The sequence below is a fragment of the Eleginops maclovinus genome, chromosome 2 (genome assembly GCF_036324505.1).
Source record: "Eleginops maclovinus isolate JMC-PN-2008 ecotype Puerto Natales chromosome 2, JC_Emac_rtc_rv5, whole genome shotgun sequence".
NCBI lineage: Eukaryota > Metazoa > Chordata > Actinopteri > Perciformes > Eleginopidae > Eleginops > Eleginops maclovinus.
This window is the reverse complement of record NC_086350.1, coordinates 17,042,126-17,093,689: the sequence shown is the minus strand read 5'-3', so window position 1 is coordinate 17,093,689 and position 51,564 is coordinate 17,042,126. Positions and strand designations below refer to the sequence as shown.

Genomic DNA, 51,564 nt, shown 5'->3' with positions numbered 1-51,564 from the left:
GACTACATATCCTCCCCTTCCTGAATCCCTGCTTTACAGCACTTCATCTCTCTCTCTGTCTCCAGCCATCGTCTGCTGCCTGCAAGCTTTTTTTTAATATTAGTGTCCTGGATGACTGATGGTGTTTTGCAAGAGACAAATAATGCATAAATTGTTCCTAAACTGAAAATATGAATGTCATCCTCAACATCCTATCCAAGAAACAGACTGTTTATTTATAGATTAAGACAAAAAAGACAAATCAAAACAAGTGGAAACATCAAACAGTCAGATTTATGTTGGTAGTTATAAAGTTTGCGCTGCGGGAGTTATTTCAATAATGCTGTTGACAAACCAACTTATCCCTTCGGGTGGGTAAACAACTCTCAGTGCATCTTAGTGCAGTGTTACAGCACAGTGAAGTCATGTTGTTGTCAAACATGTCCCACATATTAAGGGTGACACCGCTTTCCATTTGTATTTAAGGCAACGGAATCAATCACATTCAAAACAAACTGCTGACACAGACAGACCTGCGGCGCTACATCATGAATGAGAGCCATGGCTGAGCGGGTCAAGGTGGAAAGTGCGTAGACTGGCGTGGATTGCAATCTGTCAAGTGCAGATTGGCCAAGAGTAATGAGCCTTTACATTACAGTTCAAATAAAGCTGATACTGCAGGAGTGCTATTTTGCACAGTCAAATTACAGTTCGATTTTCACCTAACAAAGACTCAGCAACATTCACCAATCGATATGTGTCAAAATGTCGCCCTGCTTTCTTTAATAGATCTGACAAACACAAGGAAGTGCGTGCAGATCTACAAGCATAACGAGTCAGTGGGTAGGGCAGAGGGTTTAGGGAGAGGGGGGGGCAACAGGATGATGGAAAAGTGCAAGTTTAACGAAAGCTAAAGACACTTCGGTTTTTATTTCTTTTTTACAATCAAAAATATGACACACAGGACAGCTTTGTAATATATTCTCTCAAAGGTATAAGGCATAGTGGCATCTGAAAAAAAAGAAAAGTTCATTTTTCTTTGTCTGGGAGTGTCCAGACTGTTTGTCAAGATAACAGAAACAACATGATAGTGTGCATAAATGAAGAGTGAAGGGCACCGCGTCACAAAATTTCCCGTTTCTGACATCTGTCGGGCTTAACAGATGCATCGCTTGCCTGCGTAGCCAGGCTCCAGTCTGAGTCAGCCAGGCTCACCAGTAAGCTGAGGATCTGACTGGCGGTGGAAATTGAGCCTGATGATAATTGATTGCACATAACTTGTGTGCTTCACTTAAAGAAAGTAAGTAGCGAGTATGGTATTGAAAAAGTTGGAGAGCAGAAAAGACATGGCCATCCATATTTGTCACAAAAGCCCCCTTCAAGGTCAGCTCACTGCCAGCATCCACCGCGAGGGGAGAGGGGAGTGGAGTGGGGTAAAAGCGAGATGGCTGATGGAGAGCGAGGGGATTTAGAAGGGCCAGCCTGACAGCTCAAAGGGGCCGACGGCTGGCTGAAGCAAACACTGACGGACAGGTGGATGAAGGAAGAGTCGGGTCTGCTGGTATCAGGGGGCGTGGTCCATGGATGGTCCGGAATCATTGTCATCAAAGTCCCGGGGGTCCATGGGGTCTGCCCTTGGCTCTGGTAACCTGGAAAAAGAGAGCAAAAACAGAACAGAACAGAACCATATTAGATGACCGTAAAGATACATATACACTTTCACAAATAACGATGGCGCGTGCTCCTTGTAAAAAGATAACAAGCTGACTTCTCTTTTGGAGAGAGGTTGAGTAAGGGGTTTACAAGTTACGTTCATTACTAACAGGAATAAAAACGTGTCTTTAAATGAATACAAAGACAGCCAGATGGTGTTGAACTTCTCCCAAACAACCAAATGTTGAGTGTGACCTGTTTAATGCACATGCATGGATGATTAGCCCTCAATTCTAGCTTGAATGTAACCACGTGCACAGTGTGCGTAAGTGTACAAGCTTGACGTCCTTGAACTTCTTTCTTCTCGTAACAAAAACACAGAAACACCACCCACACACACCCTTCCTCCATGTGCACATATTATGGAAATATAATAAACCTTTGTGAAATGTAATCACCTTCAATCAAGCTACGCCTTAAGTAGAAATCATCCATTCTGTCGGTTTTATATTAGCAGAACTGCGGTGACAGAGATAAAGTGATAGCTAAATTGCAGGGACCTGTAGCAATCCGAGCCTGGCTGAAAGATTCAATTTCACAGTCTACACTAATCATATGCTCTAATTGGACAGAGTCGTCAGGGTGATAGAGCACTGTTCCCACCCTCAGACGCAAAACTCTGTCCTGGAACTTCTCTCCTCCCTCCCCCTACACTCTTCTAATAATGATTTACCCCATGTGTCTATCCATTTTCATCCATGTGTCAGCAAGTTTTTCTCGACAAACAATCTATAATTCAATGAGATTTAATGCACTTTGGAATGTTGCCATTTATCTCCCCACTCCTTCCTGAAACAATCATTTCTTATGACCTTGCACAGCTCTGTTTGCATTTATCTTTCATCTATCTGAGGAAAAATCAACAAAGATTATTCCAATCTCAACTTCCTGACACTGTCCAGATGTTTACTGCAATGGCAGGATGACTGTATTTTCTTGGTTTATGATCGATAACTTCTATGTCAAAACTGATATCATTGATTAAAAAATTAAACTGTAATGGGATGCACAAAACAGATTACCTGCGTGAACCCACAAGGTCATGTGTTTGTTCACTCTCAGTTTAGTAGCTACATATGTGTATGTAACCACAGTTCGCTCTGTCAGTTATTACATCTAGATAGAGAGTGGTTCATGACAGTAAAGCAAATGGTAATTGGTATAACAAGCTGAATGATCTCTCACGCAAATGCTTGCACACCACCGTAAGTGAAACAAATGAATCCTTCCTCAATAAGCACGGTGAGCATGAACATCTTTGCGTTTGCAAACACATGCAAACACATAGGCGGGACTGTAGCGGGAGCAAGAAGATGAGAAAGCAGGTAATGGCAAAACAGTCAGTTGTACAGAATACTTGATCTGCTTTTTTAATGTGCAGTCTCCAGGGGAAAAAACAGTTTCACCCGCATTCATTTTCATGGCCTAACTGGGGCCACTCCACTGATTACAAAAATAAGTGAAATTTTATAGATGCCTATGAAAAAATTCTCACTTGATTAAATATAAAAATATTACTGAACATTTTGTTATTCATTTGATGGTCTCAATTGCGAATAGAAAGGGTTCTTCTTAAAGTGTGATTTTCATTTAGAGTAAAAAAGGTGAAAAAAGCAACATTGCTTAGGGGCGTCACTAACTTGTGATTGATAGGTCATCACTACCTTGTTGTCAGTTTTTTGTGATTCGAGTTGACCCTTTCACAGTGTGTTTCAGTTCATAAAACCAATTTTTAGATTGTAGTCACTAAAATTTCTTGTTTGGTTCCAAACTAGGTGGTCCGCAAACCACTGTGTGATATCTACTTATTTTTTCCAGTCTTAAGTTCCAAGCTAGTTGTGATGGAAAATTCTGGAGCAATGGAGACTAAACTCAGAGAGACACGGGGAGAGCTGGAACTTTGATGGCAAACACTGAAGGTTTATTATGAAGTTAACAGCCGGAGAATTGACAAGACATTTGCGTCAGCCACGAGTTGACAGAGCGGTTGCCCGACCAATTCTGAAGATCTCTACTACAATACGAGGTTTTAACTAGTTCCAAATGGACAATCAACATTTTTCAGTCGCCAGACTAAACAGATATGGACCCTAAATCTAACTTAAGCTGTCGCACATTGGAAAAGAATGTACGTCAGGGAACCTACGTTCCAGATAAGAAGGGCTTCTAGATGTCCCTAAACAATAAACTATATATAACTATATCAGGTCAGCTTGTGCTCGGTCATAGACTGGCATCAACAAAGTGTAGAGGCTGCGCCCTCCTTAAGAGAGATCACAGCAACCCGAAGGCCAAAGAACTATGCCATAGGAATAGAGACAGAGGAAGGAGAAAATTATGAAACAGGTCAAAGGTTAAACACCTAAGCAAAAATATTCCCTAACACTATTAATGGAAAAAAAACCTAGCCACCTTTGTTTGTTTATGATGTTTCTGTGCACAAACAAAAATAAAAAGGGGTAAAAGCACAGGTGTAATATGTGAAGCCTTCAAGACAAATTGAATGAGATATAGGACTGCCTGTCCGTGATAGCGAAGTCGGTTCAAGTCCCCGAAAGACCAAGTGCTACCGAGGTGTCCCTGAGCAAGGCACTGTTCCCAACACAGCTCGTACATAAAGATAGATAGGACAGAATAGATAGAAGTACTTTATTTATATGGCAGCCCATTGCTTCTAACACCAGGATGGGTCAAATGTGGGACGAGTAAGGGTTCCTTTTTCTCTCTCTGCTAAACATGGAGCAGCTAACACCCTACGTAAAAATTGAACGTTGTAAGCAACAGTGATGTATCAATTACTCATGGATGAATGAGTTTTCAGAGCTGATAAACTAAGCCTTATCTTACCATGCAGGTCTGCTTCACCACTGCGCGTTTTGCTTAACAACCTTTATACTTACTCCTGCATAGTGCAATATCTCAATTAACAGTTAAACACTGTACTGTTCTGCCTCCGTATTCCCGCCCATGCTGTATGCAGTCGGAAATACATTTTTCTCAGCGCTGCTCCCAGAGTATTTCTGTCTGACACACTTGTGTTGGCAGAAACAAAGAGCTGCTTCCTTTCCCTTCCTGCACTTCCTCCAGGAGCACAGACACAAACTCACAACAGGGCATCTCATCAAAGAGCAGCTCTCATGTGAACATGCATGCGCGCGCACAAGCACACGCACACACACACACACACACACACACACACACACACACACACACACACCTATAGTCAGAGTGAATGCTAAGACATTTTGATGCATTGCTGGCATTTCAACATTTAAAAAAGAAACTTAGAAATTGTTAAATGTATAAAACATGTTGTTGGTTCAATAAGGCAACAACACACACACACACACACACACACACACACACACACACACACACACACACACACACACACACACACACACACACACACACACACACACACACACACACACACACAGACACACACACACACACACACACACACACACACACACACACACACACACAGACACACACACACCATGGCATCAAGTCCCAGCTTCCAAAAAGTGATGTACACACACACATGCTTGGCTGCTGTAAAGTTATACCATCTTTCTTAAGTATACATCGGAGACATTGAATATTCAGAAGTGCTGTTCCCATTCAAATTATTGGCAACGTTTCTGTACCACGCCAATTCTACTCAGTATTCAAATTGTCTGGAGCATCACACAGGCTGTTCTCTCTTTATTGTCAGCACAAAACATAAAAGGCTGCATTGAGCTAAGCCCCACGCTCACACACAGCTCCCTCCTTTCTGACATGGTGTTGGGGTAAAAACTGTTGGCAGACTTATTTCTGAAGCAATTTCATCTTGCATCTCCACTCAACCAAAAACACTCACCCCCTGCTCTTCTTTAAAAAAAAAGTAATTACAAATATATTTATAGGGCCGCAAAGTGAGGCCTCCACTTTGGAGGCAAATGAACTATTTATATTCAAACGGTCCTTGCTGAGCCTTAGGACACACACGGATGTAATAAGTTATTTATTCCGCCTGCAGGAAGAAAGCCATTACTTGAGAGAGTGAAAGAGAATGGAGGCCATTGGGTGGTGGGTGGAGAGGAAAGACAGAGCTTCAACATGCAATAAAATGTCAGTGGTTCGGTTATAAATTCCCCACAAGTTAAGGCCCTTGCTTTGTTCTCTTTTTCTCTCTCTGTTCATTTCCCCCTGGCCTAAGTCAAAGATCACTTTCTTGTGTGAGTGTGTGTGTGGGGGTGTTTGCCCTGACGATTGGGTTCTTTCTGCCCATGACTTATTCATACCCTCTAATGCAGTCGATGTATTATTGATCAGGGCCGATCATTGCCTCATACCCTTGGTGTGACCATATCCTGCGGACAGAGGCGAGCTGAGGGCCAGGGACCTGCTGCAGAGCTCACTGTCTGAGCTCCGCTCTCTGTGCCTCCTGGTTGATGGATGGACAACAGGCTTGGTGTGTGGAAATTTGGAACACTCTGTGTGTGTGTGTGTGTGTGTGTGTGTGTGTGTGTGTGTGTGTGTGTGTGTGTGTGTGTGTGTGTGTGTGTGTGTGTGTGTGTGTGTGTGTGTTTGTTTGAGAGATATAAGATTTTTAGATAGGAATGATAGACTACAATCAAGATAATCTTGCTAATGTCCCCTCTCTGAATCCGAAAGTTTTGCCAATAGCCTTAAATGAACCCATCACTCAAGAGAGAAAAACCTCAGGCGCACCACGAAAAAAAAAAGAAAAAAAACAGAAGGAGGGAGCGTGCGGGACGTTCCTTAGACTTTGACTTTTGTCTCTTTCATTCTATTCTGTTTTGGCCTCAACCCTGTGCAGCTCTCAGGGAGATGGAGGAGGAAGGGAGGGGTCTTTGCCCTGATTAAGTTTGAATTCCCTGCTCTTGGCAGAGAAGCTCCAGGACTCCTAAGTCATCATCCGGAAACACTCCCATCACGCTGTGGCAGCCTGGCCAGCTTGATCCATTCATTGCCATATGAATAATCATACTGCAGTAGCTTTGGATATGCTGAAGGGGTTTGAGTTGTGTGTAAAAAGATGGAGGGATGGGCAAAAAAGGAGGAGCTGAAAAACGAACTGGGGGTTGCTGATAGGAAAGCGAGGTTCTTCTTGATTAAGCAAAGGGGTTGAGTGTGAATGAAGCGCTGTACATAGCGCTGGTGGCAATCATTCTGAGGGGAAAGTAACTATTGCGATTTGCATTTCCAAACAGAGGTGATGCCATCGAAGCGTACTCCATCACATAAGAGGGCAGGGCACATTTCTCAAGACCTGGAGGCCTGAGGTTCGGTCTAATGAGAGAGGTTCCCTAATGCTTATAGATGGAGCACAGGAGGGCAGACTCTTACCCTTACTCTGCAGTGAAGTGGGGCACTTTGCCTCTACTTAATGAAGTAAATCTTGTCGCTTCTGCAGGATAATTTAACACCACAAACAAGCTTTACGACAAGAAATGACTGTGATGTGAAAACAAAGATCAAATAAATGAAATGAAAAAATAGTGCTGCATTAATGACTTAATGAAGAAGGGGGGAAAGAAAAGCAAGCGTTGTTTTTAGGGCTGTAACGAATAATACAAAGCTTTGAGGCGTCATTCGGAATGATGCAATTCAAAATCTAAATCAACATTCATATGCTGTGAAGCTTTTTGTTTTGTAGTTCAAATAATTCAGTTTAAACCCAGTAGTAGCTGCACACTTGCGATAATATTATTTGTGTCTTTTATTGTTTTTGTAGAATTAGATTACAATGGTTGTTCTATATTATTGCTTCTTTCATGCATGATATCAACTCTGAAGCCCAAAATGCTTCATTTATTTAAAAAATGAATTTCAAAATACCAAAAGAAGAAATATTGTTTGTCGTTAGCCTTTAAAAAAACATTTTTACTGCATCAAAAAACAGATTACACTATTGATTTATTTTTAATTTAAAAAGTGAGGGCTGGGCAGTATGACAAAAAAACTCATATCAGGGTATTTTTCCAAATTATAACCAATCATTTTTCAACGTTTGGAAATGTATTTACATTTATATGTTTTGGCCCCACCAAAAAACACTGGTCAGTAGTGGCCTTCATGAGTTTTATGTGGTATAAGGAATCAGAATGCAATAAAACTGCAAAATGTAAACCACTTTATTGTGCAAACATACCAAATAACAACTCAAATGTAAACAAATCCCCCCATTGCCTGAAACTGCATGTATTTCAGCGGTGCAGCACGAGCGCCCTTCCCCGCTTTTTCAACGGTATTGCGATATATAAAAAAATCATATCATATGGTATAAAGTTCACGGTATTCGTTATGGAATGGTATACCGCCCAGCACTAGATTGGAGTGTTATGTAAAATACAATAAAATATCACATGCTTTACTATACTATTAGTAATGAACGTTTCTTTGCTCGGCTGGATCTAATTGGCCAATGTCCTGTAAAGGTGTAAATCCCTCTCTCTTAGCATCTTGACTGCCAACTTCCCTCCTCTCTCTACACATTTTTGCTCATTCCTTTCATCTGACAGCTATATCTAGAGGTGTGTAATTTAGAAATAGCCCCTGCACACACCTTTCATTAGGAGCAAACCTGTGATCTTCCCAACACTTTGCACTGCGATGATCCTGCCAGCTAGAATTTGAGATATACGGATGTATACTAATGAGAAGAAATGTGAGCGGAAAACCGGCGGGGGCAAAGGAGTGACATGGAGAGGTGGAGGAAGTCTTAAGGAAGGAATAGACAATTTATCAGAGCTTTCATAAAGGTGAAGATCAGAGAACAAAGGGAGGAGAGCCAGAGTGTTGGCAGGAAGTGACAGCATCGAGATGGGAGCGTGTTGCCTATAAGCTCGCAGACAAGGAAGAGAGAGGTGATGTGTTAGTGTGGGAGACATGACTAATACATTTTCAGGAGTTTCTATTAAAGTTCCATTGTCACAGGTCACACATCCGTAACTATCATCAGATAAGGTGCTTTTCTCTCATTCTCTTAAACAATGAGCAGGAGAGCACCACCAGGAAGACAATCATTAGTCTTGTTAAGAGGCGACATTTTAAGGAACTTTCACATAAGGAAACAAAGCAGACACTATAGGGCTGTCACCAGCTACTGCTAATGAGTAAATTACACTGTACAAATCAAATGACAAACTAATATACTTGCAAAAGAAAAAAAGGACACAGATTTTCAAATGAATGATAAACCCAGCAATGATTTGTAATTTAATATTTTCATAAAAGAAACATGTTATAACAAACAAGTGGCATTTTACTGTTGAATACAATTTGCCTATCTTAGCGGTTCTGTTGGGGGCAATAAGTATGTACAGTCTGCATCAATAAGAATAAATAGCCACTGTAACAACTGATAATTGTCATTGTGGTTCCTTGAGTCGCAACCATTGCTGGTGTTTATTTTTTAATCTCTTGAAGAGCTTTAAACAAACTGAATTTGATTTTAAGGAAAGATTGTGAAGTGTTGGTTTTTGATAAGAAAAGCTGCTTCCTGTCGTACCCCAGAAGTTGATTCTAGGCCCCTACCAATATACAGAATGTATATAACATTACCTTAATATAATATTTAGTTTGTGTTTTTGTCATTTTTATTCGGTTTCACCTTCAAATAAAGGTGTGTTACAAAACGTTTTTGGCTAAATTGAAAAACTGATATTTTAGGTGTAGCCTTTAACAGTGTGGATTTCTACTCTCCTCATAAAGGTGTTTATCTATGTGTTATTACAAAGATTCAAGAAGTTATGACTGACTAACATTTAACGTGTGATTCTATTCTCTACTGGTAAAAAAAATAAGATCTAGCATCCCTCCAGCAAATTCAAAATGCAGCTGTTAAGGTTTGATCATCTAAAAAGAGAAGAGAAAAAGAAATGCACATTGCCCTGAATCTGCTGTAGCTTTCTATACCTGCTATTTTTAGTACTGACTATTTTAAGATGTAAGAGACTACTTTAAAGCATGACTGGTTCTGCCCCATGCTACATCACGTACCTTTGGAATACATGAACTGAACAGACTGTGAACTCAAGAGGAGAGCTGTCTGACTGGAACAACAGCAACCTAAAAGTAACCATGATTGGCACTCAAGGTTTTGATAAATAAGCATGTTTATTATGTTAAATATTAGTGATGACTTGTTTTACCATTTTGTTGTCTTTAATAAGTCATCTCATGTTGCCGTCCTGATTTATTTATATTCTACAACATTTCATCTAATACACCATTTTTCACTGGTTTATGTCCTATGGTGGCAGAAATAGAAAAACCTCCGCGAGAGTGAAAGCAGTTATTGAGGAGCGAGGACTCGATTAAGATTCTGCGGTGAGAGGCTGATATGTGGGCACAGGTGCTACCAGCTCTGCAGGTGGAAAGCAGAAAGGAGGGATCACTGCTTGGATTTTATGACTGCTTCAGTGTTAATCACGGACCCAGAGGATGATTAACTCCAACTGATTCACAGGAATATGCCAAGATGTATAAATATATCTTTCAAATGCATTATGTGACAGTTGTATAACCAATAGGCATCAGGCTATAGGACAACGAAGGACACTGTATATGGAACTGAAATCACCATCACCAAAACAGTGGCTCTTCTTCCTCCACAGGCTGCAGAGGTTCAAGATGGATTCCAGGATACTCTGCAACTTCTACAGGTGCACAATAGAAAGTATCCTGACCGGCTGCATCACGACCTGGTACGGTAGTTGCACCGCCCTCAGTAGATAGAGGGCAGAGGGTCAAAAATGCAGAGAACATCACCAGGACGAAGCTGCCATCCATGGAGAACCTCTACTCCCAGGGGCTCAGGAAGAAGCCCACAGGATTATCAGAGACCCCCATCACCCCAGCAACAAACTGTTCTGTCTGCTGCCGTCTGGCAGGCGGTACCGCAGCATTAGAACTAAAACCACCAGACTCAGGGACAGTTTCATTCCACAGGCCATAAGAGTATTTAACAGCTGAGCTTGCACAATTTGTATTGTTGTTTTTATATTCATTCTTGTATGTCTTATAATTGCACTGTTGAGTAACCTGCAATCTAGGTTTTTCACATAAGTAGACCGTGTATATGTTATGACAATAAACCTTTGAATTGAATTGAAATTGAATTAAAATCCTAGTTATAGGATATTTTATCAGCTTCAGTTTGGTATGGATGTCACGATAACAGAAATGTAGTAGTTGAGAGCAATATAGGGGAAATAACATGATTCTATTACCACATTTCATATGAGGGTAAACACAAAACAGTAAATCCCCACATAATTTTAAATATACTTCTTATTACTGTTTACGTTGTAAAAAATCCAACTGGATTTGTCACAAACATGTTATTTTTTCCCTCGACACAATACCATTTTAAACATCAACTTACTATTTCAGTATAGGTTTTGTAGACATCCCTAGTTTAATTTGCTCGGATATAACATATTCATGCACAGAACTGAAAACCCACAATAAAGCTATTAAAAAACATTGGTCTTTATGCAAAATAGTGTAGCCATGTCTGATGTTCTCTGACGCAGTAATACACATGCACATATTATGCAAACCAGTCACACACAGTAGGGATTCATGATGCTATTTGCCTTAAGACAACAAAAACAACCACAACTCTGTTCTTCCTCAATGAGAAGGGGGTATGATCTACACAGGTGTCAGAACTCCCCAGGCATTTTAATGATAAATCTGTAAAATTTCTTTATAGCCTGCATCTGAGCAGCAACCCGTGTTGAGCCACAGTCTCAGCAGTATTGGTTTTGTTTGCATTGTGATTTATTGGGTTTAGGAGAAGGTTTTCCCTAGGAAATATCACTGTCTATATCCATACTGACCGCAGCAACTGTTGTAACATAATATCTCAAGTGACAGCCTGATCAAGCAAAGAAAAGTGTTATCTTTGATCTTATCAATTATGAAGTCTTTCTGTAATTACATCTCAATTTGGGATTGAACTATTATAATATGAACAATTTATACCCGCATTTACATGAAATTAATTATTGACTTAATGTCTGAAGACGAGTGGAAGAGAGTGAATAAAACTGCTTGACCGAGGAAAAACAGCCTTCCGTCAAATGGTGCACGGTATTGACTAACCCCTACAAACAGTGACTGCCTACATTCAGAGTCACTGGTCCATTCAAACTGTTCACTGGGATTGTGTTGGTCCTGAAAAACAACGCAACACCCTGTGGTGTTTCCACGCTGCTCCAAAGACTTAATCAGCCCACGGAGGAAGTGAAGAGACAAGGCACAACAACAGCCAATGCATCATGGTACAGGGACAGAGAGCTGGGGGCTGTTGAATATGACCCTTTGTGTGTACTGCAGCTTATTCATCAGCGCAAAATGAAAGAGGCGAGGACAAATCCAGCTCATCATCCACCAGATGTATCGCCTCAAGTAGGAGCCCGTTCAACCTCATGTTGCTGCATGCCATTATTTTGAGATGTGCATTAGAAAGTGTGGCGCTTTCCACTCCGACTGGAGATTGCGTGCAGTCAACTCACTACATGATGCATGTATTATGCTGAAGACACCCGCGTCTGCGAAACAGTGAGGTGGAAAGGTCGGTGAAGCGGAATAAAATGGTGTGTTGATTCTCAGCCAATCAGAATAATCGCACAGGTTGGTGTGCGCTGCAGCAGGTTCGAGGAGTTGGATGAATACTGTTATCCCTCCATGAGCTAATTTCCCCGCTCACTTTGACACAGCTACCCGCCGTTAATCATACAGAGGAATTATTGCAGAGCCATTCTGATAAGAGCATTACATCACTGTGAAGACTAAATCTCACATTTGCTCATTTAGAGATTTTAGCATTCCTGTAGCCACAGGGGCAATTGAGGAATCAAGCGAGTGCAGCAATTCCATCCTTGTGGCCAACAAAAATAGAACTGCTCATCAGCCTGAATGTGAAATTTAATCTGACCAGAACATGATGACAAGCATCCCTGTTTTCACTTGTTATACGACTGCGTGTGCTCCATAATACTTCCTTTTAAGCCCCTCTTTACCGAGATGCAGCCTGACAATTATTATCACTTATCTTGGGTAGCACACCCCTGTGTAGGCATGGGACAATTTTCCAGGGCTATTATGCTCTTGGTCGCAAATTAAATGACAATGAATGACGTTAAGAAGATCCCTTGGAGGGAGCAAGGAGGAGATAATGGAATCACCTTAATGGTTCCCCATTGTATAACAAAGAGAGAGGGGGGAGAGGACAGACATGTTGGATGTAGTCTGCTAACAAGGGGTTTACTCTTCTGGGGGTTACACTGTGTCACTGGTATTATTCATTTGACAAGCCTACAAATATGCAGCTATTCACACATTCAAACTCAGAGCCATAAAGGAACCCAAGGGGTGTTAATGTAACAGGATAGATGGCTCACTGCGGTCTGCAAAGGATTGTTTTCTCTGGTGGTACAAGGTGAATGTGCTTGGTGTTTCTCTGTGAGAGAGACATGATGACTGAATGCACATATTAAAGACTACAAATGTTATGGGATGCAGTGTGTTAAAATCTTGGACAAAATACATGTTGCCAAAGGGTGAGAACGGTTATACAACAGTGCTAAAAGCTTAACTGATGGTTTAATAACCGGAATGGACTGAAACAAAAAACAGGAACCATTTGCCAACTAAATAAGAAAAGACAAATCTTATTTCTTGAGTGCCTGCCATCTGTTTCCAGTCATGCTTAAAAATCCCCAACATTTTACAAATAAATAAATCAGAGAAACATAATTAAACTCTGAATCACACGCTGCACCTCTGGCCGCAAGCCAGTCCCTGATGTTAGAGCAGCTAGTATTGTATAGTAAGCTGGGTAATCTACAGGATGTCACACAGCTGTGGGTTAAAGTCTGCACAAAAAATCGTTTTAGATATAACAAAACTAATGATACATTTTATTTATCAAGCGCTCTATCAAGTGCTCAAAGATGCTTTACAGTGTTAAAAAAATACAATAAGATAAAATAAAAAAGTCTAATTAAAATCGAGCAATAAAGCTACATTTATCAAATGGACATGTCATCAATCACACATTAAAAGCTAGTCTAAAAAGGTGAGTTTTGGTCAGTGTTTTGAAGGTCGGTACAGTCTCTGATTCGTCGTGAGAGTGAGTTCCAGAGAGTGGGTCGAGCTATGGAGCGACGGAGAATGCTTCTTGGTTCGTGTGGGGATAGACAGGAGGTTGGCTTCTAATGACCGAAGCATGCAGGAAGGGTGGTGGTGGTGAAGCAGGTCAGTGGGGTAGGAGGGGGCTTTGTGGGTTAAAGGGAGGATTTTGAAATGTAATCGTTAATGGAAGAGGAGCCAGTGCAGGTTTTGTAGCTATCAAAAATGACTGCTGACACACAATTATAATGTCTTACAGGATCCTCATTGTGATACTATTGTGTTAAACATGTGATGAAAGTATTAAAGTATAACAACGTTGTGATTTCCACACCAAGATCCCCCAAATACTGGTTTAGAATAATGATGATTCCTACAGCACTAATGGGAAATTACCATGTTACTCTTTTGCCTTTCAAAACACTTCATTATTCACTTCAGGAATAAATGATGATTCAATAGGATTGGCTCTCTAGTGGTAAGTATCTAATAATAGCATATTTGACTCTGCATGTTGACTTGCAAGCAAAATGTCTTTTCTGGAGTAAAAAGAGCATTGCAGCTTCACACAAATAATAGTGTGTTAGTTATTTTGTTCATGAAACAAAGAAGCAACATTATTGTTAATTTCTCAAACACTAACTAGGATAATAATACTGCTTGACTTTGTAATATACTGTAGGTTTGTGCCTTGCTTAGATTCTTATAATTTTGTACTGTTGGAATAACCGTTTACACATGCAATATACTGTCACTTAGAATTCAAACTCATCATCTGTTCCTCTTTCCACTAGACATTTAATTCCCACATCTTAAATGTGTAAATGAAATTGCCTGATACTTGCCAAGGAGAGCAAAACTTGTTTTTCCTGCATGTTTTTTAAAAACATGCAAACTCCAAAAACAGATTTGTCTTTGGCTTACATTGAAATTTCTCTACTATCTAATACTCCTTTGAAGTTTAAATCTCAATCTCAAGCCCACAAGAGTGAGAAAGGGAGAGAAAAACACATTGGAGAGATAAACTATTATCTGTCCTTCGGAGAGCACACGGCATCCACTTATAGGTAATGAATAGTGAGCACCTATGATTCCCCCTTCTCCCTTTTACTTTAAAGTTCTTCTTCTTTCCCATTCCCTCTTTTGTGACTTAAAATTGGATGCAACTTTATTTCTGGGTTGAGTTGGTGTTATTTATTATGCCCTGTATCTACTTTTTAACAGTATTTTCTTCCCGTCTCACGCTTTAATCGCCCCCTCGAGTGCCTTCCCCTCTCCGCCCTTTGTTGACTCCACAAGCCCCATTGATCCAGGGTTACTGAAGAGATCTGCAAAGTCAGTCATGTGACCACTGAGCTGGCTCTGTCCCACCGTCAGACAGCCATTATGAAGGCTGTCTGGCCATAGCAGCGCCCACACACTTGGCAGGCTGGCAGCGCTGCCCCCTGTTGCCTCTTTCAAACAACCCCCTTCTCTACCAGCAGAACGCCGGCGCCACCTTAATCAATGAACCGCCCAGGTGCCTGGAGGAGCTGTTCCAGAATCAGGACTGCTCTGGACAGATTTTAAAATGAAAGGTCTGCTGACGCCACTCTGGGGGCTTCCTCTGTCTGCAATGTACTCTTAACTGCGATGGAGGGATGTCAGGGGCTGGAAAAGAAAAATAAGAGGAGGAAAATGTCAAATAGACAGGTTTTGAGAACAGACTGGCTATTAGGCAAAGCCTTCTGTCACATGAAAAGACCACACCCATCCCCTGCATCCAAGTCCTGTCATCCAAGCCCTCAGTGTGAAGGACACCCAGACAGACAGCCCAGAAAACCTGGGCTCCAGACTGTCACAACTCTCATCTCGGCTGATAAAATTCTTGAATGTCTCATCCATGCCTCCCCGCCTTTTTTCCTCTGCAGAATGTTAAACACACTGTGGAATAAAGGACTTCCCTTAGGATGCAGCACAAAGATCTTCCTCTGGCAACAAACAACAAAGATAAACAGTTATGATATCTACCAAAAAAACTGCTCTAAAAAAAGTTCTAAATGCAAAAATGATGTGCTATAATCCAAATGGGTAAGCATTGGGCTTTACAGGGGCACTAAACTGAGACTAGTCTGAGCTTTATTAGTCTGTGAAATGTGTTGTTTTGTTCCTGTAGACGCAGCATAGTTAGAAGCAGCATAGCAAGAAGCAGCATAGCAACACGGTGAAATACAGTTATGGGGCTTGACAGCTCCCAAGTGCTGCCTGACTAATAAACTTTTATGTGTACTAATGCATCCTGTAAAACGTTAGTCATAAAATCCTGCCTTCTGCTTAAGGTGACATGCAACCACTGGATATATCGTAATCAATGTGGATCCTTGGGAATTAGACATGCATCTGTTATCACAAGAAAAATCAGGACAACATGCAACATGGATCAAATGCTGACAAAAACAAAAAACAATACTTAATGATTATAAAAACAACGATTGAAAAATTGTCTGGCTCAAAAAAACGGCAACTCAAAAGGCAACGGGAACCCGGTCAGAAAAAGCAATTAATTTTCGCTCACATCCCTCCCTTCACAGAACAACGCTGGATTAAGGTGATTTTGTAAAGTGCACGCTAAGTCTCCCATTAGTATCCTGATGTAGTTAAATCCCAACCATCTCCTCGTCCCTCTCTAGCCGATACAATAAATCTACATGATGACAGGGCTTGTCGTGAAGCTGCTGAATTAAACATGGCAGCCTCTGCCCTACCCTCACTTTGAGAATAACTGAGCAGAGGGACAGCGTGGAAGAGGGAGAGTGCCCTGACAACCTCCCCACTTGCACACGTGTTGTGACGTTGTTGCTGTGTCCGAGTGTCTGCGTGTGCTGTTCCCGTGTTGACAGTTCATACCTAGGGCTGGAGGTTTGATAACGCACTGATTCATTGCCCCATGGTTCAGCATGCCACTATCATTCTCCTACATCTCCACCAAACTGAAATCAGACCTGTAATTCTACCCGAAGGTCTGTGTGTGTTTTTGGCTGAAGGCAAACCATTAGGTGAGACTCTGTGAGGGAGTCATCTGTAAAAGCATCTTCCTGTCCGCACAAATAAGACAGTTGCCTTGTTCTTTCTGGCTTTCCACTAATTACACTAGTCAAGCAAGTGTGTTTAACTGTGTATTGGTGTGCGTGGTGTTTATGCATGGTTCCAGAATGAATAATGGATGTTTAGACACAGTGTGACATCTTCAGAGCGCTTTTACTTGTGTGTGTGTGAGCCTTGCATGCATGACAGGGTGGAAGGCAAAGTTTTCTACAGATCCAGTATGACAATCTGCCTTGTGGGTGTAATACTGCTAGTGTGTGTGTGTGTGTGTGTGTGGGAGGGTTTCCATAGATCCTATTTTTCCTGTTTGTAATTGGGTATAATGCCGTGACAACACACAAGACAGGAGAAGAGGGATCTCTAATTGCCTAGTCCACTTCCTGCACAATGTGTCATGTCAGCCTTCCCCAAGCCAAATCATGCAACTCTGGAAGGTAAAGGCACCCACACGTTGCCTACAGCATGCAAACTGCACTTTATACCAATTAGCAACTGGATGACTGGCACTTCCAAATGACAACATTGACGTTTTCTGATCATTAAACTCCAGCTGTTCAGATCATATATCTGTTCAAAAGTCTCCAGTCAAAGCTAGCCAGAAGATTGCTGAAAAATATCAAACATAGTGCAGCTGCAAAAACTATTTTCAGCCATGCTGGCGTTAAGGTTGGGCAATAAGTCGCTATGATAATTTATCATCTTTCAATTGAATCAAATCAAATCATAGTTAATGCAAATGTTGGGATAATTTAATAGACAATCGCCTTATTTAACAATAACATGGACAACTATGTACCTGTGTTGTACCAGGTTGTTATTTTTATGTTATATATGTTGAGACGCCTCATTTTGTTGTCAAAAGAACCTACTTTGATTTTAATGTCCGATCAAAACACCAGCATCTTTTTTTATTCCACACTTGTTTTTTTACTTTTATTATAAAAGATATATCATGTTCAACAGCCTGACAGCAAAACATCCTTAGACATGCCATGTGTCTTGCTATGTAATACTGCTTATGAATCACAGAATCGTAACTAGAAGGTCACGTCATTACCACTGCAGCAGAGCTGCATCTCGCCAGATGTGCCTTGACGTGTGATGGAGATAAAAAGAGAAAATCACAACATCTGCACAGTCGATATAGCAATCCGGCTCCTGCTGTCTGTCATCTCTCTTCATCATTGCACTTCCTCAGTGACTTTCCTACTTCCTTTTTACTTGTCTTTTTTTCATCTTTTTCAAATAATTGCACACACCAACACCCACACGCATTCACACCAGAAGTGTTTTGTTTGCAATGGGGGACGTGAGCTGTAATTAACACATTTGGATATCATTTTTTATATCAGATTCCAAATCCTCTCAGCTTTTCTCTCAAGAGAGCAAAAACCGCAGAGGCGTCTATGACAATGTGATTATAAGATGGGACAGCTAGAGAAGTCTGGGTAGGTAATTCAATGAGCAGGTGCAGGGAAAAAAGGAATTAACAATTCAGGCTGGGAGAGCAGCACATAGAAACGCTGCTCTGTACTCATAAATAATGAAGTAGATAATGACACATCAACACATTTTACGATGTGTCATAAACATGACATGTTCCGCCTGAATTTACAATCGCAGAGACAGTAAATGAATGCAAAACCTGTGGGAAAAGAACGAGTATGGTAGGTATAGTAGGATTTTTAACACTGGGACACATATTTTAGGGTACAAGGTTATCAAGAAGGGTATTTGTTGAAGCAGATAGAAGAAGAAGAAGAAGAAGAAGAAGAAGAAGAAGAATAATAAGACATACTTTATTAATCCCTTACAGGGAAATTGCTTTCTCTACTCTGTTGTGTTGACACACATTAAAAACACAGAGGATATACATGCACAAACACAGAGGAAATACATGCACACACAACCACATGCAGAGGAGAGGTGGCAGAGCAGAGAGGCAGCCAGGTACCCGGCGCCAAGGGAGCAGATAGAGGTTAGGTGCCTTGCTCAAGGGCACCTCGGCAGTGGCCTAGGAGGAGAACTGGCACCTCTCCAGCTACCAGCTCACTCCATATTTTTTTTGGTCCGATCAGGACGTGAACCGGCGACCCTTCGGTCCCAAGACCAAGTCCCTACTGACTGAGCCACTGCCGCTCATTTACCATTAGAGACTAACCTATTGTTGCTGTCTTGTGCACTAGAGCTTTGGGGAATATCATTTGCCACACTCTCATTATTTATGCCTTTTCTTTCTGCATTACCAACCTGCTCAGAAAGCTTAACGTGGTTTTGCTGCTATTTTACCTCCACATTTTTCCGGCCTTTCCCCTTTGTCAATCACCTTACATCTCCCTTGGTAGTGCTGTAATACAGGCTACACCATACCTGCGCTGGGTTTGATTTCCCAAATTGAAACTGTGAGGATTTGGAATCAGAAATAAAAGGTTAAATCCAAATGTGTTAATTACAGCTCACGTACCCCACTGCAAACAAAAAACTTCTGGTATGAGTGAGTGTGGGTGTTGGTGTGTGCAATTATTTGAAAAAGAAGAAAGTAAAGAAGAAGTGAGAGGAAAGACACTGAGGAAGTGCAATGATGAAGAGAGATGACAAACAGCAGGAACCTGCTAGGAGATTGCTACATCGAATATGCAGATATTGTGACTTTCTCTTTTTTTTTTATTCCCCATTATGATCACTCCTTCCTTTCATCACCATCTCTGATAGTATTTGATCCTTTATATGTCTTTAAAAATCACTTTCAAATGATGTTAACATAAAAATATCTTCTATTTTAACTTGTGCAAAGTCCTTCAGGTAAGAAAATCAGACTGATATGTAAAATAAGGATTGTAAACGGTTCTCAACCCAGTACTTTGTGTTAAATAGCCTTTTTTCACACTTTAAAAGGCAAAGTTCATCAAATATGAATATTTAAAGAAGCCTATGGTGCTGCTTAAACTGTTGAATCACTCTCATATCAGATTTCAATGAGAGCAGGATAAAACTGACAATCTAGTAAAAAGTCACTTTAAAGAAAGGCACACATAAAACAATATGCAAGTACAACCACACCTTTCAACAAAAACAGCGGCAGTATGACAAGGGAACAGTCATGCATTAACAATCCATTATTCATAGGTAGCACAGGCTCTAGTATCAACAGCAGTGACACTTTTCTGCCGCACTAGCCTTTGGTGCTTCACAGACACTTACTGCCAACTATTGGCTCTCAGGGATTACGGACAAGACATACAGCACTCGCTAGTGCTCTCATATCTGTCTACACAGCAGATCAATATGAGAGGCACTCTCAAAGCTCTGGTCGAAGTTCTACACACTGTGTGCCAGACTATCACAGAACCATACTGTAAAGAAATCAGCAAAAATAATATGAGCTGCAGTGCGCTACAGTACTGGTGGAATTCTAAATCCTGAAGTACATCTAAATTATTTGGTGGCAGTCTAAACCAAAATAGAAAGAAGTCTGTTTGAAAATACATTCATCCCTGTCACAAAAATACATCCCCAGCTGTCTAATCTCTTTTACACTTTGACAGGCGGTAATACAGTTATGAGTCATACTTGCCTTTTAACAGGATATTCAATTAGACAACTTCCAACTTTTTCTTTGAACCATCAAAGTGTACTGGGAGGGTTGGACGGAATCTTGAGGATCTAGCATGCAAAACTGAGATAGATGGGTGTTGCTATGGTTCAAATAACATCATTAGTATTCAGGAAAAGTTTCTGAAAAAGACAAGGCTAGCAGAAGCACGTACACATGCACGCATACACTTACTCTGTTTAACACCCCTTCCCACATCATTCTGTATAAGTTTCCAAATACTTTGTTGCAAGTCATGCTGGTGAAGACGTTATCCGCGACACACACACACACACACACACACACACACACACACACACACACACACACACACACACACACACACACACACACACACACACACACACACACACACACACACACACACACACACACACACACACACACACACACACACACACACACACACACACACACACACACACACACACACACACACACACACACACACACACACACACAAAATAATGGCATTTAAAAGTCTGCGAGATCGCTGTGCATGTGCCATGAATTATGCATGCTTATAGTCTCTTATCATCTAAATGCATGTCTCTGTATTTGTCAGTTTGGGTTATGTGTACTTTGCATTCATTTGGGACCTCAGATCTACTCCTGTGGAATGGCCAAGGAAGAGAAATGGAGAAAAGAGAAAAAACACACACATAAGCAGGGAAAATGTGTTTACTAATGAAGGGGTTTTAGGAAAAATTAAAAGGTAAAGTACAGCGGATGCATCGAGATGAAACATTATAGATAATTAAATGAGGGCATGTAGACGAACAGCACACACACACACACACACACACACACACACACACACACACACACACACACACACACACACACACACACACACACACACACACACACACACACACACACACACACACACACACACACACACACACACACACACACACACACACACACACACACACACACACACACACACACACAGGCTAGAGGGCTTGTAGTGGCTGCTTTTGTTGGAAGCAATGCAGATTTTTCATTAGAACAAGAAGTAGCTCTCTCCCTCCATGCCCTCATCTCCGGGCTCTGTGCTGTGTCCTCTGGCCTTGCTCCCCTGACACCCCCCTGCTTCACTCAACCAATCTATACGACCCAGGCAAGGACAGACAGCACACACTGACAGATAAGCTGTGTCCCCAAAGCACCCGCTTTGCTTTCCTGTCACCCCATTTTCCTTGAGCTGGTGTGCGTACACCGTGATTGAGGGTGGTCTACAGCCTTCACTCAGCAAGAGTAGTGAGCAATTTGCCCCACTGCTCTTCTCTGTCAGCGGGTGGGCGATGCGACCATTTCTAAACGACGGGATACAGAGGTACGTATAAGAACATCTATAGTTATATCACTCTGAGACGCTTTTCAAAACTGAACAACAGTCTGGTTGTAGAGCATTCATAAAGTTGGAAAATATTGCAATGTATGCATAATATGTGAGCACATGTTTGAGAAAATCTAAAAAGAAATGAAAAGAATATGGAGGGAAATTAAGAGCTTTAATCTGCCAAATTTCAGCTGTGTGTGTGTGCACTTGTGTATGTGTGTGTTCCAGGCCATACAAGCATGATAAAGTGAGTGAAACAGGGGAAGGGAGCTCCTGAGATACAGTCGAGACGTGAGTGATTGGCGAAATGAATGGGGGGAACTCACCATTGTAATTAGAAGTGCTACGCTTCCCAGCAGGCTGTACCCTTTAAGTGTGATTACACTGTGTGATTTATATGCTCAGAATGCCTCCATCACTTTGCTTAGCAAACTTGCCACATGTCGCAACGCTTTACCTTTTCTTAATTCAGAGTTTTTATTCTTATACAGTAGATTGACCGATCTTGGGGCGGATTTCAGCTCGGAAACAAACAACTGAATCAGCTGAAGTTTTTTTTTTCTTCAGTAGATTAGGTACAGTTACTTTCAACCAACGTTTCCACCTTTCTTGCATCAACTGTATACATGCCTATGTTTTCCTTTCCTTTGATATTTATGCATTTTGCTGTTTTTGAACGATTCTTCCCAACAACCGTCTCTTCTCTTTCTTCTTTCAGTGTGACATGTTTTTTCTACAGTAAGCTCTGGGGGTTTCATGGTTTGTATTTCTTCCGTCTTTTGTTTAAATAATTTCTCTCTGTAAATAAGATAAACCTGATTCAGATAAAAAGGCAGATTTTCAAAAGAATAATGAGCAGCAGTGGGTGCAAAGTGATGCCCCTATAATCCACATATGATCCACTCTATTCATTCCACTGTGCATTCATACCATAGTTTGCCCTGCACTGCATGAAAGTAGGCTTTAAAACAAAACCTTTTCTTAAAAGGTATTTACTATTGTAGACAAGCAGTCATGCAATTCTTTGAGCATCATTCGTCTCAGCATCAAATATTAGCTCTAAAGGATAAACATTTACAGTGTTTATGAGTCAAATATATGCAGTCTATATATTGCATATGGCAGACTAACACATCTCTGTTAAAATGAACGATAGAACGCAAACTGAACATCTTTTGAAGTTGAAATAAATACAACGTGGGCATAAATTAGTTTCCACTTAGGGTAATGATTGGTTGCTTAAGAAAATATGAAGTCCTGCTTTAAGTCTTAATGTTTGTATAATTGTGTTGCTTATATCACAGTGACTTGGTGAAAAGGAGACTAAGTCAGAGAATCAGATTCAAGTTTATTGCCAGGTACGTTTACACATACAAGGAATTTGATTTGGTGTCTGGTGTGACTTTGAACTATATTTGATTGTTACTTCTAAGAAAATTAAAGAAAAAGGATGAAACACACAAGACTTCTTTGAAGAGCATTAGAGTGACTTCTTTCAGTCCGAAGCTGCAGAGCTAAAGACTTAAAGTAGTAGAAGCCACACTACAAATAATTTATTCTACACATCTCCTTAAGTCCCAACAGAACCGCACATTTAAGTCTAACAAGCACAATTCATTAGTGCTATTCTCTTTTTCTCTCATTGTCTTTACATCTATTCTCCCTTATGTGCGAAATCTCAGGAGACAATTTTAAATTGGCTTTCTGGACTTAAAGCTCTACTGCAGAATACAGCCAGTTCTTCCCATTCTTCCTGTGTGTGTGTGTGTGTGTGTGTGTGTGTGTGTGTGTGTGTGTGTGTGTGTGTGTGTGTGTGTGTGTGTGTGTGTGTGTGTGTGTGTGTGTGTGTGTGAGAGACACACCCCTCTTGATCAATAAGGGCTCAGACTGCAAAATATCAAAGCTAGTGAGCGGTGTACCTCCTGAAAGAACGGAGGGAGGCGTGAACTATGAAAGACAAATATAATTGTATTTTTACGTGCTTCATTTAATTATTACTTCCTTAATTAATGTACAAAAACAGACACACTTAGTGTTAAAATTCATGGAATAAGCATAACCCAACAGTTCAAATAAACTGGGCAAATTATTGCACATATACGCATAAAACATATTTTCAAAGGATTGCAACAGCCTAATAAGGCTAGACGATAAACGCTGTTCTGGTTTAGGTGCTTAGGTGCGTACAAATACACACATGCAGATAAAGAGACAAACATATAGACATGCAAAAACATGTAAAAGAGTTGCACATCAGGTACAGGGGTTTCCTAAGGAGGTGAGTGGGTTAAAGCCGGGGAATGCAAGCAAAATTTGCAATGCATCACATTAGAGGCAGCAGTGAGAAGGTTGGGCTGAGGGGAGTTAAGCAAGATTTATATTCAGAGGAGGACACATCTTGGCAGGCATGGAGTACCTATGTTAAGAGGCTCAGGGAGAGGCGGGGATGGTATTGATGAGGAAGTGCAGGAAAGAAGCATGTGGGTGCAGGATTGTTGTCCCCTGGGGAAGCTCCGTCTACAGCGGCGATATGGGGCTCAGACAGCGGATTAGTGTTTCTGCTTCATAATCAATTTGCTGTCTGGATCCCATTGCACATCACCAGAAAACAACCACTCCTTGCTTGATCCTGCACAATTGTTCTCCTTCTTTTTCCCTCCACTAATTTCCTTTTCATCTCCTTTCCAAAGACAGGAAATCTCCTTTGTTTGTTTACCCTTCAAACATTTCACATGTCCCGTCTCTACCGTTTAAGCACCATAATAAACTCACAAACCAAGCTCTCTAGAATTCACTTTTATCATTCATACTAACCTCTCAAAAACCTCCATTTTCCCTGTAAGTCTCTTCAAAGAGTGTCGTCTTCCACTAGCCACAGCAGAATCTGCACCTACTGCATTTTAGGGCAAGGCCGGGAACTTTGGGAGTAATTATATCCGAGAGTGTGTATGTGCAGAGATTTAGAGGTTAACCTTGACCAAGGGCAAACTATTAGCTCCATCTCACCCTTGGGTCCAAGCTCGCTGCCATCTGCTGCAGAGCGGGGTTATAATACTGGACGCCCAATCAATAACATATTACATGTTGGCACCGTGCACCAGCCATGGTCGTGATTTTCCCTGCTTATTACAAGAAAGGCACATTACACTCCTGCGAGGAAATACAGTACATTTCCCACAAGCAGGCAGCGCCACAATATCAATAGCACAAAGTGAAATTAAAAATGACATTACGGTGTGCAGAAAAAGAGCCTGTTGCCAATCAAAAGCGTATTTTTTTGTGTCCCACGGAATTATTTCAGTATTCAGCCTTCATCTTCAATCAAGTCCCAAAGAATAAGGTTATTTTCTCTGAGAACAGATGTGCTGAAATTTGATGGTGTCTGAATGTGTGCGTGTGCGTGTGCGTGTGTGTGTGTCGAAAAAAGGGGAGAAGTACTTTGAGATAAAAGCCCAGAGGGGCAGCCAGGAGGAGAGGCAGAGACAGCAGGTGGTGCTAGGGGCGCTCCTGCACCGAAGATGCTGATGGGTTCTAGTGTCAACAGATCAATAACTTGGAGACTGGGAGAGGACTATCCAGTTCAGATTGTCTGACACAGACTGATATAAAAGGTCAAAGATGTCGCAAAAACTACACACACAAACTGTAAATGCAACAGGAAAATAATATGGATAAGCCAACTTCTCAAGCTTTATCATTTCTATAATTCTCGTAACTTGTTTCGATATTTAAGGTCCCACCTTTGACATTTCAAATAATCCATTCCCAAAATGCTAAAACGTGCACTTAAATACACAAAATGTACAAAATGTAGATACATTTTGGGAAAAAGTGGTTTCAAAATGTTATTTAAACTATCAAACAGTTCTCTAACACCCCCAAATGGCATTTTTCTCTTGTCCCTCCTTCTTGTAGAGTGTGTCAAATATACAACATTTAAATAGGCTTTTTATTTACCTTCTTTGCTATTACTTTGTTGATATATGTATGTCTCTTGTGATGGTTTTTGAAGTGTGTCAAAGTGATGAGCCTTATTTAGCCTCTTGGCGAGGTTTAGTTGCTACCACTTCCTTTACATATAACTGCACGTAATCATCTTCATTAAAGTATTACTATATCAGAGTGTGAGACTTGACCCCACTAATGACACAACAGCTTGTCTTATTAAAGAGAATATATATAGAGTATGCAAGCATATAAACACACACACAGCTGCAGTCTGTCAGCCTCTGTCCATAGCTTTCTGATTGGACCAGGCAGATTGTCACCTCTTCTGATTCTAACAGGCACCCACAGATGAGAGCTACTAATTGCCTCGCTGGGGCACCGACGTGACTTGCATATGACTCCTTAAGTTTGGACGCTTTGTCTGCATAGGTGACTCTGTGTCTGTCGTGAGTTTGTGAGTTGCTCGAGTGAGTCACTACGAGAGACTTGCAGGGTGTTTTTGTGTTATTATGCAGGCTGGATACTCAACAGTCTCATGGTGTTAGATGGCACCAATGACCTGAGTGAGGATGTTATGAAGGGCCCTTAGTGACCACTATCCTGTTTTGAAAGGGTGAAAATGAATCACACTGGCAGTCTTACCTTGGCCTGGCCTCAATGTCGCGCTGCAAACAAGGAGAAAGAGACAGAGAGAGAATAAATCATAATTAAAATCTTTGCACAGCAGTTGTGGATAGCAGATAACAAGATAAACAACATCATTAACATTAACTTGGTCAACACAGCTGGTCAGGCTATTTATCTGACCATTTAATGTTCACTTCTATCCACCAGTTGTTCTCATGTTTATTCATGAGCTTATTAAAAAGGAGCAGTGTGGAACAAAGCACCAAGTTAGCCGCACAACACTATTCAAGTGCTGGTTTTCCAGTTTTATTGTCGTTGGGGCTTAAAAGACTTTTGTCCATGTCAAAATGATTGATGTGATTTGTTGACTGCTGGTGTACACAAATACCTCAAGCAAAAAGTTATTCATGCACAAAATGAATCACATTTCAGATTCTGTCAATTTAGAGAAGATGTTAATGCATTATTTCACATTTTCACACATAACATTTATTATACACAACAGACCAGGGGTGTCCAAACTATGGCCCGGGGCCCAAATGCGGCCCGTGGTCCATTTTGAATCGGCCCTCAGCAAACTCTAAAAGTATAATGGAATATGGCCCACACATGAAACTTGTGTTTGTCTTATATTGTACTATAATATGTAAACATATATTACAAAGTAGTGTTCATGTGTTGATAAGCCCAGTGTCAAATCAATTCCGTCATTTGAAGTTGAAAACATTTTGTAACAAATCTTAGTTGATCAAAAAAGCCACATAGGTTATTGGCATAACATGCTTGAATATACCCTTCATATACCGCCTTATAATCAGTAATGAACTGCCAATTAAATAAATGAAATCCTACGGATAGCTGTGAAGTAGGCAGTTTTTTAAAGCATATTCAAGTATCAAGCCAAATTTACCCACTTTCGATTGATTTGCTAACTTAACCTATAAGGCAATATACCTCACCTCTACTGTAGTAGATGGCCCAGCCCTTAGTATGTTTTTCTGTATTTGGCCCTCAGTGAAAAAAACTGTGGACACTCCTGCTGTAGACTGTAAACACTTGCAAAATCAGTATTCAGCATGCCAGACACACACCTCCAGGACCAATGCAATACACTTGAAATCACTTTCATGTACTACAGCCAAACTACTTGTTATACCATCCCTAATCTCAATTGGTTTCTTTTCAGTCAAAAGGACTTTGAGCACAAGGCGGTCTCTTTTGTAATCATTAATAGTCCACTGACAGTACTGTAGCACTGGACCTTGAACACCAGTGCTGAAATGGCTGCACCAGAAAGGGATTTTAACTAACAGCGTCTCGAAGCCAATAGCTCTGTGGCAGCGCATCACATGAGAGGAGAGCTGCTGAGTGGAGGATGCGGAGACTAAGATTTGGAACTACATTTAATGAGCTTCAAAATCTGGACAAATGCTTATTTTCAAATATTGGAACTTGGTGAGATTCATTTTGATTTACCTTGACAAAAGCTTCAATAGACTTAAAAGTCAGTTAGCGCAAAACTGACATTTACCAAGTACCATTTCTCTAGCCTTCTGACTTTCTGAGTGGCAGTAGACCAAAAGGGAAGAAGATAGACAGATCTGCTTTAATGAAATCCTAATTCAACTGTCTTTTCAAATATACAAGATTTTATTTACCATTATGATTTGTTTAAATTTGGTCCAATTAAAGAGTGTTTTCTGCCTGTGCGCACAAAATTGAAAGAAATGTACAATGATAAAAATAGGCTGATGGCTATGAAGCATTGTTCCGGCTTTAGATAACCACAGTTACCTTTGCAAAAATAATACCTTCCCTGTTGAATAAAACAAGATTCAATATTTCTTATATCATATTATTCACACAGCCTCAGGCAGTGAAATCAATATGTGCATATATATACAAACTGAAACTCTCAACTACTTTGAGCAAAGCATACACCATCAAAAGATGTAACCTGAAACGGCTCCAATTATAATTCAAATAAATGAAATCAACATTATGGAATGATGCACCTTGATCTGTGTGTTATATCACTTTACAAACTTAAAAAGAAAACCCTTGTGAGGGTAAATGTATATAAATAATAAGCCTTACTGCAATGATCAATAAATAATACCAATCAAATTTCATTAGATCCACCATATAGAAAATGGAGGAAAAGTCATATCATGAAATAAAACATCCAAGGGCTTTATATGGTGCACATTTAAGTCCATGGGCTATGAGCCCTTATGAGGAAATATTGATTAATTATCATTTTATATTGTTTTCTAATAGTGTAAAACAATTTTTTTCTCAAACAGGAATTATGTTTCATTACGAACAGATCTAAATTAAACTGCATGGTGTAAAAAGAGTCTTAACACTTAGCTTCATATCTGATTTAAAAAGGTATCTATGAGACAGGCTGCGTTGTTTCTAATCGGCCTCGGAGCACTACATTGTGAGCATTGTGAGGGTAACGCTGAGTCATGGTTGGGTCACTGCTGCAGAATCTTAACGCCTGGCTGATGAGGTATCTTGGCTCTGCTTTTAATGCCCGGTCTTTGTCCCTACCAGTCAGGCAGAAAGATAATTTCCTGCCAAGTGACATATGAATGTTTTTTAATTACTGTATGGTCGCCAGGGAATGTTCAAGTAAACCCACTGCGCGGTTGTACAAATAGGTACCTACTGGCACTTTTTTAATGAAAGTCTGGAGACAGAGTATTTTTATTATAAGTGTTTTCGGTCTGAAACAAAGTCTCTTAATGTATTCTCCCTCTGGCTCCCACTGATTGGTCAATTTTGTCAATGTTGTTCTTATCTCCACTGAACATCTTTTTTGTGTGTGTATGCGTGTCTACTACACCTGTGTTCCTGGGCCTGCATTAAAAAAAGACAATAGATTATTAACTGAATCAGTGGTAGTTTGTTTGTTTGACCTTAAGCAAGAAGACTCACCTCAATTATGTGGTTTACTCTTTGGGGAGCCGTTTAAAGGATGGGTTTTATGCAGGTGTGAAACATTTTACATCATAGTTGCTTCGTTCAGCAGACTGCAGTATGTGAGTTTAATATTCTTTCAAGGCGGCTAGCACTTTTCTGAAGCTCGAAAGCTTTTCTTCAAAAAATGTTTTGGAATCAAGGCACTTCCAAAAAGTGCTAGAGGCTATACCTCTACCTCTCTGGCAAACAGGATTAGGTTGCACTTTACACATGGGGAAACAAACAAAAAATCACAAGGTTTATACATATTTAAATATGTTTTAGAGTATTTTCTTTTATAGTGTCAATTACCCCGATGTTATGGTTTCTTCCCTTGACTTCAAATCCAAAACACTTCTTCACAACAGTCCAGGACCTCGCAAAAGATTTATATAGACTATACACTACTGCAGATCTTGCTAGTGGTGTGCTGAAACAACCTATTAATCAACTACAAGATCAACGCAAAGCCCAAAAAGTATGTTGTGTTGCTATTCATACTTTTCATACATTGTACACTTACTTATTGATTTCGAATAAAGACAAGACAAAGCATCACTCTGAGCTCTGTCAGTTTGAGATGTGTCATGTTTTAACACCTGCAAACTAATGAATAAAGCCAACTATTGGTATATGAATCAAACTAAGTATTGTTTAAGTTCTAGCACCACAGTTGAGCAGAACTGCAGTAAAGGGGCAAGTGAATGATTGTAGTTCAATGTGCCATCTATAGGCAAAGCCACTGTGAGACTAAAAGTGACAGAGTGAGGGAGCAAAAAGGAGAATTCATGTTTGAGCCAGTTCTCTGGATTCACGAGGCTCCCTACACGTTGTAAATGTTTTACAGAGGAAAAAATTGCTGCAGGTCTTGCTGAGTTTGTGATGCAATGGCTGTTTTGGCGCCCGCAGAATCCCTCACATTAAATCTCAGACTACACATTCAAACTCAGCTCAAATGAACATTAAAAAGATATATAATTACTGGGTAAGTAAAGTGCTGCATAAGCTCCCCTGTACACCTACACACAGCTCTCCTGTGATAAAATAACACTGCCCGTTCCAGCAATAACTAACACATGAGAACAAACAGGGTAACCATCGGCATTCAATTACAGCCTTAATGAACCTGGCCCACAGTGGATTCATTTCTCAGCCAGAAAAGCAATCTGAACGTCAGCTACCGCCATTACTGCAGCGTCCCTGCTCCCGTAGAGCATCACCAGGGAACACTCAGGCCTCCTTTTCCTGACTGTGCTGACTTAAGTATGGAGAGTGACAAATGGACCGATGGGATGTTTTAATTTGAGATGTATAGGCAGTAAAAGCCCTCACTTCAATTTTCAAATTAGAGATGAGGGAGTGAAGTGCAGCAGGATCTGAAGTGACATAAGTGCGTTGGCATGGCATTTCCTTAGTGCCAATGTATGTGTAAATGTATGAATTACATACTGTAACAGCACTCAGCACTTTGGCATGGGGAGCTTACTATGACTAACGGGCGGGCATGTAAAAAGAAGAGTGTACCTGCTGTGTTCATGGCAGAATTACAGAGGACAAACACCGTTACATGTATGCTTCATCAGCCTACAGTGCAGGATTTATTTGCATCTAACTACCTGTATCCCACTGACACAGCTGACTGTATAAAAGGAAAACTGCATTTTTCTCAACATAATATACGCCCGGATAAATACAGCTGGTGTCTTCTTTCATTTGGAACAAAGCTGTGTATTGCGGCACCTGTTTACCATATTAATTTTTGCCATAATGACTATGTAGCAGATGCCGCAGTCATTAGTAAGATAATACTTTAAGTTAAAGGCCTGGGATCACACCCCTTGGATGCTAGCATTCAAAGTGCCTAAATTGTCCTTAAGCAAGGCATTGGACCGACTCCCTATTAGCGGAAATATAACAAAGATAGGTTGCATCACAAGCAAAGGTAAACAGGTTGAAGTTAAATTAGAAATAATATCTACAGCATGCTCTGTAAAGTTGGATACAGATGATCAGCAACATAACAGCTTTCTGCTGGCTGGCAAATAGTTTGTAATTGTTTATTGACAAGGCAATAGTGTCAGTTTTACAAGGCTGCCCTCAGTAACAGCTTTGGCAACAGACCTCTGTGTTTAAAGTCTACGTTTACATTTGTCATTGACCCAGTTTGCTTTGGCTCTATCAATATGATCTCATCAGATAAGTCTTGTCATTTCATTTTTCTAATTTAATAGGTCAGCTTTACTGTGTTTTAATGCTTTAATATGAGTCTCCGGATCTTATACATAAGGTTTTCATTCAGTTTTGTAACTGTTTTCGTGTTCCGACATACATTTTGTTTACAACAACATAGGATTGTTATGTTAATTAAGTTACATTCTCACCAGTTCTTAACCAACCTTCATCTCTGAATAAAGTGCACCCAGTATTATTGGATTCCGATTGGTAAAAGTGTGAAACATTTGCCTAACTTGAGATAATGTAGGTGTATCTAATGAATTTGAAAACATTTCCGGAACAGGAATCTGAAAGTGTAATAAAGCCAGTTTCAAAATGGTTGTTTAATTTTGTTCATGTCTGACAGCCAGGGTTTTCACAGAGAACATTTTTTCATATTTTTATATATAAAAAATACTGTGAACAGCCATAAAAAAATTAAACAAGTCAATTTAGGAATGGCATCTTGTCTTGAAGGTAGATGGTAACTGGGATGAAAACACCATTAATTATTTCCACAAAGAAGTCACCTTATAGCATGACAACGGCAGGCACCTTTATCTACATCAGACTGAGGAAGTCCGTTCTTCTCACCTGCACTCTGTGGGCTGGTACTGCTGCTAGAGCCTCTGCTGCCACAGCAGGGCCCAACGCCTCCGCTTGTTCCAGCAGGCAAAGCTGGTGTGTGATGTTGGCCATCTCTTCCTGCAGGCGCTCCGTTTCGACAGAGATCTCCGCAATTTTCTCAGCAGCGGATGCCGTCAGGAAGGCCTCTTTGAGGTCTACCAGATGAAGGGTCCTCTTTTCCTCCAGACGCACCAGTCTGCGCAGCTCATCGAACTGGCTGTTCACATAGGCCTCTAGCTCCTCTACTGACATCTAAGATATGGAGATGAAGTATAGGAGACAGCAGGAGATTAGTTTAAGTGAAGAAATGAACTGGACACATTTAAGTACAGGAAGTCCACAGATTACCAAGACGTAATGATACTGGTATACCTTTTCAAGTAAACATGAATGAACTTTACTGTAGGTATGAAATATTGAGTTCAACTCAGAAAAATGGAAGCAGAGATAGACATAAAACTAGTAGAAAGTAGTAAATGAGATGAGATGAAAGAAAAACTATACATTAAACATGTCAAAAAGGAGTAATGCATATAGGAGCCACAAAAACTTCTGACTTATATTTTGACATGTGAATACTATTTTAATAAGCCCGCTGGTCTCTATCATGCAGTGGATAATTGAAAGCATGAAGAGGATCCCCTGGAGCTGAACTCCATGCATCCCATCTGTAGATAGAGACCTCAGAGGCTCTTTCTACTACAGCAAGCCATCTGTTTGGCTTTCAAGGCAACTGAACAGCTCACTGAGAAACTCGTTTTAATCCATTTCCCTGTTCCCTGATGAAGCTCTCTTTAGCTATGAATCATTAGGTTACACCTCAACTAACAGATGGCTCCCTACTGATGTGGCTCCACCTCCAGCACAAATTCTGTCCTAAGGTGAAACACCCAAAAAGCTCCTTGTCGTGATCTCTTTTTCTGGATATGTTATAACCCCTTCTATCTATGAACATCAGCTGCTCAGTGTCTTCTCTTCCCTCGAGCAGAACTTCACACTCTTCCTCTCCATCTAGATTCCCCTCAGCCTCCCTCTCTGCAGTGAAGCGAGGAATCATAAGTCTTTACTAAAGGTTGGCAGAGACAAGGCCCTTAGGGGCCCAAAGTTTCATTGTGTATATGCCATTTTCAGCACAAGCAATCAAGATTTTCCAAATTGGTCCTTAAATCAAGCTCAAGAAGCAACATTTTTGATTTACTTTCTTTGTATGAGCATACAAAAGCGTGCACATTGCTCACTTTGATTCAAATGGGGGGACTTGGTTAACATTGAATTTGAAATCCAAGAGTCCTTTTCTCTTTTTGGTTCAGCAGAAATCAATAACCTGAAAATATTTCTAATTAACAAGGAACAATTGACTACAACCGCCTTGGTCTAGCAACATTTTTCGTTTCTTGTCTAGATACTCAAGCGAAGAATATCTTTGAATGTGAAAGAGTAGTGAGAATGAAGCATCATTTTCCAAATGTATCTTTCTAAGCCTTTGAAAGTCCTCTTACTTTAACGCACAGGGCAATTGAAGGGAGTGTTCACATATAATAAATCCAACAAAATTACAATACAAGCTGATTAAATCTTCTACAAGACTCATCAATTTAAATGTGAGCAGTGAACACTTACAAAACACATTTAGAAAATGACAAGGCATTTACTACATGATTTCATAATGGGAAAAGATTTGAATGCTTAAGCTGTTGCTCATGTTTTAGAGTATGGAGCGTCTTGCTCTTACTTTGCTCTGATAGAGGTGTCATGGACACCATGATGGATTTAGAGATTCAATATTTTAGTCTTACTCCCTGCAAATCTAAACATCATTTCATTTTTAAAGCTTTAACATCTGCTAGTGTTATCATTTCAAATCAGTTGTCACAGCTTTTCCTGGTACTTCTGCTCTTTTCTGTGTGTGGGTGCATCTTTCAAGAGCTGGTTCCAGCCAGTGATCATCTTTAAACAATCACAAGGGCAATTAAACCACTTCATGATCCTAAATTAAGCCACAGTCTCCCTCAAGTTCGGGCCAGATCAGCTTGTTTTTTTGCCAAGCTCTTAAGCCTCTTTTTCAAGCCTTGTTTTGAGACATTATATTGGCTTTTTTTATAGGTACAGTCAACAGTCATTGCCTGTACATCTGGTGCTAGACAAGTCCGGCACAACAGGTGCACTAAATAACTTACGCCAAACATTACATAGTTACATGTCACTTGTTAGATGCTTCTGGGGTGAATCGTCTTGCCCATCAGATCAGCGCACTATCCCACTAGGCCACACCCATGTGATAATTGCCAATGATACCTGTGTGCTTTGTAACCAAATAATTATAGTAACAGAAATAATAAGCAAAGCCAAAATAAGCATTTTGGATCCTACAATATTTATGGTCGAGAAGTGAAATAGTTGGGCAACATTGGTTACAACAGATCATCATGAATGAATGAATGTCTCTTGTCTAATTCCCACCCCCCCCTGAATTGTCCCAACAGGATTCAGAGAATGAAGGGGAAGCATTAAATCATGGAGAACAATGCTAGCTAAGAGCAAGCTACCACATGAATGGGGCGGAAAGAATTGTAACATAAAAATGTTTAGTATCTTATCTGTCCTCTGACACATTCCTTTATCCCATCTCCCAATCTCCAGCACTTCCACAGAGCGTCCTGCCCTATCATCGAGTCCCTGTGGCCTCGGTGGCAGATGGGAGGCGTGATCCTGGATCAGTGCTCTTTGTGTGTGTGGAACAAGAGCCCTCTGCCCTTGGACCTTTCACTCAGTGACAGAATTTCTCTTAGAATTTGTCCAGCTAGTAAGGGAGGAGCGCTCGTGCGTACTAAGCTTCATTTGCATTGCTGCAAGCTGAGGCCACAAAATGAGGCCTCAGGAGAGACAGTGGCACGCTGCTTACAAGGGCAGAGATGGAGTAAGGACAGGGGATATGAGAGAGAGAGAGAGAGAGAGAGAGAGAGAGAGAGAGAGAGAGAGAGAGCGCGCACAGGCAGAGTCGGGACATCAGGTTAGCAGATTATGAAAGCTAATTTCTTTTTCAAGCAGGTAGGATGTTAGGCAAGAAGATTAGGAAAGCCAAATTTGTTTTCAGTTGTATTTCTAAAATGACTTAAATTATTACTGTAGAACCGTTGTTATCAATCTGTAAAAGCAGGGAATTTCTGTCTGTATGTGTATGTATGTCTACACATTTACAATTGGCAGGTGTATGGCGTTTGTATCCCAAGAGCGTGCATAACAAAGATGGTGCAAGTTGGAAAACCGTCTAGTTCACAATAAGAAAAGTTGGCAAAAACAAGCAAACCGGTTCCAAACATGTTTTACACAGGCATTGTCATAGTCGGGGAGATACAGGAATGATAGTACTGCAAAAACCTCCTAAAACCGCATATCAGTTCAGAGTTCATATGTATTCTGCAATGATTCTGGTTTGAAAGTTGACTTCCCATGGAAAGAAAAAACTCCTTGTGTCTGAAATTGTTTCCTTCAGAATCCAAAAGCTGGGAACTGAGACTTGCTAAAAATAAAACTCTTCTAGAATTTCCACAAACACTTCACGTGATTATAACCTGGCAAGACATTCAAATCGAATTAGCTTCACACACTAGTGTACTCAGTGGCTGGCTATAGAAAAAGGGGTGTCCAACTCATAAGGGCTTTTATTTTTTTTTAAAACTGCAGGAAAAGAACCAACGCCATTGGGAATGAAAATATAGCAGTGTTAAAACAAAAAACAGTGTCATTACTTTTGTTAGAGGACACACTCAAATCAAACAAATGTCATCCGAAAACAGCTCGCAACAAACATCAAAGTAGCGTCATCATTTCATCTTAACCTCTTCATCTACAGGGACACATCACATCAGTGGGTCCATCATTACACACGCATTTTTTGGGGATGAAAGCCATTTAAATTTCTCTTTAAGGGTTTCATAGACATCAAATGTGTTGTTCGAAATTACATGATGACACCATGCCAAAGACATCAAAGGTACACACAAAATAGTGCCATCTTGAACGAGAATATTTCCCGAAGTTGAAGTTTCCTGCAGCTTCAATAACGTGATGAAAAATGCAAATGCAGAATATATTATTTTTAGATCTGCATAGAGAGAAAATATGTTTTATTTAACTTTGATATTATTTAAAAGCTACAATTTTTGGAGCACTCGAGTTCAAATGGTTAACTTTCTTTGAAATTAGAGCGAGTTCTGCTGCTGATCCCGATATCTGTTTTGCGTGATGCTTTTTTAAAAAGCATTAATAGAACATTAGGAGTAAATGGATTTGAACTGTCCTTGCCCATGGCAATAGTGGCCCCGTTCCAAGTGAACACTACTCTCTCACGCTCTCTTTTATCTCTTCCGGAAATGAGATTCTCCAATTAAAGCTCTAACACAACACAGCAATACAAGTTCATTTGTAAAATGCTAGCTCTTCAAAGTAATATAAAGTGAAGTAGTAAGAGAATTTAAAAGGGGAGAGAAGGAAAATGAGACAGAAGGCCTTTGGTTTTATAATAGCAGAGTTACAATATCCAGCACCTTTTTATTAGTTTTGAAGGAGGCAATGTCAGCCAAGCAACTTTCTGGGGAATGATACGGAGTAATTCAATTAAAAACTCTCTGAGTGGAGATGGAATGGGAATGACAGCCTCCAATGAGAGAGAGGGGAGAGGAAGAAAAGAATGAGGTAGAGAAGGGCACGAAAACACAGGATGAAAAAACCTAACAGTAGCAGCCAAGTCTTTTCATGCCTCTTCCGTTTGTTCCTCAGCCTCGGCTCCCTAAGACAGCTTTAATGTGTCTACTGCTCTCGTAGATTGTATCAGGCAGGAAAAAAGGATGTACATTTGTGACTGGGCTAATGTTGCTGTTCAGATATCTTTTTTCTCTCTGTAGCTGCAGAGAGCGGCTCCACGGGGTGTGTGCATCTTAGCAGACACCCTGCCCGGCAAAATGAGTAAATAAAACATGAGAACGAGATAAATACGCTGACTACCTGCTAAAGCCACAACATGATTCACCTATCATTTCCAGCTCTTTGGCGATAGGTAACGCAAGCTGACAGACAGCAATCTTGGTCCATCATGTCACGTTACGCCTCCGGTCCCCCATTAATATGTATGCTGCCTCATCACTGTTTTTATTTTATTTTTGCATAAAATTCCATTCCCCTGTGGAGAGCGGGGATATGAGCTTTGAGAGATTAAAATCCCCATACCTGCAGGAAACTACATAATTATGCAGGGTATTTTTAATAAGAAAACACCAGCTAAGGGTTAAATATTCTCATTCACCCCTCCACCCATTCACCGACAGCTGCTCACACCTCTTCCCCTCCGAAGTAATTTAGGAAGTCAATATCACACAACTTAAGCTCCTCCAGCTTCTGTCTTTCTCTTTTTTCCCCCATTTCTCTCTCTCTCTCTCTCTCTCTCTCACACTCACATACAACCAGGAGCTGTCACTCGGTCGCCTTCATGCATAATAATAAACGTTGACATTTCAGAGAGCAGAGAGGACACACCGACAAATCCACATAAAGGTCTTTCACATAGCGGCCTCTGAGTTAGCAGGTAAGTGGATTTCTCGCCAAGGAAAACCGCTCCTCTACAGCTGAACAGCACACAACTGAATGTCCAGGAAGTCCTTGGGGCAGCATTGATATTTCAATATGATAATGGAAATGAACCCAGGTGGGGTGCCGGCTGCCGGTAAAAGTGTTACCTCTTGCAGGCCAGCCAAATTAACCTTCTTCATTATGCCATTGTGCTTGGGTCACGTCTCTGCAGGTACTGAGCAATGTTTCGGTGTGCCACTGTTCTCTGGTGGGTTCACGCAAAGTATTTTCAAGCAGAGCACAAGGCAGCACAGGCGTTTCAGGGGTTGGTTGAGAGAGCAGGTGCAGCTGTGTCGTTGCTAAGTAGCTGGGACCCGATCCCGTAGCTCACTGTAACACCTCTCACTGCATAACACATAACCGTCTGCGGGAAGGTTTTATTTTCAGTGGCACAACATGACCTCAATATGGCATCTGTAATGGAAATACTGCCACTGTTTTCAAGGTTGACTTGTCATGAAAATTCAGTTTGCAGCTTTATTTTGGTTGCTATCAAGAAAAAAGGTGACTAGGCACGCTGTGTTTCAGATGGTAACCTGGTGAAGGTCGCACAACAATTATGAAATAGGGTTAAGACCATCATTTCAGCTTGTGACTCTTTTCTTAATGAATTCAATTTACATGATTGGCTGGTACAATTTGAGCCATACAAACCGATGTGTGTGACTCCTATCAGTTACTACCACTGAATGTGTTCAGTATGAAGCTGAGTAAAACCTTAGTTGTAGGAGTATAGAAGTGTGTGTGTGTAATGGAAAGGTAAATTATAAGTACGCTTGAATGCAGTCCAAAAACAGCCCTGTAATAAATGTGACTTTTATGAGTGTTAAGACAAATTTCCTCTTCATTCCTTCATGTTTAAATCAAGTCTCTTTGGAAATACAACCTCTGAACTAGCACAGAAGGGCTGAGTCAAAAAAGTGACATCAGCTGATGCCTGACCTATCATGATTTAGTCATCACACAATGATGCCATCACTCCTTTGCCTTAAGAAGGATTATATCTGCAGAACCCTAATAAGCAAGGTCTGTGATGTGTGAATGGGAATGCATGATAAATATATGGATCGAAATAATTGTCTCTTGTGTTTACCACCAAACGCCTTTATGTCATAATCTCTTTCTAATCCTTCTTTATCTCATTCTGGATGCTTCCTACTGCACTCTGTATATCGCTAATGCTGTACGTAATGAATTGAGTAATGGCTGTTTCTGTGTTGCTTTGCTATGGCTCCCCATGTCTTGAAACCAGGTTCACTCAAAGTTGCTTTTTTAAAAATCTACCCCGGCAACCCAAGCTGACTGGCTGAATGACGCACAGCAATCTAGGCCTTACGAGTTATGTTACGCCTCTTGTCCTCCATTAATATGTATGCAGCCTCATCACTGCTTTTCACATTTTATTCCTTTCCCCTGACATTGGCTTTGAGAGATGAAAATATATCCTTACCAGAAACATACAAAAGTAATAAGATGTTTTATTCCTATAGGACATAACCTATTTGATAAAAATACGAGTTTTTTCGAGACCGAACAAAAATATTAATAACACATTCATGGTCTGCAAATTACATCGTCAGCCCTGTAACTTGGCAGTTAGTAAAGTCAGAGACTGTTGAAGCTGCAAATATACAAAAAAGTATAGAAAATAGACCTTCAGGGTCTGCAGTGTAAATGTATCAGGCTGACTCAGACTGCTCTCATTACTTGCAAGAAGGTCAAGTCAAACTTTTATTACTGCCGATAAATTACTATTTCATTTGATAAGAGGTTCTTCTTCAATGAGAACAGCTTTCGGAAGGTTTTCCATATATTGTCCTGACTGTATAACTTGTGTTAGGAATGGGACTCACTGTTCTGAGTGCAGGGGTTTGAACTCACCTCTGGGTTGGTCCACTTGGTCTTAATTGTCTCAGACATCCTCCGTGTACAGCCCAGCAGATCATACCCCTCCCTGCTCTATAGACGGAGCAGACAAACACACAGCATTTCAACATTGCTACCTCATTATTCCACTAATCTTTTAGAGGAGCACCAAATTACATTATGTTTTTTATCAGTTTTTAACTCGATACAAACACAGAGTGGACCCATTCATTTTATTATCAACAACAAAATGCATCGTGTTTTTTTACCTAAACAATATTGTGAAAATATATTTTTTCGTTGCCGCTTTTAGAGAAAAAAAGCATTGCATAACTGTCAGACACAACAAGTTCATCACAGATAAAAAGGTAACTTTTATTGTTTGCCATCATATCAATACTGTTGGAGATAAAGGTTTATTTCACATGACTACATTGACACAGTAAGCAGGATAAAACCTAGAGTAGGTTTACAGTAAATAATGTGGCCTAAGGCTGTGTGTGTGTATGTGTGTGACCCCTTTGTCTCTCATCAATCAATTCCATATGTGGCAATGATCCGAGAGTAAGCCAGTAAATTGCACTGCTCTACTTCTGTTTTTCAGAAAACTTGCACTGTGTAAATTACAGTCAGCACACGATGTGGGTCATCACTTAAGCAGCTAAATGCTCCACTTTTGTGCTTCAGTTTATTTCAGTGTCCACAAACAAAACCCCATGAATGTTTGAAATATTAATCCAAAAACTAAGTCCTGGTTTCTGATACTATCACACCTCTGTTAATTGGTCCTTTGTGCAATAACACATACTGAATGTGTTTAGTGTGCTGATAACATCTGCCTCTGGTTCTATAATCCTCACAAACACCATGCTCTGCAGAACTGAGTGATGACAGAGTTATTCTCAGAATCCAGCACCGTATTAGCCCGGCTTACTGGACCAACTGCAATGTTGCACTCAATGAGTTTCGACTCCCTGGACCTATTAAATACGCCTGAAGCAGAAAGCCATCTGGGAAATGGAGGAAATGGAGGAAGGGTGAATTGGCATCAAGCCAAACATAAATGGGATATATTCATAATCTTTCATTCCCATTTCAGTTTTCCTAGGAATTATTTATGTAGCTGTGTAATTGAATCCATTTATTAATGAGATCATGTGGGTGATCATGATACATTGTTATGTTTAAAATATTACACAGAGATCTTACAGCGCCCTAACAAGTTGACATACACTACTACTACACGGCCTACAGCTGTTGACATTTTATTTAATCCTGAATTTGAAATGCAAACCAGATAAGACTATGCTTTGCATACTTTATGGCATAGATTTCAGAGCTATAGACCTTGTGATCAACTACAGTAGAGAGCATGCACATCTGTCAGAGGGCTGGGTGATATGACACAATTTATTTATTATGATATCTTTTAACAAATAACATCATATTGTTGATCATGATCGGTCGGATTTGGTAAAAAAATAACCGATTGCGATATTTTGACTGATATTGCAATTGAGACTTGTGATATCAGAGGAAATGAACAAGTTTGAAACATTATTCACATTATGATTTAAAAATAAGAAAGATTATTAAACATTTGTATTAAGTCAGTAAAAGGCTGTTTGTATGGCGGGACTTTTTCTGAAGCATCACAATACTTCATATATTTTGCCTATATACAAGTATTGCTCTTAGTTCGATATGCGTATTGCACATGTCCATATTGCTATTTTGACACAATTTTGATTATGCTTTGCAGCACTATAAAAAGTGGGTAAAAGTGTCACTCTGGAAAATGCTAAAATGACATTACTTTACTGTTGGTGAGTTATCAATTTATATCAGTATATTGCCCAGACCTAACCCGATGTGTTCCGAGTGTGTGACTCACCTTCTGCCACACGTAGGCCTCATACAGCGTGATGATCTCATGCTCACGGTGCTCACCTTGCACGGCACATACCACGCAGATGATTTTCTCATCATTTTTACAGTAGAGGGAGCCTTCCTGCTCATGCTCCTTGCAGCGCAGTCTTTCTACTGTCACGTTGTCCTTCTTCCCTGCCTCTCCAGCGGCCGCCTGCCCTGCTTCTGCGCCCTCTGCTCCGTCGACGGGCTCAGCCTCCATCTGCACACCATTCTGAGCTCCATCTCTTGCTGCAGCATCAACACTCTCATCGCCTTTAGCAGTTGCCGCTCCGAGAAGTGCCATGTCCTGATTTGCGCCCGTCCCAGCTGCCCCCTCCACAACAGCCTCATCCTCAGCTCCATCTCCGACTCTAAAGTCTCTGTTGTTGCCAAGTCCATTAGCCTGTGTCCCCCCGTGATTGTAAGGCATTATGGGGTGATGTGTGCTGCTGGCATGTCTGTCAGCATGGACGGAGCAGAAGGCGAAGCTGCAGGTGTAGCACACTTGTGTGGCCGGTTGGGCCTCGTCAGGCTCGCACGCATCACATGATCCATCCATCTGTGGCAGCTCCTCGTGTTTCAACCCCACAGCTCCTTCCTGGGGTTCCCGTTTTTGGTCCATGGTGGCTGATAATAATTCTGGGGATAAAAATACTAATCTTATAGGAGACACACAGAGTAGAGGACAGGATAATAATAGCTGTGACCTTATGTGAACAGCTCTCATATTTGCACAGGGGAAAGTCAAAGATTCTCTGGACTAATCCCCTCTGATGTGATAGCAGAGGTTATGTGGAGGGGTACACCTAAAGAAACAGCATTCAGAGCAACACAATCTACACAAAAACATTTGCAAAAACAATAAACACAGAGACCCCATCTGCAGTCACCTTACTGTCTTTGTGTTCAAACACACGCACACTTTGTTTACTAACTCAGAAAACATAAAGTGCTGAGTAAAGCTATACCCTGGGCATGACCAACCACCCACACTCCTCTTATTTCACCTTCCTCTGCGTGGCACCAGGCCCTGACCTTTACATGTTTTGTTTGTTTATCTTCATGCCCTCTCACCCTACTTTCACTTCACTCTGCAGGGGTGAACAGGAAAGAGTAAAGGCAGAGGTGCATGACTTGTGCACAAAACACACAAAAAAAGATCATATTTCTTGTATTCTCTTCACTTTCCATTCCTACTTTGAACCTTCCTCTCCTGGGCTATGTCTGTGTTTTCTTTCCCCTCTGCTGACACAAACAACCGGAAGAAAAATGCTGTAATGCAGAGAAAAGACTCCCCCTTTTTGCCATAGCTCCCTCTCTCTCTGCTACTTCTCTCTCTCGGGCTCAGACATTCACACAGTGCTTTCTCACACAAACACATATTTTCTCCCTCATCCTGTGGGGTTTACCGGTTTGCAACTCTGCAGTGTACTTACTTGTCTTTGTCTCCTTCCTGTTTTTCTGTCTAAGGCTTGTTTTGTGATAAAGTGCAGGAATTAGCTTGACGGCTAACTTCCCTTAGCAGAGCCGTGGTGCTTTGAATTCTATTAGTGAGCTGTCGACGGATCTGCGTTCACTTTACAGCATTAAAGGGGCTCCTGCTTCGATCCGACATCGTTTACTTCCTTATTTTCATGAGCTCCTGTATGCTTTTTTTCTACTTCCTGCTTGCTTGTAGCCTAATGTGTGTATTTGAACGGCAGAGACACGCAGAGGCTGGAGAGAGAAAACCCGTTTGACAAGCACTAGAGTGAAACTCCATACCGGAGGCAGGTAACGTTACAGTGAAAAACACTCTCCTTACAGTTGTAACGTACTACTAGTTTCGTCGTGAGCGATATTTGTTTAATAATGATGTTATGTTAATAACCGCCTTTTGTCGTTTAATGTGTCTAAGTACATCTGTTTAACTATACCCGACGTTGTAAGTTGATTGATTGAAGTAATTCAAATTGGGTAACACAATTAAGGTAATAGCTAGCTTAGGTAACACTGACTGACCTGTTCTCTTTGTACATCCATGGGCAAAACATGTACAAAATGAGATCTAAAGTTGGAGTTTTCTTTGTGTTAAATATGCTAATAAAATATAATAAACACATGTTCAAAATTCACCAGAAACCACATGATGGCAGAGTATGTTCTTGGCACTCGAGTCTCGAGTGTGCATTTAAGCTAACATTAGCTACAATGGAGTCATGGCTGATCAGCTTTTGTTTTTTGTTTTTTGATCAGGTTGCTTTATAAAAGTGCAGACATTTCTTTCAGTTTACAGTTAACTACATGGAATATTTTCATTCTTTCTTTCTTCTGGTGTTTTTTGACAACTTTATGGAAAACATAATTGCATATCAGGTTTGTTTTTAGAATAATGTGATGACATGGTATTGTTAATTTACATGTCATGTTTTATATTTTGCATTGTAGATTTCATTTATCATAGTCATTTCAATACCTAACAAACAATATAACATTGCTTGGTAATAAGAATGTTCCAGAAAATTATACAAAAATCATGACTATAGTATTCAGAGATCAGCATATGTTCCTGTGTTGCTACAAACAATTTGAGAATGAGACTTTGAAATTAACATTAAATCTGAGACTTTTCCCCAAGTTCCTAAAATGTACAAATGTTTCCTGTTTAAAAAACATGATTGATTGCTGTAATTTGTATTATAATCATCAAACCCAACGTTCTAACAAAATTGTTGTCAATATAAGGGCCAGGGGATTAGATGGAGAAAAAAAAACAACTCAAGCAATAGTAGGCCTATATCAAATGAAAAGCAATCCTGTTTTTTCATTGAGTTTTAAGTAGTGTTAAAAACAGTGCCTGTTGTTGGCCATGCATGCATAATAAATTACTGCAAAGTGAATGACAAGGCTGAAGGCTCAAGGCTGAATGTAAATGTTGGCCTATATTTGAATACAGGATAAGGTTCAATTGAAGGGTAAACATATTGCGAAATTGTACACTGCTGGTTAATGGGGAGTTTCTAATTATGATGTCTGCTTTCCCCTTCTGTACACGTCCTTCCTTACCCTCCATAAACCAGCACAGAGACAATGGAGCGGGATTAGAAGTCTGGAGAGAGACAGAGAGATGAGGAAAAACAAGCTGTTCTCTGTTGAGAGATCTAAAGCGGCTATTGAGCTAGGCTTCAGACAACCAGTATTTGGCATACAATTGTTTACTGCAACTGTGAATTGCACACAATAAATAACCATAAACTACGTTCCAAGCACTGAGCAGCCACTTGATATGGATTATGATGATGCTGTTTTTGCCAAAGTTTTGGGCTGCTTTGAGAAGGATTGCTCCTACAAAAAGTTTTCACCTATAAACCTTAAGCCATGCTTTTGTTGAATTGAAACTGTCTACAGAGGCTTTTTAAATTGTATGATATATGAATGATTCTGTTTAACATTTTGGCCGGAACAAAGAACACAAATTATTTTGCCACACAAATCCCAGCAAGCTCACTTCCAACCATAAATGATCTTATAGTATTGAACCAAACACCATGGTCAGTAGGAAGTTAAATTGTCATCTTATTTAAAAAATCTTTCACAGCAATAAACTGCCAAACAGTAAGGGACAACATTATCCTGCTCACTGCATATAAATGAAAACAATTAAAAGGCTCATTGACTTGCAATTCATAAGAATAAACACTCAATATAAATACAAAATGTGGCTACTAATGGGAACTTTGATTTGTTCTTCTTCTACCAAGGGATTGCAGTGGGATAGAATGTGACACACAATTGGGATTAAATGTTTTAGCTGAATTGTGTTCTACAGTTCAAAAAAAAGCCTGTGCATGGAATTGGCAACATTAAAAACGGCAAGCTCTGTGAAAAGGCAGCCAAGAGTGAAGGCGGGAGCTTTGGCAGACACACAGAGAGCAGACAGCAAGCCCTTCCTAATGCGTCAGTTTTAACATTGTTTTATTGGCATGTGGTCATTTCTAGATGAAATTTCTGTCAGTGCAAACAGCACCGGTCTGTCAGTGGAGCACTTCTCTCTCACACCCTTAATCTGTTGATATTTGATTCTGTCTCTCAACTCCCCATTTTCTCCCTTAACCTGTCATATCGGTGCATCATAAAACACAATCAATACGCTGTTTTGCAAGGTTGTTTGTGGCTTCCTGGAGCCTTTTTCCTTGCGGCACTATAACTCAACCCTAAATAAAACTTCTTAAGTTAACTCCTTCAAAAGTGTTTAAGAACACAGACTCAAGTAAAGAGGGATTCATTTAATTGTACTAGGATGAGGTATACCAGCTACATTTTTAGTTTCCCTCTGTGAGATATACCCCTGGTGCTGCACTTGCTCAGTAATATGTGTGTCTGTTGCAGGGAAAGGGAAGGGAAGGACAGCTGTCAAGCATGATCAGATGCAGTGAGCAGTGAGATACAGGTGAGGGAAGAAGAAAGACACATTCTTTGCAAGCAGAGCACATATGAAAGAGAGCAGCATTTTATAAATATGTCATCCAAGACATTGTTACATTAAGATCTTACAATATTCTCTTAAGAATGCACTCAAAAGCTATATTTATTCCACCCTAGCTAATGGATTTTGGGCATACATTTTTTTGTTTGTACTCCTCAGTTTTAAGGATTTAGTGAATGTTCTGTTTATAAACATTAAACATATAGTAAACAGGTCTCTTCACTCAGGTGTATTTTCACAGGCCCTGAAAACTGCAGTAATTAAACCGCTCTTAAAAAAGAATAATCTATAATCAGTAATGAATAATTACAAACCCATATCAAACCTCCCATTTCTAGGTAAAATCATTGAAAAAGTAGTTTTTAAACAATTGAGACATTTTTGGATGCAAATAACGGTTTTGATGTGTTCCAGTCAGGCTTTCGAATGCACCACAGCAATGAGACTGTTCGTGTTAAGGTTTTCAATGACATCCACTTAAACACAGACAGTGGCAGAATCTCAGTGTTAGTATTATTAGATCTCAGCACTGCATTTAACACTGTTGACCTCAACATATTACTAGACCGACTAGAAACCTGGTTGGGACTTTCGGTAAGAGTTCTAAATTGGTTTGAATCTTACTTAAAGGACAGGAAACATTTGTTTCTCTAGGCAGCTACACATCAGAGCTGACAAATATGACATGTGGGGTTCCTCAAGGTTCTATCTTGGGGCTTCTTCTCTGTAACATCTACATACTACCACTGGCTCAGATAATGAAAAGCAACAAAACAAGTTACGATAGCTCTGCAGATGATACTGAAAAGAATTGTTAAAGGAGCTGTGATGCTGAGACTATGTTTCCGGTGGCAACCACTGTAGAATGTCCGATTAGAACAATAAAAGGAAACGGTGTCCAAAGAAATGAGTCTTTATTGAGTCTTCACACCCACAACACGGAGTAAGAATGATCAATGTGTGATCAGAGTTTGTATGTATTTATGTGTGTGGTTTTCAACAGTCAGCCTGCAACAGCTGGACTTCGATCCCACTCCTGAAGATGCCAGAAAAGGAAGAGGTCCTAATGAAACCTCAGCTTTATAGTGCTCAGCCATAGGTGGCCAATTAACTGCCTGACCAAAATAACAGTAGCACAACTTACACATTACCAAAATAATATGAATCGATGGGCTTTTGTACAGCCGCCCCCAAATCTGTTGTACGGATTTGCTTCTAAAAGTCCTTCTCTCCATGGTCGTCTGGAAATGCAGGCAACTTAATCAGTCTAGCCACCGGGCGAAGATAGGTGCGATCCTTCACTTTAACTTCTGCTGCCCTTACTCTTCCATCGGAGCCAGGGCAGACCGTCTTCACTGTTCCAACAAGCCAGAGGGCCCTTGGAGACTGAGGATCCACAATCATTACGACTGTGCCGACGGTCAAATCGTCTTTCTCCTTTTGCCACTTCTGACGTGTCTGTTGGGCAGGCAAGTACTGTCGGATGAATCTGGACCAAAACTGGTCAGCCAGAACTTGACTGTGCCGCCATCTCCTGCGAGTGAGTAGCTCAGACTCTGGGTAGATCACCTGAGGTAGAGAGCTGTCGGGCCGCCCCATGAGAAGAGTATTTGGAGTCACGGGGTCTGGATCTGAGACGTCTGAGGATACGTAACCCAAAGGCTTGGAGTTAAGAATGCCTTCAATCTCAACCAGGACAGTCCTGAGTACTTCTTCTGGCACGGTCTGCGCTCCAACAACGGTGTACAGTGCTGCCTTTATGGACCGTATTTCCCTTTCCCAAGAGCCGCCAAAGTGGGGAGCACTTGGCGGGTTGTACTGGAAAGCGATGGTCCTGTAAATGCTTCGCATTGTGGGCTGAGGGTCCAGCTCCAGCTGGCCATGCTTGAAGCCGATGCTGTCTAATTGACAGTGCCATATTAGTCCGAGGGTGCGCTCCTCTGGGTCAGCTGTATCGTGGTTGAACCAGAGTTCGCTACTTTCTGACCTGGACTCGGGGGGCAGGTGGCTGATTATGCTAGGGCAGTTGCTGGCCCATTGTCGCAGGTCAAAACCACCCTTGGCCAGAAGACTGCGAAGATCATCCACCAGCTGTTTCGCTCCTTCAGCAGTACGTAGACTTTGTAGACAATTGTCCACGTAGAAGCATTGTTCCACTGATGTGCGCAACTTGTCTCCAGGTCCTGCGTGGTCAGTCACATGCTTCTGGAGAGCAAATGTGGCACAACGGTCTTCTCCTCCAGAATACGTACTGCCTCTGTGTCTTGTCTTGAGCGTGTCACAAGCTTCTCACTCCGGTAAGGCAAAGTGTCTAATTGCCATAGCTTTTCGACATGACCGAGTAACTCAGCGGTGGTCGGAGTGCTCGATGTCCAAAGGCATTGCTGAGTGGTCAGGCTGTGCCTCAGCAGCTTAGAAGGACCTTGGAGTGCCCATCCCAACTTGGTCTTGACCGCAGCCGGCCCTCCCGGTGGGCCCAGGCGAACAGGTTCAGTTGGGGTTATGAGGTGTGGATGGTCCGATCCAATGAGCAGCAAGGGCTGCGCACGGTCAATGGGCTGCAGAGGTAAGTTCTTCAAGTGACAATATGACTTCTTGAGGGCCGCAACAGGGTAAGTATGGGGTGCCAGACCTAGCTCTTTGGCTGTGAATGCTCTTTGAATGTGGAAGGTCTTACTTGGTTGGTTTGCAGGTGAAACTGTGAACGACACTGTGGCTCCAGGGATGACTCGCACATCTTGACGCACTGTACGCAAGGACAGCTCCTCAGGTAAACCTTGTAGGCCGAGCTGTTGTGCCGCTTCATACAGTAAGATGGTGCGCTCCGAGCCATCATCTAGCAGTGCATATGTGTCCAATGAGTTCTCACCATTCTTTAGGATGACCCGACTCATCTTCAGTAGCACCCTGCTGCTACCAGTAGGTCTGTCCACATAGAGGGTTTCAGCAGTGGAGCTGGTGGGTTTGGCACGCTCCATGGATCCAGTTGTGGCTTTCCTGAAAGTGGTGGTCTTACCGCTACCTCCGGTGTTCACCTCATGAAGGATTTCAAGATGTCGCTTGTCGCATTTCTTACATTTAGCCTTCAAAGTGCACTCGGAAGAGAAGTGTTCGCGTCCACACTTCCAACACCTCTGATTGGCCCGGATCCATTTCTCGATCTGCTCCTTGGACAGTAACTGAAAATTTGCACACTGATTCAGATAGTGCTGAGGTGTGTTGCAAAATGGGCAGAATTTCTTGGGCTTTTCTCGTGGCTGATCTGAACTACTTGACTGTAACTGAGATGGACACTCTTTTGGCTCACTGTTGTGAAGAACCATTGTGGACTGTGACTTTCGGTCCTTGCGGTGTTCTTTGTAGCTCTGATGTTCCTTACCGTGATCACCAGTGAACTGTGAACCATCAACTTGCACCCTTACCTCATATTCTAGCCAGTCAGCTAGGTCGAGAAGAGTTGGAATGGGAGTTCTTATGGGATTGATATACCTCCTAAAGCTTGCTCTTAAATCATGAGGCAACTTTCCCAGAAGCCGTGAAACATGAGATCCACACCACAGTTCGGTTCTTCCACTGCTGCCAAGTTGCTCCAACATCCCTACTAAAGCGCGCACTTTCAGTGCGAATTGACGAAAGGCCTTAGTGTCACCTGCCTTGACGTTCGGCTCCTCCATGAGCTTGGAGATGCGCTGAAGTGCAAGTTGGTGCGGTTGACCATATAACTCTGTGAGAGCCTCCATGGTGTCAGTATATGGATCCCTGCTGTGACTGTATGAATCAGCGATGAGCATTGCCTCTTCCAGTTTGAGGTGATCCAGTAGAATCTGAAACTTGAAGCGCTCTGTGGCATCGGGCGGAAGAAGGTTATCAAGAGCAACTTTGAGTCTTGCGAACTCACGAGGATCTTCATGAACGAAGTCAGGAATCTTTGGCTTCGGGCCCCGATATGAGTGCTCTCTCTCCACTGAAGGATGTCGAGAATGACGCCCAGGTGAGTAAGAGGGTTCGCGGCGTCGGCTTGACTCATATCCCCTTGGAGTGTCATATTTGTATTGGCTTGAATAGTCATGCCAATAGTCAGCAGGTATACTTGAATACTGGTGTTCCCGTGATGGAGAAGATCTGCGGGAACGATGTTGCCGGGGCCAATCCAGGTAAGGATCCTTCCGTGAAGATGAGCTGTAATGAGGAGGTGATTCTCTGCGGCGACTTGTCTGTCTGCTTGGGTAGTTTCTATCAGGAGATCTGCGGTCGCGGCTAGATGGCCGCCCCATCCTTTCTAGACCTCTGGCTATCTCATCAACTTCTCTTTCCCTTGCATGTAGCTTGCCCTCAGTCGCTGTCGGTTCTAATTTATGCCATGGAGGACGCGGATCCTGTTGATCTCTTGGAGACGTCTCCATACATTGTCAAACCGGCGAGCTTGATCTGGAGCCTGCAGCATAGCCTCTCATGCTATTACGCCTTGAAGGGGGGTAGGAAGAAGTGTGATAATGAGAATCTTTCTCCCTCATTTGGTCCAGACAGCGCCTCAACAGTGCATTCTCATCAGAAAGGATGCGGACACACCTCTCAAGCCCTGGGGAGTTTGACCTGTCTCTGTCTGGGTCTTCATGTGTTGTGGGTGACTCACTCTTCTTTGGTGTTGCCATTGTTAACTAGAGAAGTTTGCCAAATCCGGCTCGAAGGACCATGAAAAGAATTGTTAAAGGAGCTGTGATGCTGAGACTATGTTTCCGGTGGCAACCACTGTAGAATGTCCGATTAGAACAATAAAAGGAAACGGTGTCCAAAGAAATGAGTCTTTATTGAGTCTTCACACCCACAACACGGAGTAAGAATGATCAATGTGTGATCAGAGTTTGTATGTATTTATGTGTGTGGTTTTCAACAGTCAGCCTGCAACAGCTGGACTTCGATCCCACTCCTGAAGATGCCAGAAAAGGAAGAGGTCCTAATGAAACCTCAGCTTTATAGTGCTCAGCCATAGGTGGCCAATTAACTGCCTGACCAAAATAACAATAGCACAACTTACACATTACCAAAATAATATGAATCGATGGGCTTTTGTACAGATACAGAAATTTACATTACCATTTCACCAGGAGACTATGCTCCAATTAAAACACTGAGTAAGTGCATTGATCAAGTCAATGACTGGATGAGTCAGAAGTTTCTCCAATTAAACAAAGACAAAACCGAGGTAATTGTTTTTGGAGCGAAGGAGGAACAACGATAAGTCAGTGCTGAGCTTCAGTCAGCAATGTTCTAAACAACAGCTAACGCCAGAATCAGTCATGGACTCTGACCTAAATTTCAACAGTCACATTAAAACAACCACTAAGTCTGCCTACTATCACCTGAAGAACATATCTAGGATTAAAGGACTAATGTCACAGCAGGATCTAGAAAAAC

General features: G+C 41.1%; 1 protein-coding gene across 2 annotated transcripts; it reads right to left on the bottom strand.

Annotated features, from left to right (window-relative positions):
- Positions 1-878: 878 nt before the first annotated feature.
- Positions 879-43,376, bottom strand: trim44 (tripartite motif containing 44). 2 transcript variants are annotated; one of them, XM_063873768.1, is made up of 6 exons: positions 43,121-43,376; positions 41,668-42,323; positions 39,789-39,866; positions 32,250-32,534; positions 26,487-26,509; positions 879-1,628 (listed from the first exon to the last, which is right to left on the bottom strand). In XM_063873768.1, exons 2-6 carry the CDS (start codon positions 42,304-42,306, stop codon positions 1,544-1,546), a joined length of 1,110 nt encoding a protein of 369 aa, XP_063729838.1. In that variant the 5' UTR covers positions 42,307-42,323; positions 43,121-43,376; the 3' UTR covers positions 879-1,543. The 2 variants fall into 2 exon arrangements, with proteins under 2 accessions (XP_063729838.1, XP_063729847.1); XM_063873777.1 differs by lacking the exon at positions 879-1,628 and adding an exon at positions 8,898-15,501.
- Between the last annotated feature and the right edge of the window lie 8,188 nt (positions 43,377-51,564).

Bases quoted from the DNA above. Each gene is read 5' to 3' on its own strand.
- trim44 (XM_063873768.1), bottom strand. From the start codon at position 42,306: ATGGACCAAAAACGGGAACCCCAGGAAGGAGCTGTGGGGTTGAAACAC. The intron at 39,867-41,667 runs GTGAGTCACACA...CTCCGTCTATAG, and splicing joins AGGCCTACGTGTGGCAGAAG to AGCAGGGAGGGGTATGATCT. The intron at 26,510-32,249 runs GTGAGAAGAACG...CCTTGTTTGCAG, and splicing joins TACCAGCCCACAGAGTGCAG to CGCGACATTGAGGCCAGGCC.